The sequence below is a fragment of the Anomaloglossus baeobatrachus genome, chromosome 8, assembly GCF_048569485.1.
Source record: "Anomaloglossus baeobatrachus isolate aAnoBae1 chromosome 8, aAnoBae1.hap1, whole genome shotgun sequence".
NCBI lineage: Eukaryota > Metazoa > Chordata > Amphibia > Anura > Aromobatidae > Anomaloglossus > Anomaloglossus baeobatrachus.
Genome location: NC_134360.1, coordinates 194,709,776 through 194,781,605, shown reverse-complemented (window position 1 = coordinate 194,781,605; position 71,830 = coordinate 194,709,776). Strand labels below are relative to the sequence as shown.

Sequence of the window (71,830 nt, the reverse complement as noted above, 5' to 3'; positions counted from 1 at the left end):
TCGGTATACAGGGAGCATATAGCGGGAGGACAGCCTCTATACTGAGGCCCGGTTATCCCGGTCTCCCCCTGCTGCAGTCCGCTCGGTATACAGGGAGCATATAGCGGGAGGACAGCCTCTACACTGAGGCCCGGTTATCCCGGTCTCCCCCTGCTGCAGTCCGCTCGGTATACAGGGAGCATATAGCGGGAGGACAGTCTCTATACTGAGGCCCGGTTATCCCGGTATCTCCCCCTGCTGCAGTCCGCTCGGTATACAGGGAGCATAGAGCGGGAGGACAGTCTCTACACTGAGGCCCGGTTATCCCGGTCTCCCCCTGCTGCAGTCCGCCCGGTACACAGGGAGCATATAGCGGACGCACAGCCTCTATACTGAGGCCCGGTTATCCCGGTCTCCCCCTGCTGCAGTCCGCCCGGTATACAGGGAGCATATAGCGGGAGGACAGCCTCTATACTGAGGCCCGGTTATCCCGGTCTCCCCCTGCTGCAGTCCGCTCGGTATACAGGGAGCATATAGCGGGAGGACAGCCTCTACACTGAGGCCCGGTTATCCCGGTCTCCCCCTGCTGCAGTCCGCTCGGTATACAGGGGGCATATAGCGGGAGGACAGTCTCTATACTGAGGCCCGGTTATCCCGGTATCTCCCCCTGCTGCAGTCCGCTCGGTATACAGGGAGCATAGAGCGGGAGGACAGTCTCTACACTGAGGCCCGGTTATCCCGGTCTCCCCCTGCTGCAGTCCGCCCAGTATACAGGGAGCATATAGCGGGAGGACAGTCTCTATACTGAGGCCCGGTTATCCCGGTCTCCCCCTGCTGCAGTCCGCCCGGTATACAGGGAGCATATAGCGGGAGGACAGCCTCTATACTGAGGCCCGGTTATCCCGGTCTCCCCCTGCTGCAGTCCGCCCGGTATACAGGGAGCATATAGCGGGAGGACAGCCTCTATACTGAGGCCCGGTTATCCCGGTCTCCCCCTGCTGCAGTCCGCCCGGTATACAGGGAGCATATAGCGGGAGGACAGTCTCTATACTGAGGCCCGGTTATCCCGGTATCTCCCCCTGCTGCAGTCCGCCCGGTATACAGGGAGCATATAGCGGGAGGACAGCCTCTATACTGAGGCCCGGTTATCCCGGTATCTCCCCCTGCTGCAGTCCGCCCGGTATACAGGGAGCATATAGCGGGAGGACAGTCTCTATACTGAGGCCCGGTATCCCGGTCTCCCCCTGCTGCAGTCCGCCCGGTATACAGGGAGCATATAGCGGGAGGACAGTCTCTATACTGAGGCCCGGTTATCCCGGTCTCCCCCTGCTGCAGTCCGCCCGGTATACAGGGAGCATATAGCGGGAGGACAGTCTCTATACTGAGGCCCGGTTATCCCGGTATCTCCCCCTGCTGCAGTCCGCCCGGTATACAGGGAGCATATAGCGGGAGGACAGCCTCTATACTGAGGCCCGGTTATCCCGGTATCTCCCCCTGCTGCAGTCCGCCCGGTATACAGGGAGCATATAGCGGGAGGACAGTCTCTATACTGAGGCCCGGTATCCCCCTGCTGCAGTCCGCCCGGTATACAGGGAGCATATAGCGGGAGGACAGTCTCTATACTGAGGCCCGGTTATCCCGGTCTCCCCCTGCTGCAGTCTGCCCGGTATACAGGGAGCATATAGCGGACGCACAGCCTCTATACTGAGGCCCGGTTATCCCGGTATCTCCCCCTGCTGCAGTCCGCCCGGTATACAGGGAGCATATAGCGGGAGGACAGCCTCTATACTGAGGCCCGGTTATCCCGGTATCTCCCCCTGCTGCAGTCCGCCCGGTATACAGGGAGCATATAGCGGGAGGACAGTCTCTATACTGAGGCCCTGTATCCCGGTCTCCCCCTGCTGCAGTCCGCCCGGTATACAGGGAGCATATAGCGGGAGGACAGCCTCTATACTGAGGCCCGGTTATCCCGGTCTCCCCCTGCTGCAGTCCGCCCGGTATACAGGGAGCATATAGCGGGAGGACAGTCTCTACACTGAGGCCCGGTTATCCCGGTATCTCCCGCTGCTGCAGTCCGCCCGGTATACAGGGAGCATATAGCGGGAGGACAGTCTCTATACTGAGGCCCGGTTATCCCGGTATCTCCCGCTGCTGCAGTCCGCCCGGTATACAGGGAGCATATAGCGGGAGGACAGCCTCTATACTGAGGCCCGGTTATCCCGGTCTCCCCCTGCTGCAGTCCGCCCGGTATACAGGGAGCATATAGCGGGAGGACAGCCTCTATACTGAGGCCCGGTTATCCCGGTATCTCCCCCTGCTGCAGTCCGCCCGGTATACAGGGAGCATATAGCGGGAGGACAGTCTCTATACTGAGGCCCGGTATCCCGGTCTCCCCCTGCTGCAGTCCGCCCGGTATACAGGGAGCATATAGCGGGAGGACAGTCTCTATACTGAGGCCCGGTTATCCCGGTCTCCCCCTGCTGCAGTCTGCCCGGTATACAGGGAGCATAGAGCGGGAGGACAGTCTCTACACTGAGGCCCGGTTATCCCGGTATCTCCCCCTGCTGCAGTCCGCCCGGTATACAGGGAGCATATAGCGGGAGGACAGTCTCTATACTGAGGCCCGGTATCCCGGTCTCCCCCTGCTGCAGTCCGCCCGGTATACAGGGAGCATATAGCGGGAGGACAGTCTCTATACTGAGGCCCGGTTATCCCGGTCTCCCCCTGCTGCAGTCCGCCCGGTATACAGGGAGCATAGAGCGGGAGGACAGTCTCTATACTGAGGCCCGGTTATCCCGGTATCTCCCGCTGCTGCAGTCCGCCCGGTATACAGGGAGCATATAGCGGGAGGACAGTCTCTATACTGAGGCCCGGTTATCCCGGTATCTCCCCCTGCTGCAGTCCGCCCGGTATACAGGGAGCATATAGCGGACGCACAGCCTCTATACTGAGGCCCGGTTATCCCGGTATCTCCCGCTGCTGCAGTCCGCCCGGTATACAGGGAGCATAGAGCGGGAGGACAGCCTCTATACTGAGGCCCGGTTATCCCGGTATCTCCCCCTGCTGCAGTCCGCCCGGTATACAGGGAGCATATAGCGGGAGGACAGTCTCTATACTGAGGCCCGGTATCCCGGTCTCCCCCTGCTGCAGTCCGCCCGGTATACAGGGAGCATATAGCGGGAGGACAGTCTCTATACTGAGGCCCGGTTATCCCGGTCTCCCCCTGCTGCAGTCTGCCCGGTATACAGGGAGCATAGAGCGGGAGGACAGTCTCTACACTGAGGCCCGGTTATCCCGGTATCTCCCCCTGCTGCAGTCCGCCCGGTATACAGGGAGCATATAGCGGGAGGACAGTCTCTATACTGAGGCCCGGTTATCCCGGTCTCCCCCTGCTGCAGTCCGCCCGGTATACAGGGAGCATAGAGCGGGAGGACAGTCTCTATACTGAGGCCCGGTTATCCCGGTATCTCCCGCTGCTGCAGTCCGCCCGGTATACAGGGAGCATATAGCGGGAGGACAGTCTCTATACTGAGGCCCGGTTATCCCGGTATCTCCCCCTGCTGCAGTCCGCCCGGTATACAGGGAGCATATAGCGGGAGGACAGCCTCTATACTGAGGCCCGGTTATCCCGGTATCTCCCGCTGCTGCAGTCCGCCCGGTATACAGGGAGCATATAGCGGACGCACAGCCTCTATACTGAGGCCCGGTTATCCCGGTATCTCCCGCTGCTGCAGTCCGCCCGGTATACAGGGAGCATATAGCGGGAGGACAGCCTCTATACTGAGGCCCGGTTATCCCGGTCTCCCCCTGCTGCAGTCCGCCCGGTATACAGGGAGCATAGAGCGGGAGGACAGCCTCTATACTGAGGCCCGGTTATCCCGGTATCTCCCGCTGCTGCAGTCCGCCCGGTATACAGGGAGCATATAGCGGGAGGACAGTCTCTATACTGAGGCCCGGTTATCCCGGTCTCCCCCTGCTGCAGTCTGCTCGGTATACAGGGAGCATAGAGCGGGAGGACAGTCTCTATACTGAGGCTTGGGCAGCACAGAGTTAACTCCAGCGTATTCTATGGAGGCTCCGCTTGGCCAATAAGCGTCACGTGCCCGCCCCCTCGTGTTCATCCAATCACCTCCCGGGACAGACGCTTCCTGTATTGACAGCTGCTGAAAGTTACATATTAACTTTTCTGCTTTCTTTAGTCCTGTAATTGCCAGGTTTAGGCTGATTGCCATCCATTGTGCCCCCGCCGCAGCCTGCTGTATGGTGCGGACACCTCAGCGCTCCCGTCCACACTGGGCTGCAGAGCTTGCACTCTATTGACCAGTAACTGGCTCGGTCTGTGCTCCATCTATGCTGACCTCGAGGCTCTGAGTCCAGTGCCTCCTCACAATGACAGCAGCAGATCTGTCACCTTGATCCTTACTGGAGGTGCCCACTCCACAGGCCTGGCCTAAGAAGCTCACAGTCCAATATGTCTGCTCTAAGCACAATCCAGATTAAAGAAGCCAATGCTCACCTGGCTGCATTACACCATCGCGTGGCGGAGCTGGAGGGCACGGTGCGAGAGCAGGCCGAGAGTCTGATCCGGAAGGACGAGCAGTACCAGGCGTCTATAAGGAACATGGCTGGTGCCAAAGACAGGTCAGTGGTGTAATGCCCTGCCCAGATCTGCAGAGGCTTCTCCTCACCACCAGCTTTATCTCTGATCTATGTCCCTAATCCGCGTGCTGTAATACCACGTCCCGAATTCCTAGAGGTGGCCGATGCCACACGGAGGTCTGAGCTGCCGTGTCGCGGTACAACAGCTGCTACCGTACCTCAAGGCTCGTTCAGACGAGACGATTTTTATCCACGGTTTTACAAATCTGTGCTCTTAAAGGGATTGTCCACTACCCGGCATTAATGGCCGAATCCATGAAAACCTCTTAGGGAAGGCTTTTCTCAAATACCTTGTGCAGTAAATTCTGCCTCTGAGAGGCGCTATTGCCATCCGCTCATCCCCATGAAGTGACCCCCACCCAGTGCTTTGTGACCTCTGGTGATGTCACGTCAACTTCCTCTTGACCTGACACCACTGAGGCCGGCCCCAGTCTCCCTGAGTGACTGGGCTGTGGGCAGTCTTTCACCGCTCGTCACAGCCCAGCATCACTCTCGGTTGTGGCGCTCTGCAGTGAAGGAGATAGCGCATGAGATGCTGGGCTGTGTTGAGTGGTAAAACCCCGCCCACAGCCAGTCACTCAGGAAGACTGGGGCCGGCCTCTGTGATGTCAGGTCAACTGGGAGTTGACCCGACATCACTGGATCTCAGAGGTCACAGAGCCCAGGGGGGGTCACTTAATGGGGATGAGTGGACCGCAATAGCGCCTCTCACAGGCAGAATTTACTACACAATGTATTTAACAAAAGCCTTCCCTATGAGTTTTACATCAATGTGGCCACTAATTCTGAGCAGTGAACCACCCCTTTAAGGCTTTGTCACACGCTGCTTTTTTTGGTGCAGTTTGTGGTCCTAAACTGCAGGTATGACCTTCCCCAGCAAACTGAGATATCTGAAAGGCTGTGCACACGTTGCTTCTTTTTGCCTGCAGTTTTGGTTGCAGAAAAAAGCAGCATGTCACTTCTTTTCTGCGTTTTTCCTTTGTTTTGCCATTGACAATGTTAAAAAACAAAACAAAACTGCAGCGGCAAAAATGCATGTTTTTTATGTGTTTTGTTTCAGCCAGAGGTGCGTTTTTCGCTGGAGAAACAAAACTGCAGTGTGCGCACGTACCCTAAAGCGGGCTTTACACGCTGCGACATCTCTCAAGTGATCTCGTTGGGGTCACGTATTTTGTGACGCACATCCGGTCGCTTTAGCGATGCCGTTGCGTGTGACCCTTATGAGCGATTTTGCATCGTCGCAAAATCGCTCATCGGTGACATGGGGGTCCATTCTCAAATATCGTTACTGCAGCAGTAACGAGGTTGTTCCTCGTTCCTGCGGCAGCACACATCGCTCCGTGTGACACCGCAGGAACGAGGAACCTCACCTTACCTGCGTCCCGGCCGCTATGCGGAAGGAAGGAGGTGGGCGGGATGTTACGTCACGCTTATCTCCACCCCTCCGCTTCTATTGGGCTACGGTTCAGTGACGCTGCTGTGACGTCGCTGTGACGCTGAACGAACACCCCCCCTCTTAGAAAGGAGGCGGTTCGCCGGTCACAGCGACGTCACAGGGAAGGTAAGTCCGTGTGACGGGTCCGGGCAATGTTGTGCGACACGGGCAGCGATTGGCTCGTGTCGCACAACCGATGAGGGCGGGTACGCACGATGGCGATATCGGTACCGATATCGCAGTGTGTAAAGTGGCCTTTAGGCCTTGTAGGCTTGGTGCAGGTTATGATGTGTTATTTTTTTTGGTGCAATCTGATGTCTAACTTTATCCCTGCAAAGTCAATGAGCATTGTGAAGTGTTGTGCATGTTATTTATTTATTTCTTTATCGTTCCTTTATGGGAGACCCAGACCATGGGTGTATAGCTAGCGACCTCCGGAGGACACACAAAGCACTACACTCAAACGTGTAGCTCCTCCCTCCGGGCTATATACACCCCCTGGATGACAATCTACCCAGTTCAACGCTTTGTGTTCCAGGAGGATCACACACACTTTTATTTCCTCATATTTTTTTCAATTTTATTTTAATGTTTTAAAGATTTGGAAGAAAAGCGGGTCCAGTCTGGACTCCCGGCATGTCCCTTCACGCTCCACTCTGCGGGGTGCTGTTAAGGTTGATTTTAATAAGGCTGGAGCCTTCACATGCCGAGCTCCTTCGCATCCTCTGTCGAGGCTCTGTTTGAAGTGGGAGCCTCCACGGTCCTCTCTGCTTGCAGGAGGCCGGCTCCATCCACAGCCCTGTCTGGTCCCTGCTGGAAGGAGCGTTAACCCCCATTCAGGGACATGGCCCTGCGTCTCAAAGCTAAGTATTGAGACGTTTTTTCAGGGGTCCCGGGTACTTTTATTATGGGGGCAGTATGTGCTTTAGCGTTACTGTTAATTTCGGCCGGTTCTGGGAATTTCCCATGAGAACCGCGCCGACGGTGCCTGCTCGTCGGCCGCACTTTAAAATCTAGGCCCCGGCTTCAGTTTGGGCCTAGTTTCGTTTTTGGCTTCTTCTGTATGTTTTGCATACAGCGACGCCCACCGCCCGGCCAGCAGAGCGGAGGGCACTCCCCTCTGGGGGGATGTCCCCTCCTCTGTCTACCCCCCTGTGTCTCTCTGGCCTCTGTTTTTTCCCGCTCCTGGGCTTATACACGCCCCCCTCCTTCTCCCACCGCCATTTTCTCAGCGTTTTTATCACTGAGAAGCGCTGGATGCTACTGCTGCATACTTTTTGGAAGCTGTCACTTTACAGGGGAGCGGTGAAATCCAGAGGACACACAGAGAACAGGGCTGGTAAGCCACAACCTACGGTTGTGGATTTTTATACACTCAGGCTTTCTACAGGAGTGTGTTTTGGCTGCAGAGCTTCCTCCACAGCAGCATGTCTGTCACTAGGAGCAAGGCTGCAAACATGTATGCTATATGCACTGCTTGCAAGCTAATTCTGCCAGAGCCTAGCACGTACCCACATTGTGATAACTGTGCTAATATGGTTGTGTCTCAGCCTGGAGCCTCCGCAGGGGTCCCTCCGGCTGCTTCGGTCCCGGTGGCTGAACCCCCGGCTTGGGTAGCATCCTTTACACAGGCTCTTTCCAAGTCGTTTGCCGATTCCATGGGGCAGCTGTCTCAGACGCTGCTGTCTATGCATCAGCCTCCCTCTCAGCCCCCCTCTCAGGGTGTCTCTGCTGCTCAGAGCTCTGCAGAGCCCTCAGAGCATGTCCTTGGACCCCGTCCCCCCAAACGGAGACGCACGGACCCTCCTCCTTCCTCGTCCCACGGCTCTGATTCACAAGCCGATGTGCAGGGCGAGGATGATTCATTTACTGTGGGCTCAGACTCTGCCTCTATGTACCCCATTGACTTGTCTGAGGGCGATGCGGACGTTAGTGACTTGATTGCGTCCATTAACTCCGTACTGAACCTTAACCCACAGGAGTCAGAGGATCAACCCTCTCTGGTAGAGGTACACCAGTTTACCTCTCCTAAGAAGCCTAGGAGTATGTTTGTTTTTTAACCACTCCAGCTTTCAGACCACTGTTAACAAGCCAAGGGCCTGTCCTGACAAACGTTTTCCGAAACGTAGTTCAGATGACCGTTTCCCGTTTCCACCGGAGGTGGTTAAGGACTGGGCCCAGTCCCCAAAGGTAGACTCTCCAGTGTCCAGAATCTCAGCCCGCACAGTAGTTGCGGTGGCCGACGGCACTTCTCTTAAAGATCCCACTGACCGCCAGGTTGACCTTCTGGCTAAGTCTGTATTTGAGGCGGCAGGAGCCTCCTTCTCTCCGTCTTTTGCGGCGGTGTGGGCTCTTAAGGCTATCTCTGCCTCTCTGGCGGAGATTCATTCCCTCTCCAGAGACTCTATTCCTGAGATGGATGCTTTAACCGCCCGAGCTTCAGCTTTTGCATCCTACGCCATGTCTGCCGTCCTGGAAGCTGCTCACCGCACGGCAGTGGCCTCCGCTAATTCCCTCGCGATCCGCAGGATCTTGTGGCTTCGAGAGTGGAAAGCGGACGCTTCCTCTAAGAAGTACCTTGCGAGTCTCCCTTTTACTGGGTCACGGCTGTTTGGGGAACAGCTGGATGACATAATTAAGGAGGCTACTGGCGGGAAGAGTACTTCCTTGCCACAAGCTAAACCCAAGAAACCTACCCAGGGCAGGAACCAATCGAGGTTTCGTTCCTTTCGTTCCTCTAACTGGTCATCCTCTAAGCCCACGGTCTCGTCCACTACCGCCAAGGATCGTAAATCCAACTGGCGCGCAAAGCCGCGTCCTCAAAGGACCGGAGGAGCCGCTGCCACCAAGGCAGCCTCCTCGTGACTATCTGGCCGCGCCAGCAACGTCCTTGGTCGGGGGCAGGCTCTCCCACTTTGGCGACGTGTGGTTGCAACACGTCTCCGATCAGTGGGTGCGGGATATCATCACCCACGGCTACAGGATACCTTTTTCTTCCAGCCCGCCAAACAGATTTTTTCTGTCCACCCCCCCCTGCTCCAAAGCCGCCGCCTTCGCTCAGGCCGTGGCATCCCTGCAGACCAACGGTGTAATTGTTCAGGTCCCCGCCCGGGAACGGTTCAGAGGTTTCTACTCAAACCTCTTTCTAGTTCCCAAAAAGGACGGTTCCTCCCGGCCCATCCTGGATCTCAAGCTTCTCAACAAGCATGTTCAGGTGCGGCACTTTCGCATGGAATCTCTAAGATCGGTCATTGCCTCAATGACCCAGGGAGATTTTCTCGCATCCATCGACATCAGAGATGCCTATCTGCATGTGCCTATTGCGGTTTCACACCAGCGTTGGCTACGCTTTGCGATCGGAGAGGAACATTTCCAGTTCGTGGCTCTTCCCTTTGGCTTAGCCACGGCCCCCCGAGTGTTCACCAAGGTCATGGCAGCAGTGGTTGCTGTCCTGCACCTCCAGGGATTGGCAGTGATTCCTTACCTGGACGACCTTCTAGTCAAGGCCTCATCCAGTGTAGACTGCCAACGGAGTGTCTCTCTCACTGTCGCCACGCTAATTCAGTTCGGGTGGCTTGTCAACCTCCCCAAGTCGACTCTGACCCCGACCCAGGTACTCTTGTACCTAGGGATGCAATTCGAGACTCTGCCGGCACTTGTCAAGTTGCCCTTAGTCAAACAGCAGTCCCTTCGTCTGGCGGTGCGCTCTCTGCTGAGGCACCGCCGTCATTCCCTCAGACGCCTCATGCAGGTGCTGGGTCAGATGGTGGCGTCCATGGAAGCGGTTCCCTTTGCCCAGTTCCATCTGCGTCCCTTGCAGCTGGACATTCTCCGCTGTTGGGACAAGCGGATCTCTTCTTTGGACAGGCTAGTGGCTCTGTCATCACAGGCCAGGAACTCCCTTCAGTGGTGGCTTCAGCCCCTCTCCCTGTCACAGGGGCGGTCCTTCCTGACTCCGTCCTGGGTGATTCTCACCACGGATGCCAGTCTCTCCGGTTGGGGAGCGGTGTTTCTCCATCACCGAGCACAGGGCACTTGGACTCCGTCCGAATCAGCCCTCCCGATCAATGTGCTGGAGATCAGAGCTGTGTTTCTAGCTCTTCTAGACTTTCACCACCTACTGGCGGGCAAGCACATTCGGGTTCAGTCGGACAACGCGACAGCGGTTGCCTACATCAATCACCAGGGCGGAACTCACAGCCGTCTGGCGATGTTGGAGGTTCAACGAATCCTCCAGTGGACGGAGGACTCAAAGTCCACCATATCCGCAGTCCACATCCCAGGCGTGGAAAACTGGGAGGCCGATTATCTCAGCCGTCAAACCGTGGACGGCGGCGAGTGGGCCCTGCATCCGTCAGTGTTCAGATCAATCTGCCGCAAGTGGGGCACTCCGGAAGTAGATCTAATGGCTTCCCGGCACAACCACAAGGTTCCGGTTTACGTGGCTCGCTCCCACGATCCTCAAGCCTTCGCAGCAGACGCACTGGTTCAGGATTGGTCTCAGTTCAGTCTGGCCTATGTGTTTCCCCCTCTAGCGCTCTTGCCCAGGGTTCTGCGCAAGATCCGAATGGAGGGCCGTCGAGTCATACTCATTGCTCCGGACTGGCCCAGGCGAGCCTGGTACCCAGACTTGCTCCGCCTGTCCGTAGAGATCCCGTGGCATCTCCCGGACCGCCCAGACCTTCTCTCTCAAGGTCCGTTCTTCCGCCAGAATTCTGCGGCTCTCAGATTGACGGCGTGGCTCTTGAGTCCTGGATCCTGACAGCTTCAGGCATTCCCTCTGAGGTCATCTCCACCATGACTCAGGCTCGGAAGTCTTCCTCGGCTAGGATTTATCATAGGACTTGGAAAATTTTCCTGTCCTGGTGTCGCTCTTCCGGCCATGCTCCTTGGCCGTTCGCCTTGCCGACCATCCTGTCTTTTCTACAGTCAGGTCTACAGTTGGGTCTGTCCCTCAATTCCCTTAAGGGACAGGTGTCGGCTTTGTCGGTATTGTTCCAGCGGCGTATCGCTCGACTGGCTCAGGTGCGCACCTTCATGCAGGGCGCATCTCACATCATTCCTCCTTACCGACGACCCTTGGATCCCTGGGACCTTAATTTGGTCCTCACGGCCTTACAGAAACCCCCTTTTGAGCCTCTCAGGGAGGTTCCTTTGTCCAGACTTTCACAGAAAGTCGTCTTTCTAGTAGCCATAACTTCTCTCAGGAGAGTTTCCGATTTGGCTGCGCTTTCTTCGGAATCCCCCTTTTTGGTGTTTCACCAAGACAAGGTGGTTCTTCCTCCGACTCCGGACTTTCTTCCTAAGGTGGTGTCTTCCTTCCACCTTAACCAGGACATTTCATTGCCCTCTCTTTGTCCGGCCCCTGTGCATCGCTTTGAGAAGGCGTTGCACACCTTGGATTTGGTGCGGGCGCTCCGCATCTATGTGTCTCGCACCGCCGTGTTTCGGCGGTGCACCTCACTTTTCGTGCTAACCACGGGTCAGCGCAAGGGCCTTTCGGCTTCTAAACCGACCCTAGCTCGTTGGATTAGGTCGGCCATATCCGATGCCTACCAGTCTTCTCAGGTGCCTCCCCCGTCGGGGATTAAGGCGCACTCGACCAGAGCTGTCGGTGCCTCCTGGGCTTTCAGGCACCAGGCTACGGCTCAGCAGGTGTGTCAGGCTGCCACTTGGTCCAGTCTGCACACTTTTTCTAAGCACTACCAAGTGCATGCTCATGCTTCGGCAGATGCGAGCTTGGGCAGACTCATCCTTCAGGCGGCTGTCGCCCATTTGTGAAGTTAGGTTTTGCCTACTTCTCAGTTTAGTTTATTTCCCACCCATGGACTGCTTTGGAACGTCCCATGGTCTGGGTCTCCCATAAAGGAACGATAAAGAAAAAGAGAATTTTGTTTACTTACCGTAAATTCTTTTTCTTATAGTTCCGACATGGGAGACCCAGCTCCCTCCCTGTTGCCTGTTGGCAGTTTTTGTTCCGTGTGCTTCACGGCTGTTGTTAGTAGACAGAGTTCTGGTTTTGCCGAGTTTTACTCTATCTCTACTTATGGGTGGATGTCCTCCTTCAGCTTTTGCACTGAACTGGGTAGATTGTCATCCAGGGGGTGTATATAGCCCGGAGGGAGGAGCTACACGTTTGAGTGTAGTGCTTTGTGTGTCCTCCGGAGGTCGCTAGCTATACACCCATGGTCTGGGTCTCCCATGTCGGAACTATAAGAAAAAGAATTTACGGTAAGTAAACAAAATTCTCTTTTTTTTTTTCCATGCACTTTTGGGTGCAGAGAAAATCTGCAGCATGTCAATTCTTGGTGCAGCGTTGATGTCTCCTGTGTCTTTCCTCATCTTTTTTAGATATCTATCTCCCTTCCAGCCATTGATTTCACACAAAAAAAACTCACCAAACATGCACACATTTTTGGTGCATATTTCTACCATAAGGTGTGTTTTTTGATGGAGAAGATTTCTGCACCAAAAACTCAGTGTGTGTGTGTGTGTGTGTGTGTGTGTGTGTGTGTGCACCTATCCTTACCAAGGCCTCATTTCCACTTATCCAGTTGTCATTTCTTTTTTTTTTTTTTCTTCTCAACAATGTAGTGATTGGAGGAAACTGATGCAAAAACAAAGTCCATTGTTTGCTATGGAATTGGTCACACTTCCATGCCGCCATGCCCTTGAAGGAGCAGGATAAAAGAAAACAAAACCTTTTGCAATTTTCAATCAGCCGTAATATTTTTGCAGTGAAGAATAAAAATTTAAAAAAAAAAAAAGCCAGATCATGTATTTTTGATAAGTGTAAGGCCACGTTCACGATTTGGTCAGTATTTTATATCAGTATTTAGAAACCAAAACCAACAGTGGTGTGCCCGTGTTTCTATTATCCTGTTCCTTTGATTGTTCCATTCCTGGTTTTTGTTTACAACAAATACTGAGGTAGAATACTGACCGAATACTGAACGTATGATCATTAGGCCTAAGGGTACTTTCACACTTGCGTTGAACGATATCCGTTGCATTGCGTTGTGTAACGGATGCAACGGATGTGTTGCATATAGTGCCACAATGGATGCAACGGATGCTGCAAAACGCAATTCGTTTTGTTTTTTTTTTTTTTTTTGTTTTTTTTTTTTACAGTTTTACCAGCGGCAGACTATTGTAAACGATCAGCTGATCGCTCCCTGCAGCCGGCCGCCGGGTGATCAGCTGAGCGCTGTCACTTGGCGGCGGCCAGGCATGCCAGCGGGCGGGCGCTCAGCTGAACGTTCGGCCACCGCGAGCCAAAATAAAGTTTGATTTAAAAAAAATCCAGAGGATTCCGCTGCTCAAAATAACGTTACATGCTGCGTTCCTCCCGCTGGGCGGAAGCAACGGAGCGTCGCCCAGCGGAAGCAACGCAGGTCCTTTTGGTACAATCCGTCACCCATACAAGTCTATGGGAAACAGCGGAATCCGTTAACGGATTCCGCTGTTTTCCAAAAGGGCGGATTGTAACGGAAGGAAATAAACGCAAGTGTGAAAGTACCCTAAGCCACACACCATGAAAATCGGTGTGAGTGGAGTGTGATAAAACATCGCATTCCACTCGGACCAATATTAGCCTGTGTGTCAGCGCACATGAGCGATTATTTTCTCAGCCATAATCGGACCGAGAAACCAGCCACCACATGCTGCGACTGTAATGTGATCCTGTTATCTCTCGCACCCATTCAAGTCTATGGGGCAAGAGAAAAATCGCACTGCACTCGCAGTACACTGGTGTACCACGAGTGCACGGCAAGAATGGCAATAGCCGGCTACGGAGGAGAGAGGAAGTGAAATCCGGCCCGCCCCTATTCAGGGACAGCCCGCCCCTCTTCTGACCCCCCCCCCCCCCCCCGCAGCTGAGGTCTGATCACACGATCGAACCTCAGTCGCAGGGACACTCGCATGACACTCTGCTCTGCTGTACTGCCAGCGCGAGGCGAGTGTCATGCAAGGGGATCGCAGTAGTCCTCGTGTGGCCCCAGCCATAGGCTATTGCTCTGATGGTTTCACGTATAGCACAATAAATACACTTACACATAGCTTCCGATTTGCTAATAACGATATGCTCCTGCTCTGCTGCAAGCGACAGCCGAGTTTCACTCGACTGTGATCCAATCTTGCGATTGCATCACAGCTGGGGGGGAAGGAGCACTTTCTCCCCCTCTCCTCTGCTGCCTGTCTGCGTACATCGCACTGCACTCTGATGACATGCCAGTGCAGTACGTTGTTTCACATGCTCCTATAGACTTCTATGGGTGCATGAGCCGCGATTCGCTGCCAAGCGCATTGTGGTGCTATTCATTTCTCAAGCCGATATGGTATGAGAAATCAATCGCAGATGGATACTGCCCTATAGTTTTGTACTTGTGCTCGCAGGGCTGTGGAGTCGGTAAGCCAAACCTTCGACTCCGACTCCTCAATTTCTCTTGCACCGACTCCGACTCCTACATATACTGCTTATAGTTAGGTGAAAAATAAATTGTGGTACATGAACATGTGTATGTGAATATCAGACATTTAATTATTTTTATGATACAATAATCAATATATTTGGATAGAACATAAAATATATTTATTGGATACAATTTTAGAACACAAAAAACTGTAATAAATTGTAAATATGTAATATACTATGTAATATACAGTAGATTACATATATATCTTGTGTGTGTATTTATCTTGTGTGTGTATGTATGTGTGTGTGTGTGTGTGTGTATATATATATATATATATATATATATATATATATATATATATATATATATATATATATATATATATATATATATATATATATATATAATTACACACAAGGTAAATACACACAAGATATATATGTAATCTACTGTATATTACATAGTGTATTACATATTTACAATTAGTTTTTTGTGTTCTAAAGTTGTATTCCAATAAGTATATTTTATGTTCTATCCAAATATCTTGATTATTGTATCATAAAAATAATTAAATGTCTGATGTTCACATTGTACTACAATAAATTTTTCACTTAAACTATGGTATGAATGGTAAATCTTTGCTGTTTATGGTATAGTTTATGGATTTTATACTTTTATAATGGTTCAAGACAGAATGATATAAATGTTGTTAAATGTTCTTTATTGTAACAAACTGTATATGGCTGCAACCATGCAAAGCCTTTCATGTTTCATTGCATTCTTGTTTTTTTTTTTTTGTTTTGTCTCTATTTGGGGGTTTGCCTTGGTCTGCAGCCCTGCTTATTGTAACCAACCTTAAATTTTCAATAAAAAAGAGATTAAACATTAAATGTAAGCATTATACTAAATGTTATTATTTAGTAAAATATTCAGCACATTCTGCATTGCACTCCTGTCCCCAATTTATTATATATTTTAGAATTCTGAGTCTGTGCATTTTATACCGACTCCGACTCCACCAAAATGAGCTCCGACTCCACGACTCCGACTCCACAGCCCTGTGTGCGAGTACAATCTGATGTTGTATCAGATTGCACTCGTCCGTGCAAAACGAAAGTGGAATCAAGGCCTAAATGTGATATGCAGAACACTCCATAGGAGCAGATTGGTGCTCATCCTGTCACTGCCATTATCTGTACTCCTAATATGTATGTTCTGATATAGGTTCATTTGAAGGTAGGCAACCAGTCTGTGGAAAAGCAGGGGTAAAAGCCACTTACCGTACTTGCGTATTATTAGAATTTTTTTTTAATATTATTATTTATTTATTTTTTCTTGGAGTGAAGCTAAATCCCAAAAAGTTATTTGCAAAGTTTAAGTACTTTCCATGCTGAACAAAGTTATTTAATTATTAAGATTCCTGGTGCCAAGGCAGAGCCTAAAGTAACAACTACCAAACCAGTGTACTAACTTTTGCACTAGGATCCTGATGGAGAAAAGTAAATATTATCAACCAGATAAGATATTCTCACTAAACTTGAAGGCCTATTGCTAGGACTAACCATATCGTCTGAGAGTAGGTAAATCTCAGAACCAAAAAAAGTGAACTCAAAAAGATGATAAAATAAAAGTCTATTCATTTCCATAATACAAGAAGTTAAAAGATGCCTTAAAAGAATCGTGATGCTGAAAAGTAACTAAGCAGAAATCACTGAGGAACTAAAGTCTGGGATCATACAGCAATCAGATAGTGTAAACCATATGCTAGTGACCATCCATCACCAGTATTTATGCCCAGTGGTTCCTAGTGTATATATAAGATGTAATATTAGGTACTAAATTGTACCTTCTGATAAACTTAGACCACCATGATAGGTCCAGGCGTTGTGTTTATCCACTCTGACTTGTGCATTTCCCCCCCCGAAGAAGCAAGGCGAAACATGTGATTCTTAAGCGGGCTCTACACGCAACATCGCTAACGGGATGTCGTTGGGGTCACGGAATTCGTGCCACACATCCGGCCTCGTTAGCGAGGTCGTTCCGTATGAAACGCATGAACGACCGTCAACTATCAAAAATACTCACCATATCGTTGATCGTTGTCCAGTCATTCCTATCCCGATTATCGTTGCTGTTGCAGGGCGCAGGTTATTCGTTGTTCCTGCAGCAGCACACATCGCTATGTGTGACACCACAGGAACGAGGAACATCACCGTACCTGCGGCTGCCGGCAATGAGGAAGGAAGGAGGTGGGCAGGATGTTACGGCCGCTCATCTCTGCCCCTCCACTTCTATTGGGCGGCTGCTTAGTGACGCTGCTGTGACGCTGAACGCACCTCCCCCTTAGAAAGGAGGCGGTTCGCTGGCCACAGTGATGTCACTAGGCAGGTAAGTATGTGTGACGGGTCTAGGCGATGTTGTGCGCCACGGGCAGCGATTTGCCCGTGACGCACAACCGACAGGGGCGGGTATGCACGCTAGCGATATTGCTGCGTGTAAAGCCCGCTTTAGGTGCAGGTTAGTTACCTGCACTTTTTTTTTTTTTTTTTTTTTGTTAATGCATTTCAGAGTCACACAAAACTGGTGTGCATTTGTTCGTTTTTGCCTGTGGATTTTCTTTGTCTAAAGAAGATCTATGGGACAAAATCTTCACAGAAAACTCAGGATACCTGCAAGAGAAATTTACACGCTGCGGATTTGAAACTTGCACCGCAGGTCAGTTTACACTGCGTAAAAAGAAGCGCAGTGGGCAGGAGATTCCTATGAATCACATTCACTTTGCTGGAATTGTAACACTCGGTGTTTTTGTCATGGCGAAACTACACAACATCAAATATTAATCGTGGGAACGTAGCCTTAGGGGGGTGTTACACGCTACGATATATCGGGCGATATGCCGTCGGGGTCATGGATTCCGTGACGCACATCCGGCATAGTTTGACATATCATAGCGTGTGACAGCTACGAGCGACTGTGAACGAGCAAAAATACTCACCTTATCGTTGCTTGTTGACACGTCGCTCATTTTCATAAAATCGTTCCTCCTTCTGCGCGCCGGTTGTTCATCGTTCCAGAGGCAGCACATATCGCTACGTGTGACACCTCGGGAATGACTAACTGCTGCAGCTTACCTGCGTCCCGCCGGCAATGAGGAAGGAAGGAGGTGGGCGGGATGTTACGTCCCGCTCATCTCGGCCCTTCCGCTTCTATTGGGCGGCCGCTGTGTGACGTCGAACGTCCCTCCCCCTTCAGGAAGAGGATGTTCGCCGCCCACAGCGAGATTGTTAGAGAGGTAAGTGTGTGTGACAGGGGTTAACGACTTTGTGCGACACGGGCAACAAATTGCCCGTGACGCACAAACGATGGGGGCGGGTGCGCTCATGCGATCACACGATATATCGTCTAATGTAACACCGCCTTTAAAGATCAATATTGAGTAATCTTGTCATGAAGTTATACAGATTGTTCCAATTTCTTTACAGAGCCGTTGCTGAATTTCAGAAGAGGTTGGCACAGTCTGAAGAAGAAATGCAAAAGTTGATGGCCTTCATCAAGGATAAGGACCGGGAGCTGGAGCGCCTCCGACACCACAGCCGACTTCTGGCCCAAATGTGTCGCAGCCGACCACTGTTAAATGCTTTAGTTTCTCTTATGGCTGAAGCTGAAGGAATTCCTTGTTTACCCAACGTGGGACAATGCAATGGCCTCCCGGGTGATCCTGACTACGCTCAAAGTGACGAAGACCTCGAAGACTCGGATGTAGACAGAACACTTTTTGGGACCACTGTATAAGGAGAAAGATGTTACTGACATATAATTTCGTATTTAAGCACAAGAGTATCTTTTTTTTCTTTTTAATATATATATTTTTATATTTACAGTTTACTAAGGGGTATCTGTGTCCCGGAATTTTAACATTTCGGTTGAATCTGTTTTAGGGTGTGCTCATAATAGTGTATAACTTGGACGAGTGTAATCTGATGTTTTATCAGATGGCACTTGCTCCAATGTTATACTATAGGGCTGACCTGCACTTTTGTTTCCTTATGCCGAGTTGGCATGAGAAAGAAATCTCTGCAGCTGGTAGTGTATATCAAACGGTGCGCAACCATTGAGGTCAATGAGTGTGTGCAAAACATCGGACTGCAGTTGGATGTCATCAGTACAGTCCAATATACAGACTGACAATGGAGAAAATACATGGCTATAGATCAGGGAACATTTGTTGGCCAAACACTATTTTGTATAGTCTCAACATATCAAAGTATTCCTTTAATACAACAGTGAAATTAAAGGGGTACTCCAGGGAGATGATAAAAAAAATACTTCTACTGCCCCTGCCCTCATAATCTATAAATAATAGATGTACAGTGCAGTGTTGTTCCATATCCTGACACTACCTGTAATTCAGTGTGATGCTGCAGCTGCTCCTTGGTGTTCCCCCTTTCCCCTGGGACGTTACATCACACATCAGTGGCATGGCCTGTTCCATGCTGTTGGTAAGAGCCGGTCCCCTGATAATAGCGGCTTCTGTTGTGTCTGAGAGCAGGGGGTGATAGGGATAACCATGCTCTCGGCCTGCAGGGAAGCTATTATCATGGGCCGGCTGTTACTAGGCGGCATAGAGTAGGCCACACTCCTGATGTGTGATGTAATGTTGTCCCAGAAGGGAGGGGAACACCAAGGAGCAGCTCCGGAGTCGCACTGGATTACAGGTAGTGTGAGGTACTCCACTGCCCATCTTGATTTTATAGTTTGAGGGCAGGGACCATAGAATAATTTTTTTTATTTTTTGTGTCATTTGCACACCCCTCATTCAAATGCTTGCTTCATGCAGGCTTTTATTTTGCTCCTGTTCATATTTGTCTACTATATTACTGATAAGGGAAAAATGAGAACCAACACATGCAAGCAACAGAACACTAAGGGAACTGTGAAGTGTTGAAATTATCTCAGGAAACATCAAAAGTGAAATCCCTCATTATTTTAACTTTTTTGTTACTTTTTATGAGTCGTCCTTGTGTTTTCAGGTACTATTATTATTACAATGTATTGCTGTTACATTTATAATTCTTTGCATTCCTGACAGGTAAGAAAGAAAACGGTGAAGGGAAATATTTTAGCCCCTCCAGGTTTGTATGCTGTATGATTACGGCTGGACTGCTTGTTACGTTTGGATATACAGCTCTGGCAAAAATTAAGAGACCACTTCCAAATTGTCAGTTTCTCTGATTTTTCTCTTTTATATGTATATTTTTGAGTGACATGTAAATTGTTCTTTTATTCTATAAACTACTGACAATGTGTCTCCGAATTTAACCCCTTCAGCCCCCGGGCACTTTCCGTTTTTGCGTTTTTGTTTTTTGCTCCCCTTCTTCCGAGAGGCGTAACTTTTTTATTTTTCCATCAATCTTGCCATATGAGGGCTTTTTTTTTGCGGGACGAGTTGTACTTTTAAATGAAACCATAAGTTTTACCATATAGTGTACTGGAAAACGGCAAAAAAATTCCAAGTGCGGAAAAATTGCAAAAAAAGTGGGATTGTACAATAGTTTTTGGGATATTTTATTCACCGTGTTCACTATATGGTAAAACTGATGTGTGGGTATGATGCCTCAGGTCGGTGCGAGTTTATAGACACCAAACATGTATAGGTTTACTTGTATCTAAGGAGTTAAAAAAAATTCACAAGCTTGTCCGAAAAACGTGGCGCACGTTTTGCGCCATTTTCCAAAACCCGTAGCGTTCTCATTTTTCAGGATCTGAGGCTCAGTGATGGCTTATTTTTTGCGTCTTGACCTGACGTTCTTAACGGTACCATTTTTGCGCAGATGCTACGTTTTGATCGCCTGTTATTGCATTTTGCGCAAAATTTGCGGCGACCAAAAAACGTAATTTTGGCGTTTGGAATTTTTTTGCCGCTACGCCGTTTACTGATCAGATTCATTGATTTTATATTTTGATAGATCGGGCATTTCTGAACGCGGCGATACCAAATGTGTGTATTTTTTATTTTTTTAACCCTTTAATTTTCAATGGGGTGAAAGGGGGGTGATTTGAACTTTTAGGTTTTTTATTTTTTTTAATTTTTTAAAACTTTTTTTTTACTTTTTTTTTTTATTTTACTAGTCCCCCTAGGGGGCTATTGCGATCAGCAATCCGATCGCTTTGCACAATCTGCAGATCTCAGCTACAGAGCTGAGAACTGCAGATTTGCTGCTTCACTTTCAATGCCGGCTGTATTCCGGCATTGAGAGGAAGTGACTCATGTTAGCCACAGGCGTCATCACATGACCCTGTGCTACCATGGCAACCGCCGAAAGTCACGTGATCATGTCACGTGACTTCCGGCGGGGGCGGGGTAAGTCACTGTCATGGCGGCGCCCATATACATATCGCTGCCAAGACTTTGGCAGCAAAATGTAAGGGGTTAATGGCCGCGGGTGGAAGCGATTCCACCCGCGGCTAGCAGGCACACATATCAGCTGTTGATAACAGCTGATATGTGCGCGTCTCGCCGCCGCCTGCCGGCGGCAGGGGGCGGGGCTTACCGGAACACGATCCATGACGTATCTAGTACGTCATGGGTCGTTAAGGGGTTAAAAGCAAAACATTTTTTGTATTTATTTTCTGAAATTGAGAAATGGTCAAAATGACAAAACCATGCATGGCTTTCACACCTCAAATAATGCAAAGAGAACAAGTTCATAATCATTTAGAAACAATACTAATAATGTTTTTCCTCAGGAAGAGTTCAGAAATCAAAATTGTGTGGAATAACCATGATATTTTTTTTTTTTTTTTTTTTTAAACATCATTTTTTTTTTTTTTTTTATTCAAATTTTTAAACATAACAAAAAAATTAAACAGTCAATTCCATGGTCAAATAGTAAACATCAGCATACATGAGATTGATTTGTTTGTCAATGTAACTGTAAATCTTGCAAAGGAAGAAAAAAAATAAAAGGTAGTATCACAAAACCATGATTTTTTTTTATCACAGCTTTCATGCGTCTTGGCATGCTTTCCACCAGTCTTTCGCACTGCTTTTGGGTGACTTTATGCCACTCCTGGTGCAAAAATGTAAGCAGTTCTTTGTTTGATGGCTTGTGACTATCCATCTTCCTCTTGATTACATTCCAGAGGTTTTCAATGGGGTTCAGGTCTGGAGATTGGGCAGGCTATGACAGGGTTTTGATGTGGTGGTCCTTTATCCACACATTGATTGACCTAGCTGTGCGGCAGGGCACATTGTCCTGCTGGAAAAACCAGTCCTCAGAGTTGGGGAACATTGCCTGAGCAGACAGAGGCAACTGTTTTTCCAGGATAACTTTGTATGCCACTTGATTCATACGTCCTTTGCAAAGTTTAATCTGCGCAATTCCAGCCTTGCTGAAGCATGCCCAGATCATCACTGGTCCTCCACCAAATTTCACAGTGGGTGCAAGACACTGTGGCTTATACGCCACTCCAGGTCTTCGTCTAACCAGTAGACGACCAGGTGCTGGGCAAAGCTGAAAATTAGACTCATCAGAGAAGATTACCTTACTCCAGTCCTCTATGGCCCAATCCTTATGGTCTTTGGCAAACTTCAGCCTGGCTCTCCTTTGCTTTTCATTGAGGAAAGGCTTTTTTTCTAGCTTTACATGACTTGAGCCCTGCCTCTAGGAGCCTGTTACAAACTGTTCTGGCCGTGCACTTCACCCCAATTGCTATTCCTTTTGTAAGTCACTTGATGTCATCCTTCGGTTGCTGAGTGACATTCGAATAGGATGACAGTCATCCCGGTCAATGGAGAGTCGCTTTAACCCTATGCCGGTCTGTACTCTGGTTGGAATTCAACGGACACCGGAATGGAATGGCTGCCAGACATGTAGAGAAAATGATTTTTTTTTTATAAAAATGTGCAGTGGTCTCTTAATTTTTGCCAGAGATGTATATTGTTTGGGATTAGCAGTGGTTTATTTCGCCTTTCTCCTGCTGATTTGATAACGTCAGCCTGGTTACACTACATAATGCATATATAATCCGACAAGAAAACCAAAGAGTCACAATGACCGTCTTGACAGGTCAAATGCATTGTAACCATTGAGTGATTTCTGGGTAATTGGAAGCTGTGACAGACAAAACCTCACCAGGGATAAATCTGTAACTCTTTTTATTGTATAACCTATGTGTTTTATGCAAGGTTTGTACTAATACTTTACTATTACAGATAATACACTACATTGGGATGAGATTGGTGACATTGTTACATTTAGTAATTTTACAGTCCTTGCACCAATGCTACAATAAACATTTTATATAAATTCTGTACCATTTATCTGTGCCAAAACTAAACGGCAAAACACTCATGTCTACTACATATGTTTAACTAAGGTGCAATATGATTTTTTATTTTTTGCTGGTTTAAAATTATGTAGATTAGACAATTTATTAAATGGGATTGAAAGGTCTGACCGTTTTCTATGGCTTTACTTGTGGGGGAAAGTGACTTGTTCGGTAGTGACCCAGTTAAAGTTTTACATCAAGACTTGAAAGGAATGGCTCAGAAGAAATTGTGGAAATAATTTTATTTATTTTTTTAGTCAGTGGTGCTTTAAATGTAAGTCCCTTGCCCTCTGTCTTATGCTCACCTACCATCATCTTCATCTGTTTCCAGAGTCTTCCCCGTCAGCCTTTAGTGACTTGTGACCTACCGGCTGCTCCAATGTTTCACGCTGGAGGTCACAAATCAGTACAACTCTATAGGAGCTTCATTCTGGCTTTCATAGAGTTACAATAAGCACTTCTGAGGTAACTTCTGACTGACAGTAAAACACAAGTTACGGACATAAGCTGGTGCCGCAGAACTGGAGTGGTGCCAAAAAAAGGTGAAGTTACCGGGTAAGAATAACATATGGGACAGGGGGCTTACATTTTAAAGCGCCACTACAGCGCTGAAAAAAATAAAACAACAAATTGCTAGAGCGGTGCTTTAAAGAAGTAATTCTAAAGAGGCACTCGGTTTCTCTGCATACTGGAAAGCCATGTGCTTATGAAGATTGATAGTTTGGGTTGGCGGCCAAGCCACGCCACTGGTCCGGCGGCCTAGCCAAGCCACGCCACTGGTCCGGCGGCCTAGCCACGCCACTGGTCTGGCGGCCTAGCTAAGCCACGCCACTGGTCCGGCGGCCTAGCCAAACTGTGCATTCTCCATTTCTGCTAGGTAGCTTATCTTCTGCAGCAAGGGAGAAACGCAGGGACACAGAGGCTGGATACATCCAGTGATTACTGCTTGCAAGCTGTATAGCAAGCGTGATCACACTTCTGAGGTGGTAAAACCTTGGCAAAGAGCTGTACACAATAAAATAGAAATAAAAAAAACCTTTTGCAGAGCAAAAGTAAAGAAAAAAATAAAAAATGAAATTTGTTAGGTTGCTTGTTTTATATGAGCACTTTTCAATTTTACCCATTCTCTAATATGAGACAACCACCTACTATATACACACATTCATAGCAAGTGACCGGTATTACCTGGGTGAGCGGCATCATACAAAAATGAGTAAACAACGTGGAACCGCAGCCATAAATTCTGACTCTTTATTACACACTCTGCTGCTCCCCGACGTCATTACTACTCCCCTCACCATCCTTCCCGGGGCCCATTCTACCTGTGGAGAGCGATACCATCCCTGATTGCAACTACTATCTGCCTTAGAGGACGGCGATAGCAGCGGCGGCCCATTCCCTGGCTGCATACCACAGGTGGTGTCATGACAAACTCCTCACATCTCTCCCCTGCCATCTTCTGTACGCCTCGGGTCAACGAAACTGGGCTAGCACTTCAGCACTAAACATTCCAAACTGTACTTATTATAAAAAAAATTTGAGATTTTTGGCTAAAAATTGCAATTTCTTGAGCTGTCTCGCCACGTCACGGCAAATCTCATTTGAGGCAGTCCTACACTAAAATATTTTTATAAAATGTGCCATACGGCCTCACATATGAATAGTAGAACTGCTCTTAGCAGCACTCACCTGGTCTATTTCAATCTCGTACCCATGACTGAGTCATGGCTGTGGGCGGGACAGGTCCAAGCAAATGCTGCATGAAGTAAACAGCCTGTGGACAAGGCCTGATGACTTAATGTGAACAGTCACCAACTGCCAAAATCTAGACAGATGGAATACATCCCAAATTGGGGTGCATAGCAAGGTGGAGGTCAACCACCGACCAATTCAATGAAGAAAAAACAAAAAGCCAGCACCAAATGTGAACTTCAGCACTAAACATTCCAAACTGTACTTATTATAAAAAATTTTGAGATTTTTGGCAAAAAATTGCAATTTCTTGAGCTGCCTCGCCACGTCACGGCAAATCTCATTTGAGGCAGTCCTACACTAAAATATTTTTATAAAATGTGCCATACGGCCTCACATATGAATAGTAGAACTGCTCTTAGCAGCACTCACCTGGTCTATTTCAACCTGCCCCACCCACAGCCATGACTCAGTCATGGGTACGGGATTGAAATAGACCAGGTGAGTGCTGCTAAGAGCAGTTCTACTATTCATATGTGAGGCCGTATGGCACATTTTATAAAAATATTTTAGTGTAGGACTGCCTCAAATGAGATTTGCCGTGACGTGGCGAGGCAGCTCAAGAAATTGCAATTTTTTGCCAAAAATCTCAAAATTTTTATAAGTACAGTTTGGAATGTTTGTTTAGTGCTGAAGTGCACATTTGGTGCTGGCTTTTTGTTTTTACTTCTCTATCTCTGCATACTTCCCTACTTTGGAAAGTGGTGCATAGTGCCCATCACTCTGGTTCCTCAGAGGTACCTGAAACTACCGGATGGCCTTTTAGTCAGCCAGGTTGGGTTGTGGGTTTCTAGTTGTGCGGCTAGGGATATTCCAGCCTGTGTAGTAAACATTTGGGACTGTGCAACTATCGATACTAGATTGTACAAGAACGAGGAAGATGCAGCAGTTCTGAGAGGTTTTATTTCCCTTTTACCCATGTAGGGTTAAGTACGTGCATAAGTTAATACTGATGATGCCAGGCAGGCAGGTCCTGATTCCTATAAAGATGTCTCCATTTCCACCACACATGCTTTTTCTTTTTTGCAGAATGTCTTTTGCTTTTCTGTAGTTTCTGCAACAGAAATGCTTTTAAAGGTTTGTCCCTGATTTCAGAATGTCTGACAGTGGGGCGGAAAGGGATTTTACTCCTTTAAAGAACCACTCCAACGTTTGTTTTTTTTTTTGTTTTTTTTTTTTATTGCAGTGCTGGAGTGGTTGTCACGGTCGTTTCTCTGCCACCGCGGGACCGGAGCAACACTGAAAAAATATAAAGCCCCCAGAAGGTGAGTATATGGCAGGGGGAAGGGGGCTTACATTTAAAATGCCACTCCAGAGCTGCCAAAAAACAAACATTGGGGTGGTGCTTTAAGTTCATGGTGTACAAAATAAACCTTAAAACTTACTGTCAGCCGGAGAGTTCTGTTGATCTGGACATGTATGGAGGCTGTCCGGAAGGCAGGTCTTGTTGCCTTTGATAATATCTCCATGGTCATCCTGATCCTGATGTTCAATTTTTATCCTAAAATTTGCTTCATTTTCACAAGTAACAAAAAAATATAAGGAAGATTTACTATGAAAAATGCATTTTTAATGGAAAAAAAGGTAAATTTCTGATGTATTTTACTTTATATGTATTCTTGGCAGTTTTGAAAACTAGATAATTGCAAATAAATACAACCTGCGCCTCACAAAAAAAGAACCAGCAGGGGAATTGAAAAGTGGAATAACAATGAAGGGGGGAAAGTGGTTAAAACACTTCTGTTAGGAGTGTATAACACAAAGTCACAAAACATAAGAAAAAACCCCTGAGCTAGACACCATAAAGATTGATATTGTTACAGACAAAGAAAAGAGGGCAGGAGAGTTGATAGCTACTGCATTTTTTGATTTGTTAGAGGCATTTTTTTCCCCCCCAAAACTGGGGGCAAAATGGAGATGTGTCTTACAAAATGCATATGGCTTACTGGGGTGGCAGTGTTGGAGTGAGTAGGATCATAGGAGACAGGGTCACAGGATGCCTTCAGTGGTGTTGCGGCGGGTGGCATTGATTGGTGGGCGAGCTGCAAGGGTCACAGGACGGGGTGTCTTGGTGGCAGGTTCATTGAGCTGACTGATGACTCCATTGAATTGCCCACGGTTAACGCAATGAACTTCAAGAAAATGGCCACTGAGGCGGCGCGTGCGCAGATTGATGCAATGGACTTCAAGAAAATGGTCACTGAGTCCTATATGCGCATGCGCCATCTCCACGACCATTTTCTTGAAGTCCATCTCGTCAACTGGATTCAATGGAGCCAGCAGTCTGCTCAATTTACTTGCAGCTGAGACACCCCGTCCTGTGACGCCTCCGCAGCCCGACCGCTCGCAGATCAACGACAACCCGAGTGTGTCCTGTGACCCTGCCTACTATGACCTCGCTCCACCACTGCCGCCCCGGTAAGCCATAACTGGGGAATTCAATGGCGCCCGCCGGCTACTTGCCCGAGCCCGCAGTATTGCTGACCCTACTGAGCCGTAACACCATATCCCCTCCTTTCTGAGCCCGCAGCATCAATGACCATGCCTCTTGTAACCTTCCTGAGCCGCTCTACCACCAGCGCTCCTCCCTGGTGAGCATCAAGATTAAGACGCACTAGCATTATAAGACGGACCCCCATTTTAACATTAAAAATTATTTTTTCCTATTTTCCTCTTCTAAATTTGCGGTGCGTCTTATAAAACGAAAAATATGGTATTTGTGATTATCAGCCCTCAATCATATAGCCAATGTGAATAGCCATGTATAGAAGTCTGCAAACCAAATACGTCCCAAATTTTGAAAAACAGAAAATGGGACAAAGCATGCGGTGCATGCAGCGGGAAATTTTGGTCACACCCCAAGCCACCTTAATGTGTCAGTGAGCGATGTGCAGCAGACACCCTGGACTGTTCATTCTTGCATAGCAGCCAGAACGTTCTCATACTTATATAAGCATCACTATATGACATGTTACTTTTTGTGTCTGTAAGGCCGTGTTCACATGTTGCATAAATCGTGTTTTTTTTATTTTCTGCAGGTGTCTGCACCAAATTATACAATAACAATCTTCTTTGATTATTGCATCTTTGCTGCATTTTTTTATGCCTTTTCCCCATTATTTCTTGCGTTTTTGTTGCAGATATGAATCTGTGTTTATTAGTGTTTTTATAATACAGAAAATCTTTGATTCTGCACTTATAAACGTAACTGCGTTTTTTTTCCAAGCATTTTTTGTAAACTCCACATAGAAACCTCTAGAGAATAAAAAAGCACCAAAACCGCAGATTTCAACGGCGTCTTTTCACAAAATCACATCCACTTTGTTTGGACAATTAAACACAGGAGAATATATGTGCAAAAAAGCAGCAGAAAAATACGGCATTTACGCTACATGTGAACACGGATTAAATGTTCAAGTAGCGTGGATGTGATGTCATGAAATTTCCGCCCTCAGTGCATCTAAAGACGCTGCTGAACTGTGCATTTTTGGTGCTTTTTTTTTCTCTATAGGCTTCTTTGTGGAGCCTGAAAAAACTGCAAGCGAAAAATGCAGTTTAATTTTTAAGTGCAGAATCAAAGCTTTTCTGTAGTATTAAAATGCATTAAAAAACCAGATTCAGATCTGAACCAAACATGTATCAGATGTCGGGAAAAACGCAGCAAACACGCAATAATTAGATAAGATTATTATTGCGTTGCGTGCTGCAGAAAAAAACGTAGCATTTACGCTGTGTATGAACATGGCTTCAGTGATACACTTATTACTTTTATGTGTTTTAATAGAGAAAAATAATCAGTTTTTGCCATTTACCGATCCTCGTAAATAATCTGATCGCTGTGTTGTTCAGGTCGTTACGATTACAGGGACAACAAATATGTCCATGTTATTTGCTGATTTGTGGTGTTTATTATTTTTAAAAAAGTGCAGTAAAAATTACATTGTTCTACTTGTTTTAATTTTTTTTTGTAATTAAATTAGCAGAAACATTTTTTCCTCTCCTTCTAGAACACACAACAGAGATGCTTTGCACTATACAATGGAGCTCTGTGTCCTGTGTAATCAGAGGCTGCATTGCAGATTCATCTATGTAAAATCCTTCCTCTGACATCATCAAAGCTCGTGGCTCGACAGCTAGGGGTTGCTGTTATGTGTTTGAATGTTGCTGGTTTGATTCCAAGGGGGTGGTAAAAAATAAAATTATAGTTCTGTCATTTTTATCTCATTTCTTTATAATATGACTTCTTCCTTCAGCTACATGGAGATGCAGTGTATATTTATCTATATCTTTTATGTAGCTGAATAATATGCTTCTAACTTCTCTGCTTGCAATAGAAGTCAAGTTTACCAAATTCTATGTCAATACAGGCAGTAGCTTAATGCTAGAGCTGCGACCTATGGATGAAGGCTCACAAGCTGATGAGTTCTATCCCTGTCTGGGAAATCAGAGCAGATGAGAATTTAATTTCTGCACTGCTTTTCTTGAGTTAATTTATTCACTGCACTGAGGGGAAGAGCTGGGACAAGAGAAGTGAACAGCGGGACTGTGGGAGAGAGCCCTCAAATCAGGACAGTCCCGCTGAATGCGGGATGGTTGTGAGGTATGGCTAACAGAGGTCCTAAAATGACAATATTACAAACTAACAATTATATAAATAGTTACAAATAGGTACAAAAAGAACTCATGCAGTAGCATTAACGTAAAAACATAACACTCACCCTCCCAAACAATTAGTTGGAGTGAATGTCTGTACACTGAAAAAATATGACGCGCCCAAATGGTCAGTATATGACAGGGGGCTTACTTTTAAAATGCTACTCCAGAGCTAAAAAAAAACCCCAAAAGATTGGAGTGGTGCTTTAATTTCATGGTGTACAAAATAAACCTGAAAACTTACTGTCAGCCGGAGAGTTCTGCTGATCTGGGCATGTATGGAGGCTGTCAGGAAGGCCGGTCTTGTTGCCTTTGATAATATCTCCATGGTCATCCTGATCCTGATGTTTAATTTTTATCCTACAATTTGCTTCATTTTCACAAGTAACAAAAAATATAAAGAAGATTTACTATGCAAAATGGAAAATGCATTTTTAATGCAAAAAATGTAAATTTCTGATGTATTTACTTTTATATGTATTCTTGGCCATTTTGTAAACTGTATATAAAAAATAGCCATGGCCTGTCTGGTCTAAACACAAAATCCAGACCAATAGGACCGCCCAGATTCATTATTTGTATTTTTTTAAGTAACTTTTATTTTTCTCATTACAGTGGTGTACGTGTTTCATGAATTTTGTGCAATGTTAAAAATGGTCTTTTTTTCTATTTTTAACTATTTTTCCAAATGTTGTGAATAGTATGGGCGAACTCGCAGATAACGAGGACCGGTGGACCTAATTGTATTAAAAAAAAAAAAAGATAAAATAAATTCCGGTTCCGGCCCGGAATTGATCCCGGTTATCTGTCTGGATGCCGGTCCCCATATAAGTCTATGGAGACCAGAATCCAGCGATTAAAAATGGTGGTAGAAGGGATAGGAGCAGGAGCGCAATACTTACCAAGTCTCCGACGTGGCTGTAACTGCTCCCGCGGTCGCTCATTCACTTCCAGGGTCGGTCATTTTTCTTCATGCATATGTGGTCACAGTCACAGCTGGAGCTTCCCATGGCCCTCCACCTGTGTCCACAGATAACCTGACCTCACGTGACCTTAGCAAAGTCAGTGAGGTGGGGTCACTGAGTTTAATGAAGTACCCTGAGGTCGTTACCTGCTGACACAGGTGGAGGGCCGTGTGAACCTCCATCTGTACCCGCAACTAACCTGAGTGATGTCACTTCTGATCACATGGCTTACCTAGTCTCTGCCTGAAGCTCACAGTGGGCAGTCATGTTCTATGGAGCTATGGGGAGATAAGGTATGCACACCAGTGACTATGGAAGGGGAATACATGGAATAGCAGAAACTGCTGTGTGAATACTGACATGAAAAATTCAATAGCTATTTGTAAAAATGAAATGTGAAAAATGGAACCTGCATTACTGCCATGAATATATGAATAAAGAGAAATTTAGCTACTGAATTGATCAATGCAATAGAGCCCCAACACTACGCCAAAGTATTTCTCTACGTTGGGGTCCCTAGCTTGTGTGTGTTCTCTCATGCAGTTAAAAAACTTACCGTGTATGGGAGGCTGAGACCCAGGCTATATATACAATGTGGATTGGCAATAGGTGTGTATGGGGAGGGTTCACAAACGAAAAACTACTAACATTAAGGAATAACGTTTGGAACTCCATTCTATGTCTGAACTGGGTGCAAAAAACCTAAAAAACATCACTATGGGGAGATAAGGTATGCACACCAGTGACTATGGAAGGGGAATACATGGAATAGCAGAAACTGCTGTGTGAATACTGACATGAAAAATTCAATAGCTATTTGTAAAAATGAAATGTGAAAAATGGAACCTGCATTACTGCCATGAATATATGAATAAAGAGAAATTTAGCTACTGAATTGATCAATGCAATAGAGCCCCAACACTACGCCAAAGTATTTCTCTACGTTGGGGTCCCTAGCTTGTGTGTGTTCTCTCATGCAGTTAAAAAACTTACCGTGTATGGGAGGCTGAGACCCAGGCTATATATACAATGTGGATTGGCAATAGGTGTGTATGGGGAGGGTTCACAAACGAAAAACTACTAACATTAAGGAATAACGTTTGGAACTCCATTCTATGTCTGAACTGGGTGCAAAAAACCTAAAAAACATCACTATGGGGAGATAAGGTATGCACACCAGTGACTATGGAAGGGGAATACATGGAATAGCAGAAACTGCTGTGTGAATACTGACATGAAAAATTCAATAGCTATTTGTAAAAATGAAATGTGAAAAATGGAACCTGCATTACTGCCATGAATATATGAATAAAGAAATTTAGCTACTGAATTGATCAATGCAATAGAGCCCCAACACTACGCCAAAGTATTTCTCTACGTTGGGGTCCCTAGCTTGTGTGTGTTCTCTCATGCAGTTAAAAAACTTACCGTGTATGGGAGGCTGAGACCCAGGCTATATATACAATGTGGATTGGCAATAGGTGTGTATGGGGAGGGTTCACAAACGAAAAACTACTAACATTAAGGAATAACGTTTGGAACTCCATTCTATGTCTGAACTGGGTGCAAAAAACCTAAAAAACATCACTATGGGGAGATAAGGTATGCACACCAGTGACTATGGAAGGGGAATACATGGAATAGCAGAAACTGCTGTGTGAATACTGACATGAAAAATTCAATAGCTATTTGTAAAAATGAAATGTGAAAAATGGAACCTGCATTACTGCCATGAATATATGAATAAAGAGAAATTTAGCTACTGAATTGATCAATGCAATAGAGCCCCAACACTACGCCAAAGTATTTCTCTACGTTGGGGTCCCTAGCTTGTGTGTGTTCTCTCATGCAGTTAAAAAACTTACCGTGTATGGGAGGCTGAGACCCAGGCTATATATACAATGTGGATTGGCAATAGGTGTGTATGGGGAGGGTTCACAAACGAAAAACTACTAACATTAAGGAATAACGTTTGGAACTCCATTCTATGTCTGAACTGGGTGCAAAAAACCTAAAAAACATCACTATGGGGAGATAAGGTATGCACACCAGTGACTATGGAAGGGGAATACATGGAATAGCAGAAACTGCTGTGTGAATACTGACATGAAAAATTCAATAGCTATTTGTAAAAATGAAATGTGAAAAATGGAACCTGCATTACTGCCATGAATATATGAATAAAGAGAAATTTAGCTACTGAATTGATCAATGCAATAGAGCCCCAACACTACGCCAAAGTATTTCTCTACGTTGGGGTCCCTAGCTTGTGTGTGTTCTCTCATGCAGTTAAAAAACTTACCGTGTATGGGAGGCTGAGACCCAGGCTATATATACAATGTGGATTGGCAATAGGTGTGTATGGGGAGGGTTCACAAACGAAAAACTACTAACATTAAGGAATAACGTTTGGAACTCCATTCTATGTCTGAACTGGGTGCAAAAAACCTAAAAAACATCACTATGGGGAGATAAGGTATGCACACCAGTGACTATGGAAGGGGAATACATGGAATAGCAGAAACTGCTGTGTGAATACTGACATGAAAAATTCAATAGCTATTTGTAAAAATGAAATGTGAAAAATGGAACCTGCATTACTGCCATGAATATATGAATAAAGAGAAATTTAGCTACTGAATTGATCAATGCAAGAGAGCCCCAACACTACGCCAAAGTATTTCTCTACGTTGGGGTCCCTAGCTTGTGTGTGTTCTCTCATGCAGTTAAAAAACTTACCGTGTATGGGAGGCTGAGACCCAGGCTATATATACAATGTGGATTGGCAATAGGTGTGTATGGGGAGGGTTCACAAACGAAAAACTACTAACATTAATGTACTAACATAACATTAATGTATGTATTCCTTAATGTTAGTAGTTTTTCGTTTGTGAACCCTCCCCATACACACCTATTGCCAATCCACATTGTATATATAGCCTGGGTCTCAGCCTCCCATACACGGTAAGTTTTTTAACTGCATGAGAGAACACACACAAGCTAGGGACCCCAACGTAGAGAAATACTTTGGCGTAGTGTTGGGGCTCTATTGCATTGATCAATTCAGTAGCTAAATTTCTCTTTATTCATATATTCATGGCAGTAATGCAGGTTCCATTTTTCACATTTCATTTTTACAAATAGCTATTGAATTTTTCATGTCAGTATTCACACAGCAGTTTCTGCTATTCCATGTATTCCCCTTCCATAGTCACTGGTGTGCATACCTTATCTCCCCATAGTGATGTTTTTTAGGTTTTTTGCACCCAGTTCAGACATAGAATGGAGTTCCAAACGTTATTCCTTAATGTTAGTAGTTTTTCGTTTGTGAACCCTCCCCATACACACCTATTGCCAATCCACATTGTATATATAGCCTGGGTCTCAGCCTCCCATACACGGTAAGTTTTTTAACTGCATGAGAGAACACACACAAGCTAGGGACCCCAACGTAGAGAAATACTTTGGCGTAGTGTTGGGGCTCTATTGCATTGATCAATTCAGTAGCTAAATTTCTCTTTATTCATATATTCATGGCAGTAATGCAGGTTCCATTTTTCACATTTCATTTTTACAAATAGCTATTGAATTTTTCATGTCAGTATTCACACAGCAGTTTCTGCTATTCCATGTATTCCCCTTCCATAGTCACTGGTGTGCATACCTTATCTCCCCATAGTGATGTTTTTTAGGTTTTTTGCACCCAGTTCAGACATAGAATGGAGTTCCAAACGTTATTCCTTAATGTTAGTAGTTTTTCGTTTGTGAACCCTCCCCATACACACCTATTGCCAATCCACATTGTATATATAGCCTGGGTCTCAGCCTCCCATACACGGTAAGTTTTTTAACTGCATGAGAGAACACACACAAGCTAGGGACCCCAACGTAGAGAAATACTTTGGCGTAGTGTTGGGGCTCTATTGCATTGATCAATTCAGTAGCTAAATTTCTCTTTATTCATATATTCATGGCAGTAATGCAGGTTCCATTTTTCACATTTCATTTTTACAAATAGCTATTGAATTTTTCATGTCAGTATTCACACAGCAGTTTCTGCTATTCCATGTATTCCCCTTCCATAGTCACTGGTGTGCATACCTTATCTCCCCATAGTGATGTTTTTTAGGTTTTTTGCACCCAGTTCAGACATAGAATGGAGTTCCAAACGTTATTCCTTAATGTTAGTAGTTTTTCGTTTGTGAACCCTCCCCATACACACCTATTGCCAATCCACATTGTATATATAGCCTGGGTCTCAGCCTCCCATACACGGTAAGTTTTTTAACTGCATGAGAGAACACACACAAGCTAGGGACCCCAACGTAGAGAAATACTTTGGCGTAGTGTTGGGGCTCTATTGCATTGATCAATTCAGTAGCTAAATTTCTCTTTATTCATATATTCATGGCAGTAATGCAGGTTCCATTTTTCACATTTCATTTTTACAAATAGCTATTGAATTTTTCATGTCAGTATTCACACAGCAGTTTCTGCTATTCCATGTATTCCCCTTCCATAGTCACTGGTGTGCATACCTTATCTCCCCATAGTGATGTTTTTTAGGTTTTTTGCACCCAGTTCAGACATAGAATGGAGTTCCAAACGTTATTCCTTAATGTTCTATGGAGCTTACTGTGAATTCAGATGTACCAGAGCTGCAATTGTCATGGGACCTTGTGTGGATTATGTTGGATCTGTAGGGGTGTTTTGGGGGTTAATAAAGTGGTGAAAAAGGGTGTTTTTTTGTACTTAATTTCAAATAAAGGATTTTTTCGGTGTTTGTGTTTTTAATTCTTTTCATTTACAGATTATATTCTGTATTAGTGTTACTAATTAGTAATGGAGGGTTCTCAGATGCCTCCCATTACTAATCTAGGATTTAGTGGTAGCTGTGAGCGGTGATTAACCCTGGAAGTGAATGAGTGGCCAGGAAGCAGTTACAGTCATGCCGGAGCCTCGGTAAATATAGAGCACTTGCTTCATTCTTATTTTCTTTCTTTTTCTTTTTTTTTTTTTTTTGCTTTTTCATATCCCGAGTTGCTGGATCCAGATAAATGTCTGAAGTTCCCTGAGAATTCCTGGCCCAGGTCCAGCACTCAGGTATGTTTGAATCTGCGTGGATCCGAACTTTTACAGTCCGGTGCGCCTATCACTAATCGTGAATAATTGTTAAAAAAAAATTATAGCAGAAAAAGCAATAATGATTTCGGCCCACAGTGTATAGTATTACCCTTTTATAAGTCACAAACAACCTGATACAACTGAGCAGCCATCATTTTATAATAGGGATCTCAAACTTTGCTGGGTATAAGGGCCGCATATAGGAAAAATAATTTGGGGGGGCGCATTCTTTTCAGAACAAAGTGACATTTTTATTGGTGCCATATTTTTTTTTCTCTTTCTTATACACTTTTGGATCACTGTTTTTGAACATTTTTTGCTTGTTTATTATAACAAATGTGCACTTTTTTTTGTATATATATATATATATATATATATATATATATATATATATATATATATATATATATATATATATATATATATATATAAAAAAAATTTGATTGGAAAAATAATCTCATACTTTGATTTTTTTCTTCTTACATTTTATCCCCTTTTGTAAGTAATACAGCTCTACAGTTAGCACGATACAGTAACTTTGGCCATCTTGTAGTAATGTTCCCCTGCTGGTCCTCATTTTTTAGTAATGGCCCTCATACTATTCTCCTTCTTGTAGCAATTTGCACCATTCTGCCCCATGCTGTAATAATGTGCCCATCCTTATCCCCCTTCTTGTAGTATTGTGCCCATCCTTTAGTAATGTACCCCATCCTTCTCCCTTTGTAGTAAAGTGCTCATCCTTGTTCCCTTCTTGTAGTAATGTGCCCTTCTTTGCCCCCTGCTTGTACTTATGAGCCCATCCTTGCCCCTTGTAGTAATATGCCCCATAATTGTCCTCATTCTGTAGTAATGTGCCCGTAATGTGCCAATTTTTGAAGTAATATGCCATCCTTGTGCCCATCCTGCAGTAATATGCCCATCCTTGTCCCCATCCTGAAGTAATGTGCCCCATCCTGAAGTAATATGCCCATCCTTGTGGCCATCCTGTAGTAATGTGTCCATCCTTGTCCCTTTTTATTAATGTGCCCATGCAGGTCCTCTTCTTGTAGTAATGTCCCATCCTGATCCCGTATTGTGCCATTCTACACACACACACACACGCACACACGCACACGCACGCCATTCTACAGACACACACAAACCAAAACATTATTCTTACCTCTCCTCCGTTCCCTCGGCACTCTCTTCCCTGCGTCATGCGGCCCACAGGCATGTTGACTCTGTAATGATCGCAGCCACTGTCAGCGCTTCATCTAAAATTCAGATGAACATTTTGCCAGCGCTGAGCAGAATCAAGTTCTCGCTGCACAACCATTCTAATGGCAGCCGCTGGTCAATCAGAGGCAAGCAACTGAGGTCATATGCTTCAGTTGCTTGCCTCTGCATGGTCGGCAGCTGCCATTGGAATAGTTTTGCAGTGAAAGCTTGATTCTGGGCAGCGCCGGCAAAACGTTCATCTGAAATAATGCACGCCCCTGCACTGGCCGCGATCGTTATTGGGTCTATGTGCCTGCGGGCCGCAAGAAACAACCTGAGGGGTGGCATGCGCCTCACGGGCTGTGTGTTTAAGACCCCTGTTCTATAAGCTGTATCCTTTTTATAGCACTTTTTACAAAATTAGGCTGAGTTCACATTCCAGTAATCATCCGTTACAACAGATCCTGCAGAGAGCCGTAAGGGAAAAAAGTTCTGCAAACAAAACTGTTTGTTCATTTTTAAATAACAGATGTCTGCCCGATCCGTTTTGCTTTTTTAAACATTGGAATCTATGGGCAACGGATTCGGTAATTGATCGCTATTTAGCCATACGTTTTTCTTCCATTTGTAACATATCCATTTTTCTGACAGGATCAATTACAAATGGAAGATAATAGCAATCAGTTGACTAATCCGTTCTCCATAGACTTCCATGTTAAAAAGAAATGGATCCAACGGAAATCATTTTGCCAATGGATCTCTGTAGGATCCGTTCTAACGGATGGTTACAGGATATGTGATCTCAGCCTTAAGGCCGCTTTACATGCTGCAATATCGGTACCGATATCGCCATCGTGCGTACCCGCCCCCATCTGTTGTGCGACACAGGCAAATCGCTGCCCGTGTTGCACAACATCGCCCGGACCCGTCACACTACTTACCTTCCCTGCAACGTCGCTGTGACCGGCGAACCACCTCCTTTCTAAGGGGGCGGTTTGTTCAGCGTCACAGCAACGTCACAGCTGCGTCACTGAACCGCCTCCCAATCGAAGCGGAGGGGTGGAGATGAGCGTGACGAACATCCCGCCCACCTCCTTCCTTCCGCATTGTGGCCGGGAGGCAGGTACGGAGAGGTTCCTCGTTCCTGCGGTGTCACACGTACCGGTGTGTGCTGCCACAGGAACGAGGAACAACTTCGTTACTGCTGCAGTAACGATATTTGAGAATGGACCCTCATGTCACCGATGCGCGATTTTGCACGTTTTTGCGACGATGCAAAATCGCTCATCGGTGTCACATGCAATGGCATCGATACAGCGGCTGGATGTGCGTCACAAAATCCGTGACCCCAACGAGATCGCTGTAGCGATCTCGTAGCGTGTAAAGCCTGCTTTAGTGTATAGAAATGTGATGATCAAAGTCTTAGAAGACCCGATTCAAGACAGCGTTATCAATGTGGGTCTTGATGAGGGGGTGTGCTGGAGTCAGACGTTGCTGATTCATGAAGAGGTGCATGGTTTTTCATGAACGCGAAACATCTAATGAGCAGCATGCGTCTCTGTTACCGGAGTGAGATCTCTAGGGTAGAGTCCACCACAGCCCGTCACACCCCTGCCGCTCCCCAGACCTGCCCCAGCTCTGCCCATTTTCGCAGAGCTGGGATAAATTTGATGATTTGGGCCCTATATGTATTTACCATTGATGTTGCCAATTCTCTCGCTGTCCTCTCCATATGATGAATTATCTTTCATAGACTTTCTATATTATTATAAAAAATAAAAAGTGGATATTAAAAGATGAAATAGTTTAGGTTTCTGCAGAATATAAAGAAAGTATAAAAGCAGTAATTTATAAAGAACAATTCTAAGCTACTAATGAATTTCTACTGCAATACATTCCATATTATAGCGGTATCTTCTTGTAATAGCATTGCTTCTAGGGGGGGAATACAGTGCTGCATGGAAGAATAAATCAGAACAATAGGAAACAATAAGGACCATGTGTCATTTTACATGCTCTGTGCACTTGGTCTTCCAGTGTACCTGAGGTATTAAAACGATGTCATCAGAAAATTGTTTAAATCAGGTTTTTGTAATTATTTATTTTTAAACATTTGTCAATTTTTTTTTTTGTCCCATATCAAGATTTGTATTGAAATATAAATGTTGGAAACTTCACACTGGTCACTGGAGCTATTCTAGATTCTAATCAAGAAATTTACATGTACATTAGCAGCCATGAACAGACACCCAATCCTATTTTTTGTGTATTGAAGCATCTAATGAGCGTGTGCAAAGGTCACTGTGAAGGGAGGGGGAGCAGGGTCAGCTGTGACATCACTGATTGTGATCCTGTGTTGCCTACTATGTATAGAAATTTTACTTGTCATTGCAATCCTGCCTCTGATGATAAGGAGCCTACTGAAAACTTTTCATAACAGTCTAACGGCTCAGAAATGCGTGATTATTGGTCCAACCTCAGATCTCAATGTACAGACTGGCTGCGCGTCTCCTGACCTGAGTGTGATGGCTTTATATATTTCTGTGAGGCTGTTACACTCGAGTCAGGAGATGTGTGGCCAGTCCTATGCATTGCAATCTGAGATTGGACCGATGACGTCTGAAAGAGTCCTGTAAAAGCCATAGCGGCCACTTTGAAAATTGCAAGATTACTAATTTTGCTTTCTAATAGAGATCATGAAAACAAAATTAAAAATAAAAAAGAACACCATCACAAGCCTGTCACAGCTTGATGTGATCTTGGGGGGGGGGGTGTCTGGGTTCACTTTAGTACCCGCGTGTAATTGACCTAGAGTTGGCCTAGAGTTGGAGCGTATTTACTTCCTTCCAGTACAGAAAGGGTTAAGATTAATTTCTATTCTGCAGTGGTCTAACAGGTAGTTGTAATCTCATCCGCAGCCACTGCCTTCTGCTATAAGTATTCATTACTCACTCCTTTCTAAGCCGGCTACAGTTCATACCTATGCCGTCCACTTGGAAGGAGCCAGTCTCTGGGGAAAAAAACTGAAGTGTTGCTTCAGTTGCAGCTGAGAAGTTCCTGCTGAAGTGTTAGGCTAGTTTCACACTTGCGTTCAGCGCAGTCCGTCACTATGGAGAATAGCGCAGTCCGTTAACGCACTGCGCTATTCTCCATAGACTTGTATGGACGACGCACTGTAACGCAAGTGTCTGCGTTGCATCCGCTGGACGACGCAGCGTCGTTATTTTGACGCTGCGTCGGGCGGATGTAACGCAGCATGTAACGTTTTTCTGCGCTTGGCGGAGTGTCAAAAAAACGCAATCTGCAGGAATCCGTTAGGCGTCCGTTGTTTTTATAATGGATGCCTATGGTGGCGGATTCCGTTAGAATGCGTCATTTGACGGATTCCGTTAACGCACTGCGCATGCTCAGATGTGTAAAGTCAAGGAAAAAAAACTACAACGGACTGCGTTATTTTGTACGATCTGTAGCATGCGTTGTGCCACTATATGCAACTCATCCGTTGCATGCGTCACACAATGCAATGCTACGGATCCCGTTCAACGCAGGTGTGAAACTAGCCTGATTTGTTGTCTTTCCCCACCTGTTTGTCTTTCCTACCTCGTGTTGTCTTAATGCAGTCACGAGACTAGCATCTCGCTAGCATCACTAATCAGGGTGAGTTCAGGGCTAGTGAGGGCCTAGGCACGTGATCGGCGTATGGGGGAAGGACCCATCTAGGGATGTTTGGGAGTGCAGTCTTTAGCCTCAGGGGAGTGTTTGGAAATTACCCTGCTCCCCTCTCCCTAGCGCCAGGGCCTTATATTGTATTGTTACCCTGGTGTTCCCTATGAGTTATACTGCTCGCCAGGTGTATTCTCTCACATGGCGCAACAGGTGCAGTCACATCGGAACAAATACAGCTGACACACCCATCAGAAGCTTCTCACCCAGCCAAATCAGGCCTCCTTCTTTATACTGATGAGGGGTAAACACGTGTCTGGAAGTGCAATGTCTGGTTTAGCTTTCATCCTAAGTCATGTGTCAACGTTCGTTAAGGCTTAATATTGACTTTTAGGATTGCTACTTCCAGTAGATGTCACTAAAGTTAAGTCCCTTTCCTCTCTGCAACGTTAATTTGCATATTTCCTTTCCCAGAGGAGCATTGCATGGTATACAAGTCTCCTATCACTGGCTTGGCAATCTCTACAAAGAGAGGCATTACCCCTTAAAAATTACATGTAATACAAAAACCTGATTTAAACAATAGGTAATTTTTTGATGATCACTTCCCTTTAATGAAGTTTAGGAAAACTATATTCCCTATTGGGGAATTCTGAGTTAATAGATTGGAGCGTTACTTTCCAGCATCCTCATCGCTTGGCCTCTTTAGCAATATTGATTCCGGAGAAGCCAACAAACCGTATTTTCTATAACAATACTATAGTATAGAATATTCTGAGTGCTGTGATGTCTGAGCATAAATCACAAAGTGAGAATGCAGAAAATATGATCAATTATATACAATACTTACCTGTGCCTGATAATGAGCAAGAGGACAATGGTAACAATCACCAGGAGCAAAATAACGGCCTTTGATGCAAGTGCGATAATTACAATGGTCTTAAAATTGATATCGTTCTCTAGATTAGTTGATTCAACGGGATCTGTTAACAGGGAAAGTGACCCAAAAAATATGTATTTAATATTTTAATGAATACAACTTGTATTATTTACTGCGATTCTATGTCAGTGGTATTCTATAGGTATTGTTTTGACACATTTTATGATTATATACTAAATCTATATTGGGTTTGAGGGAACTGCGTAAAGGTCCAAATCCTCTTCACAATCTGGAGGAGTGCAGCCTCTTGTACACAGTCAGTCTTTCAAGACAAATCATTAAACTGACATTCACCCTGATTCAGCTGCAGAATTGGTCACCTCATAGTAGCGGTGGAGAGCGGAATGGAATTATTTCTTGATTCGGTTACCTTGTGCTCTGTTGTGTTTCCTTCCCTGCTGGGCTATAGCCTGCTCAGTCCCTGTCCAAATGCTGATGGTCTTTACTTTTACTTTCTCCTTTTTATTTGCGGTCATCAGGTGTTCTAACTTTCTCATTTTCTCTCCTATCACATCCCGGGTGGGGCTATTTATACTATTTATACTCTCATGATACTGGCCTTCTCTGCTGGCTATATTCCAATGTGGATTCTGCTAAAGAGTTCCAGCCCCATTGCTAGGGATTTTTGCCTGTTAGACCAGTTTGGAAATTACTCTGTGCTTTCTCATTTATCCTACCTACACCTTTTTCGTTTGCGGTTAGGTTTGTAGGAGACTACCCTACCATTGATTTTTTTTTTTTTTTTACCTAGTCCACTTGTGCATGTGTTTTCATGATTCCTCACCTTGGGTCCCTGCCTATCACTGCACACTTTTCTTATCTTGGTTTATAATGTGTAAAACAAAAAAAACTCTAAAAGAAATCTTTTTTAGAGGTTTGTTTTTGTTTTTTTTCCCTTTCTTTGGTGATTTAATTTAGCGCTTTAAAACTCTAGATCACTGAGTCCAGTGATATTTTTGTCTTTTTATAGTGCGTAATAACCTACCACTCCTCTGGTCGATCAGGAGGTATGAGAAACAACTCGACAGCCTTTCAGGCAGACAGGTCTGAGTTGTGGGTTTCTAGTGGTGTGGCTAGGTTTCTAGTGGTGTGGTTAGGGATAATGCAGCCTGTACAGGAGCCACAAGGGGCTGTGCAGCTAGGGATACTAGTCTGTAGAGGAACAAGTAGGGAGTAGGGTTCAGGTGCGGCTGGATTGAATTGAAATAAGCTTTATTTCCTGTTTTACCTGTTTTGGAATACTTATGTGCATAACAGGAATGTGATGACTTAATTGTCACTAAGGAGAACTAAAGGCCACTTTACACGCTGCGATCTCGCTAGCGTGCGTACCCGCCCCCATCGGTTGTGCATCACGGGCAAATCGCTGCCCGTGGCGCACAGCCGCATGTCACTCGGACCTGTCACACTACTTACCTGCCTATCGACGTCGTTGTGACCGGCAAACCGCTTCCTTTCTAAGGGGGCGGTTCGTTCGGCGTCACAGCGACGTCACTAAGCAGGTGCCCAATAGAAGCGGAGGGGCGGAGATGAGCGGGACGAACATCCCGCCCACCTCCTTCCTTCCTCATTGCCGGCGGCCGCAGGTAAGGTGAGGTTCCTCTTTCCTGCGGTGTCACACATAGCGATGTGTGCTGCCGCAGGAACAACAAACATCAGACCTGCAGCAGCAACGATAATTGGGAATAGGGGAGCATGTCAACGATTAACGATTTTGCACGATTTTGCGACCTTTTTCAATCGCTCGTAGGTTTCACACGCAACGACATCGCTAAAGAGGCAGGGTGTGCTTCACGAATTCCGTGACTCCAACGACATCGCTTTAGCGATGTCGCTTGTGTGTAAAGCGGCCTTTAGGCTAAATTAAAATGCTTCCAAACTAGATTCCCCTAATTTCTACAGACGTTTTATCATTTTATTATAGTTTACAATTGCAGTAGGAATTATAGATTATATACATGTAAAACAAATGGTTGTGGACTTTTGGATGAATACATACATCCTAGTGTCTACAGAATTGAGTCTCATCGAGCACATCTAGAATGTCATTGTACTGCAATTGCAAAGGGAGCTGCCAGAAGCAGATCTTGATGATTCTTGTGCACAAATGCATTCAGCAAGGCAGAACATTGCTCGGACAACCATTTAATAACCTCCTTGATAACAGCCAAGGCATATAAATGCACTTACTGATCATTCTCAATACTGACTAAATCGAGACTTTTTGAAAATGTTGTTTCCATTTTTTCATCATTTGCATTATCAGTAACATGTCTATCCATCCTGATATTTCCATAATTCCTTTACGTTTCCTTCTTCGTGTTGCAATTTCAATGTTGAGGAGAGTAAATAGTGGGTGTATATACAGCAAGTGAAATAAGTATTGAACACATCACCAATTTTCTATTGACATTACTCACCAGATGTCAGTAACAGCCCTCCCTTCCTATCCACACAGGAAAATAAATCAAACCATACATGTCCATAAATTTAGGGATGTGTAATAATGAAAAATGACACAGGGAAATAGTATTGAACACATGAAGACAGAGAGGTGCAAAAAGCCTTGGTAAGTCATAACACCAGTTGAAATCTATCAATAATTATTGATAGTAATCCTGACATTTAGTGAAAAATAATATCCGCTGGTTCAACTGATGGCCTATAAAAAACCAAGTTGCCACATTAGAAACATCTCATGATGAGTAAAACCAGTGAGCTGTCTCAAGACCTTTGCAACCTTAGTGTTGGAAAACATACTGATGACATTGATTTCAGAAGAATTTCTAAACTACTAAAGGTTGCAGTGAGCACTGATGAGGCCATAATCCGGAAGTGGAAAGCACATCATTTCATCACACACCGGCCATGACTAGTTGTTCTCCACAAGATTTCAGACAGAGGAGTGAAAAGAATTATCGGAAGAGTTGTCTAAGAGAAAAGAACCACCTGTGGAGAGCTACAGAAAGACCTGAAATCAGCAGGTACAATTGTTTAAAGAAAAAAACCAACCAAACAAAAAAAAAACAAAAAACATTAAGTGATGCATATAAAAAAAGCACCATATCAACAGTGAAGCTTGGAGGTGGGAGCATCATGGTGTGGGGCTGTTTTTTAAGCCTATAGCACTGGTCATTTTCATATAATTGAAGCAAGGCTGAAAGGACAAATGTACCGAGACATGAAGATGAAACGAAGGTGGACATTTCAGCAAGATAATGATCCCAAACACACAGCCAAGGAATTGGTTTCAGAGAAGGAAAATAAAGTTGCTAGCGTGGCCAAGCCAATCACCTGACCTGTATCCAATAGAAAATTTATAGAAGGAACTAAAGGTCAGAGTTCATAGAAGGAGCCTGTTTGTTGGACATTTTAAGCACCATCCAACCAGAAAGACCACAAGACCTAACGGAAATGCACCACTTTGAGTCAATTTTGCAGAAGTTCAGCCCCTTCTAGCAATATACGGTAGGCCCAGTTTCATCATTAAATACAGGTACTCCAGAGTACCATAGAAAATGAGGGGTGGATCCAGATTCAACTGGAACTCCACACCATTAGCACAAACTCAAAGACAATTTATAGAGAGGAGAACAAGAGTTTTTAAAGTGCTACAATACAATTTTTCTTTATTTAGACAAAGTGGGGATATGCATCCCATGAGGTTAAAAACATGATTAAAATAACATAGCGGATTTAACCCCGTACGCATCAAGATGACAAAGGCAATGGTATACATGTTCAGGACACACAAGCAAAAATGATCCTAGCAGAAAAACGAATAGGCCAGTAGGCATCTACATATCACTGAGCTGACTCAGCAACAAACATGCCGCCCGTAGGTGACAACAAATAATGTGAAATGCAGTCCCAATTCAGTTAATGGCCCCACTAAGGGTTCTACAATACTAGGCATGAACGGTGCCTGTGTGAATATCGTTACCATATATCAGCCAACCAGGATAAAGCAGAAGGGGGAATCCGTGGAAAGGAGCCTCAAAACATCCACATATGCATATCCCCACTTTGTCTAAATAAAGAAAAATTGTATTGTTGCACTTTAAAAACTCTTGTTCTCCAGTTTCATCATTGCCTTCTCCTACCATTTTGTGTTTCCACTCATTATTTTGCTCCTTCTTTAAAGTCTATTTTATATGTGCTTGCCAGTTTGTTTTTTTTCTTTTGTTTTTTTTTTTTCTTTCTGCTTTATGAGTAGAGTTTTTGACTGCTTCATCAAGTGGGACTTTTTAGAAATTCGCAAAATTTGGTTCAACTCAACTCTAGCATACCAGTATTTGGCACAATTTTTGCAAAAACGTGATGTTTTTGGCATCAAAAATGTCATGAAACAGAATTTTTTTTTTATTTTGCAACCTAGATTTATGAATCGCATGCGCCATTTTGAAGAATTTGGTGCCAAACATGGCAACTAATACCACAAGACAAAAAGGGAAATGGACTAAAATGATAATGATTAGGGATGATCGAATACCTCTAAAATTCGGCTTCGCGAATATTTGCCGAATAGGTCGCCGCTATTCGACTATTCGCGAATATTCGATGCGCAATCTAGTCTATGGGAAACCTGAATAACAACTATTCGGAACTATTCGGGCTTTCCATAGACTTACATTGCGCATCGAATATTCGCATAGCAGCGATCTATTCGTCAGATATTCACAAAGCCGAATATTTGAGGTTTTCGATCATCCCTAATAATGATGAATTGGGGCCATTGTGTTTAGATACTGATGTTCTTACTTGCAAGCAATATCGTGTCCAGTCCCGAGTCATTTTTTCGAATTGGAACACTTATTACTATAGCCGGTAGAAAATTGGAAACTAGTAATAGGCAAATGCTCATCATGGTCTGGATGAAGGCAACGTCTCATACAAGTATGTTCAGCCACCGAACCGAGGTCTCCAGGCAAAGTCAAAGACACAGACATTCACCTGGATATTACAATAGATGCAATTATGACATCACAATTGTGAGCCATGATGATTGGACAGAGTAGAACAGAATTACAGATGGAGTGACATCACTACGACCCAAGGCCGGGAGAGCAGGATGCAATGTTGTGACATCACAGGATCGTGTGATCTCCCCTAGAGCTTTTTTTTGCCCCCTTTAGACAAAACATATCATCAGTGATAGTCAAAATTTACACTTTACAAAATTGGAGAAACATTTCTATACTGATGTTTTATATTTTAAACAATAACACATCATGATGTTTTGCCTCCTTTTGCATGTTCTTTTTTTTTTTCTTTCAGTTCCTCATACTTATGTACCACTCCTAGCAAATTTCCAAATTTTGATACTTTTTTTTTTTTTTTAAACAATAAATTTTTATTGAGTTTCAAATTATTAATACAGGAAATGGAAAACATTAAAGAATGATGATTGATTCACGTATAGATTGGAGTAAGTCATAAACATTTGATATACCGTGAAGTTCGACTGAAGCCATTTTGGCCGTCTAATCTATCACATTACAAACCATTTCTTATAGAACTGACATTCATAGTCTGGTAATAAGATGGAACTGCAAAAACAATTTTTCTGGTCTTAGATATAATCATATAAATTTCCAATCGTAATCCCCAAACTTGGGGGACTCTCTACATTAAACCAGAAGAGAGAGAACAACTAAAGTAAAGCAAGAAATATAGCAAGCTAGAAAGTAAGAGAAGAATTAAGACAGAAGGAGTTTAGGACATCGCACATTATTTCAAGATGTGGTGGTATAATGGAGAAGACAGGAACGCCTCCCAGTGAAACCAGCTCTTGGCTACTGTATCCCTTTCCCATTGGGACCCAGCCACCAGTAATTCCATGCGGTTTGTCAAGCCCACCTCCGCAAACCATTCCTCCAGAGATGGGGGATCCATGGATCTCCAATGTCTGGGGATCACAGTTTTCGCTGCCTGCAGTAAATGTCTAAACAGTGATTTTTTTTATATTTAGATTTGGATATGGGGAACATACAGTTAGGTCCAGAAATATTTGGACAGTGACACAAGTTTTGTTATTTTAGCTGTTTACAAAAACATGTTCAGAAATACAATTATATATATAATATGGGCTGAAAGTGCACACTCCCAGCTGCAATATGAGAGTTTTCACATCCAAATCGGAGAAAGGGTTTAGGAATCATAGCTCTGTAATGCATAGCCTCCTCTTTTTCAAGGGACCAAAAGTAATTGGACAAGGGACTCTAAGGGCTGCAATTAACTCTGAAGGCATCTCCCTCGTTAACCTGTAATCAATGAAGTAGTTAAAAGGTCTGGGGTTGATTACAGGTGTGTGGTTTTGCATTTGGAAGCTGTTGCTGTGACCAGACAACATGCGGTCTAAGGAACTCTCAATTGAGGTGAAGCAGAACATCCTGAGGCTGAAAAAAAAAGAAAAAATCCATCAGAGAGATAGCAGACATGCTTGGAGTAGCAAAATCAACAGTCGGGTACATTCTGAGAAAAAAGGAATTGACTGGTGAGCTTGGGAACTCAAAAAGGCCTGGGCATCCACGGATGACAACAGTGGTGGATGATCGCCGCATACTTTCTTTGGTGAAGAAGAACCCGTTCACAACATCAACTGAAGTCCAGAACACTCTCAGTGAAGTAGGTGTATCTGTCTCTAAGTCAACAGTAAAGAGAAGACTCCATGAAAGTAAATACAAAGGGTTCACATCTAGATGCAAACCATTCATCAATTCCAAAAATAGACAGGCCAGAGTTAAATTTGCTGAAAAACACCTCATGAAGCCAGCTCCGTTCTGGAAAAGTATCCTATGGACAGATGAGACAAAGATCAACCTTTACCAGAATGATGGGAAGAAAAAAGTTTGGAGAAGAAAGGGAACGGCACATGATCCAAGGCACACCACATCCTCTGTAAAACATGGTGGAGGCAACGTGATGGCATGGGCATGCATGGCTTTCAATGGCACTGGGTCACTTGTGTTTATTGATGACATAACAGCAGACAAGAGTAGCCGGATGAATTCTGAAGTGTACCGGGATATACTTTCAGCCCAGATTCAGCCAAATGCCGCAAAGTTGATCGGACGGGGCTTCATAGTACAGATGGACAATGACCCCAAGCATACAGCCAAAGCTACCCAGGAGTTCATGAGTGCAAAAAAGTGGAACATTCTGCAATGGCCAAGTCAATCATCAGATCTTAACCCAATTGAGCATGCATTTCACTTGCTCAAATACAGACTTAAGACGGAAAGACCCACAAACAAGCAAGACCTGAAGGCTGCGGCTGTAAAGGCCTGGCAAAGCATTAAGAAGGAGGAAACCCAGCGTTTGGTGATGTCCATGGGTTCCAGACTTAAGGCAGTGATTGCCTCCAAAGGATTCGCAACAAAATATTGAAAATAAAAATATTTTGTTTGGGTTTGGTTTATTTGTCCAATTACTTTTGACCTCCTAAAATGTGGAGTGTTTGTAAAGAAATGTGTACAATTCCTACAATTTCTATCAGATATTTTTGTTCAAACCTTCAAATTAAAGGTTACAATCTTCACTTGAATTCTGTTGTAGAGGTTTCATTTCAAATCTAATGTGGTGGTATGCAGAGCCCAACTCGCGAAAATTGTGTCACTGTCCAAATATTTCTGGACCTAACTGTATAAAGCAAAATTGCTTCCGGGGACGGAGGGACTGAAATTCCCGTCACTTCCAGCACTATCCTGAGGACTCCGTTCCAAAAAGCGTTCAGGGTTGGGCATGACCACCATATGTGTACCATCGTTCCCGCCTCTGCTCCGCATCGCCAACACGTATCCGGCACCCCTGGAAACCATTTGTTCAATGTTACTGCAACCCTGTACCATCTCGATACTATTTTATAACTCGTTTCTTGTGATTTAGATGCTATGATTGATTAGTGAGAGAGGGAGAAATACTTGTCCCATTGGGTTTTCGTGAAGGTTTTATTTAATTCTAACTCCCATGCTTTACAATAAGAGGGCAGGAAGAGGAGATCTTTTTCTGAGAGCTGCCTGTAGATAACCGAGGTCGTATGTGGGATGATAGGTTTTGTGAGGCACAGCGTTTCAAAGGTAGATAATGGGCGTATCAATGTTTCTTTTTCGGGGATTGATGTAAAAAGTGCTGGAGCTGGGTATATTCATATTCTTGTCGTGGCGTGGGGGGGTTTTCTCCCAGGATCGTGTTAAGAGACAGTAATATCCCATTTGGGGCCACCTGGTGAAAACGCAGAGGGCGGGATTTGGGGTGGCCTAGAAATATTGGGGCGACACAACCTGGTTTGAACTTGGGGTTGCCTGAGATAGGAAACAGGGGACCATTCCTGTCCACCAACCCTTTTTTCATAGAGGGGACGTTCAGAGTCTTCAGCGTATTGGCTGTTGTATAAGATATTTCTAGGTTGTTTGGCAATGAGGGAGAGCGAAGCCAGGGCAGGGTTCACACCGGGATCTGGCATCTATCCGTTGCCATGCGGACCCACATTTTCGTTGAATAATTGTGGATTAGGTCCAATACTCGAGCATGAGCTGCTGCTTGATAGTAACGACGACAATCCGGTAAGCCCGTCCCACCCGCGTCTTTGGGTCGAGTTAATGTTTCCCAACGGAGTCTCGGGTGTTTTGACGCCCATACGAAGTTCCTAAATTGTCGCCGAATTCCATCCCAAAACGATGCTGGAATGTAGGTGGGGATTGTGTGAAGTAAGTACAATAGTCTGGGCAGGATGGTCATCTTTAATATGTTAATGCGACCGAACCATGAGAAACTCGTCCGCTCCCATGTGGCTAAATTAGTGTCCAGTCTGGAGAAAAAAGGCTGAAAGTTCAGAGGGAACAATCTGGAGAGATCCGAGGGTAGTCGAATGCCCAAGTAGGTTATTACATTGTCCGTGGGCCACTTAAAGGGATAGTGTGACCTCAGGACCCGAACCGTCTCGTTGGATAGAGACACATTCAAGGCCTCGGATTTGTCCATATTGATCTTAAAATTGGACCATCTACCGAATCCCTCCAGTAGATCCACCAAGTTAGGTAGGGAGGACTTGGGTTGGTTATATAGATTAAGAGATCGTCGGCAAATGCGGAGCATTTATATTCTTTACCAGCTACTTTGATTCCACGAATCTCAGGGTTGTTACGTATGGCGGCCAAAAGGTGTTCCATGATTAGTATATAAAGAAGGGGGGATAGGGGGCAGCCCTGTCGGGTACCGTTATGGATGGCAAAGGGGGTTGAAATTGAACCATTAATTTTTAAACTGGCTGTTGGAGATTTGTATAGTGAGAGAATCTTAGCGCGAAAAGAGGGACCGAGGCCAATACGAGTAAGAGTTTGTGAGAGGGAAGGCCATGAGATTCTATCGAATGTCTTCTCGGCATCAAGGGATAGAACCATCAGCGGTATTTTATGGGTCTTTGCGTAGTGTATAATATCAATAGTTTTTAGGGTATTGTCCCTTGTCTCTCTTCCCGGGACAAAGCCCACCTGATCTGGATGGATCAGCGAGGGGAGCAGTGAATTTAGCCTATTAGCTATTTGTGAGGTAAATCCGGAGATATGACGATAAATCATGATATTCAAGTTATGTCAGGAAGCCCTCTCCTGGTGTCACCCCCCCTTTCCGTCACACAACTCCTTCAATCAGAAAATTTACCACAGGGATAAACGGTTTGTTTAGCAGATAGGTGTCAAAGGAACTGGTCTGTGTTCCACTTACACCTCCAACAGCCATCTCCTCTGATATGGAGATTAGTGTTCTCTCAGGCCTCTAAAACAAAGAGAGAGAGGAAGAGCCCCTGGGAGCTGTGTCCGCTCATCAAAGAAAGTGGACAGTGACCTGGCAAAACCAAAAGGGAGCTAGTCACCACAGGAGAGCATACTGCTGGCTCCGTAATATCATACCCAGTTATGATATTACCGTGCGTCTCAGCCATACACCCCCTACATCGTTAGAATCGGGACTTCGAGCCGAATCTGTGCATATCCTCGGAGTGTATATGGCACCCTGGGGCGGCGAGATATAGAGAACTGCTAGTAGGAGTCCGGTAAATGAGTCGTGCTTGGACTCAAAATACAGAGGGGACCCGGGCGGATCTGATGGCACCAGAACCGTCCCGATCGGACCTCCCAGTCCGGAGTTGCAGGTAATAGCCCCTTCTGGGATATTACTCTGACTCCATGCAGGGGGAGTGGCAGTGCTTCCCTGTGAGGTCACTAAGGTAGGAGGGGACCTGGATTTGCCCAGGTTGATAACCCTACTTCGGCCATTTTCCAGTGTTCTTTTGCTCGGGGGCCTGGTTGGGAAAGACCTGTGAGGGAGATCCTGGAAACCTGGTCCACGGCACCCCCCTGTGGCCAGACGCACAAGGTAACTGCTGGAACTGTGTATGCCTGTTTGTAAACCATGCTTTATCTGTAACTGTACTCTGACATAACTGTATATTCTGTAGATTCCCTATTGTATATATTGTAGTTTCTAGTGTGCTTTAGGCTGATTAAATTATATAATTAATCTCGGGCTGTTCTGTTATCTCGATCTTGAATCCCACGTCTGTGTGTTCGGCTAATAGTTACCGTGAAGCGGTTGGTGGCAGCGAGTTTGTGCCAAGGATTATTGTGGGGAGGTCAGTGAGATTCGGGGAGATTTTATATATTCCGCCCGCGGAGGTCGGGGGAATATATACCCTACTCTCACCGGGGACCCTTCAATAATCGGCATAAGTAGTATAGCGGCCTCCTTGCTTATTGTCGGGCAATTCCATAATTGGCCTGACTATAAGAGGGGCGCTAGAGAGCGCATCACGTGCTCTGTCTGTCGGTCGGGAGGTATAAAGGAGGGGTGACCCCCACTTGTTACCCCCCGATTGTGACGTACTGGTAGCCAGCGCGGGGGATTTCTGAGTGACCCCCCCCCGGTGGTTCGTGACATATTGGTGGCAGCGGTGGGATCGAGATAATAGTGTGTGTGAGTGTGAGACCCATACTCCCAGACACTAAAGACTGCCTGCAGCAGCTGTGGCTGCTGGGGTCTTCAGACCAGCTCAACACTAGAGTGTCAGAGTGCAGATACTGTAAGGTGTGTGGAGGCATCAGGTGGCAGTTCTGTGTCAGTGACCAAAGTCTGCAAGAATGGCTGAGAGCACCAGGAGCAAAGCCAAAGGAATGGCTCAGGCCAGAGACGATGAGGAGGTTGTCCACGAGCCCTCCAAGAGCCCGACGCCAGAGAACAGCTCTGCAGAGGACATTGCACAACCTGGCAATTATGGACAAGATGAGGAGCAGCTCACCCAAGGGTCCTCAACGAGCCAGATGCCAGCCCTCCGCTCTGCAATGGACAGTGAATCACCAGGCTCCGCAGCGGGCCGCAGATCACCACATGCCATTTCACCGAGCCTGGGAGGCTCGGATAGCCTTCTTCAAATGGCTATGGCCCTACTCCAGGCTGGAGACCGGGAGGGCTACAAGGAACTCATGGCAGAGCGCAGGGCAGAACGTGAAGCTGCGGAGCGCAGGGCAGCGTGTGAGGCTGAGGCTGCGGAGCGGCAGGCAGCGCGTAAAGAGCGAGAGCGCCAGGCAGAGCGTGACTACCAGCTGCAGCTAGCTCAGCTCCGGCCCTCATCAGCCACATGTGACCTTCAAAACACCAAACTTCCAAAGGTCCGTGTTGAGGACTTCCCAGTGCTGGAGAAGGATGGAGACTTGGACTCTTTCTTGACTGCTTTTGAACGGACTTGCCTGCAGCACCATCTGGACAAGGACCAGTGGGCCAAATACCTGACCCCCCGTTTAAGGGGTAAGGCCCTGGAAATCCTTGGGGACTTGCCTACTGAGGCAGATCAGGGCTACGACACCATCAAGCGGGCCCTGATCCAACAGTACAACCTCATCCCGGAGTCCTACCGCAAGAAGTTCCGGACCCTGCAGAAGGGACCAAAGGACTCCTGGGCTGACCACCGGCGGGCACTTGCCCGAGCTGCCGACCACTGGACCCAAGGCCTGCAGCTTACCACCGGACCAGAGATCCTAGACTTGGTCATCACAGAGCAACTCTTGTGGAACTGCCCTGAGGATCTCCGCCAGTTCATCCGAGACCAGAAGCCAAAGGGGTCCACGGCTACAGCTGCCCTGGCCGATGACTACACCAACAATCGGGCTCCTGAGGCCAGGAGAGCAGCCACCAGCAGCACCTGGAGAGGGGGTAAGATGAATTCTGCGACTGCCCCACCTGCCCCTAGACTGCAGGGGGTGACCCCCTCAACTCCCCTCTCCAGGCCCGTGGCAGAACCAAGACGGTGCCATCAGTGCAACCTACCTGGACACTTCAAGGCCATGTGCCCTCAGCGTCCCAAGGCCCCGGCTCCGTCCCCGTCCCAAGGGCCGCCCAAGGTGTATTGTGTGGGTGGGGGTGGTGGTAGGTCCCTGGACAGCTTCCAACCTGTCACCGTCGGCCGGTCTGTGACCATAGGACTGCGAGACAGCGCCTCGGAGGTGACTCTGGTGCGGCCTGAGATGGTGTCCCCCCAAGACTTGATACCTGGAAAAACCCTCGCTGTCTCCGGGATTGGAGGCATTGACCCGGCGCTGCCTGTTGCTGGCATTTATGTGGACTGGGGCGCAGGGCGAGGGGTGAGAGAGGTGGGGGTAACTGATCGGATCCCCGCAAACGTGCTACTTGGGACAGATTTGGGGCAGATAACCTCCCAGTTTGGGCCCCCCCCAAGGGCTGAACCTTCAGCCAGTACTGACGTGCCTCCGGACAATGTTAATGTGTTATCTATGAATGATGTGAGAGAGGGGGGAGTGAACTCTGATATTTCTGCTTGCATAGACACTATAGACACACACTCAGCTGCAGCTGTGACAGCGGAGGGGCTTGGAGGAAGGTGTGACCATGCCTCTACAAGTGATCAGCCAGCGAGCTGGGATCTGTTGCCCTCTGCAGGGATAAGCAGAGAGCAGGGTGCTGCAGGGGGAGGACCAGTGTGTGGGGTGGGGGCTACCACAGCAAATGTGGGGTCCCCAGAGATTTCACAGCGGGGTTCTGTTGCTGCAGGAGGGGAACAGGCTGGTGAGATTGGGGCCGGTCCAGGAGCGGAAGTGCTCCCAGGTAAGATCTCGGTACATGGTTCCCCCACAACCGGGGTGTCAGGAAGCCAGGTAGGTCTGCCTGAACCGGCGACTTGGTCAGGAACGGAGGAGGAGCAGGCACGACCCACGGTCGCAGCGGCTGTGGCCGCTGTCACCCGCAGTGGGAGTGCTGGAAGCCAAGGGGCCTCCCGGAGGTCCGATAGCTCTTCCCCTTCTGACCAAGTGGCAGCCGAGTCAGGTGGAGGCCAGGACACAGGTCCCGGGGTACTGACTGGAGATGTGACAGTCTCGTCGATTCTGGCCACATCTAGTCAGGGGTTTCAGGCAGCGTTAGAAGCTGACGACAGCCTGAAAGCTCTTAAGGAGCAGGCGGCACAGCCTCCCTCGGACTCGGACCCGGAGCGAGTGGTCTGGGACCAAGGACGGCTGTACCGGGTCACGGTCCAGCAGGGTTCACCGGAGGCGTGGCCCAGGGACCGACAGCTGGTGGTACCCTATCCGTTCCGGACGGAGTTGTTGCGGATCGCACATGAGATTCCGATGGCCGGACACCTAGGGATCGCTAAGACCAAGGCCAGGTTAAACCAGCATTTCTACTGGCCAAAAATGGGGGCCGATGTGGCTGCCTACTGCCGTTCGTGTGAAACCTGTCAGAGAGTGGGGAAGGCGGGGCCACTCCCCAAAGCCCCACTGGTATCTCTGCCCATCATCGATGAGCCTTTCAGGAGGGTGGCTGTGGATCTGGTCGGCCCGCTGGCCATCCCCAGTAGCTCCGGGAAACGCTTCATACTGACGGTAGTGGACTATGCCACCCGGTACCCAGAAGCAGTGGCCTTGTCGTCCATTCGGGCTGACAAGGTGGCCACCGCATTGCTGGAGATTTTCTCCCGAGTTGGTTTTCCCCAGGAAATGCTCACTGACCGGGGGACCCAATTCATGTCCCAGCTGATGGAGGCCCTCTGTAAGCAAGTCCAGGTGCGACATCTGGTGGCCAGCCCGTACCATCCACAGACTAATGGCCTGTGCGAGCGGTTCAATGGCACCTTAAAGCAGATGCTTAAGATGTTGGTCGACTCCCACGGGCGTGACTGGGAGCGGTATCTCCCACACCTGTTATTTGCTTACCGGGAGGTTCCACAGGCCTCAACGGGATTCTCACCGTTTGAGCTCCTGTACGGGCGACGTGTGCGGGGCCCCCTGGCTCTGGTGAAAGAGGCTTGGGAAGGGGATTTGGCCACCCCTGGAGTGTCGGTTATCGAGTATGTCATGCGCTTCCGGGACAAAATGCAGGCCTTGACGCAACTGGTACACGACAATATGGCTCAAGCCCAGGCCGATCAGAAGCATTGGTACGACCAGAACGCTTGTGAGAGGACCTACCAAGTGGGTCAAAAGGTGTGGGTACTGGTCCCCGTACCACAGGACAAGCTTCAGGCAGCCTGGGAAGGCCCATACCTCGTGTACCAGCAGCTCAACCCTGTAACGTACCTGGTCACCCTGGACCCTGCTCGTGGAAGGCGGAAGCCCTTCCATGTGAACATGATGAAGGCACATCATGAGCGGGAGGCATGTGCGCTCCCCGTGTGCAACCTGCCCGAGGAGGGAGAAGCGGAAACCCTCTTGGATATGCTAGCCCAGGTTAGGGCAGGCGGATCCATTGAGGATGTGGAGGTTGGCCACCAGCTCTTGGAGGACCAACGGTCCCAGCTGTGGGCCACCCTACACCCCTTCCGGGGGTTGTTTACCAACCAGCCCGGAAGGACTGACTTGGCTGTCCATCACGTGGACACTGGGGATCATCCCCCGATCCGGCGTTCAGCATATCGGGTCTCCCTGGAGGTGCAGCAACACATGCGCCAGGAGATTGACAAGATGCTGAAGCTGGGGGTGATCCAGGCATCCAACAGCGCTTGGGCCTCGCCTGTAGTCCTCGTCCCTAAGAAGGACCGAACCACTCGGTTCTGCGTGGACTACAGGGGGCTCAATGCTGTCACGGTCGCCGATGCGTACCCAATGCCACGCATCGATGACCTGCTCGATCAGTTGGCCGGGGCTCAGTACCTGACCATCATGGATCTGAGCTGGGGATATTGGCAGATCCCCCTGACTCGCAAGGCCAGGGAACGCTCTGCCTTTATTACCCCATTTGGACTGTACGAGTCCACGGTGATGCCATTCGGGATGAGGAATGCCCCTGCCACTTTCCAGCGGATGGTCAACACCCTGCTCAAGGGACTTGAAGGGTACGCGGCCGCGTACCTGGATGACATTGCCGTCTTCAGTCCCACCTGGGAAGATCACCTAGAGCATCTAGCACAGGTGCTCAGGCGGATCCACCAGGCAGGTTTGACCATCAAGCCGGGAAAGTGTCAGCTGGCCATGAGCGAGGTCCAGTACCTCGGTCACCGGGTAGGCGGGAGAACACTGAAGCCCGAGCCTGAGAAAGTGGAAGCCATCGCATCCTGGCCCACCCCCAGGACCAAGAAGCAGGTGATGTCCTTCTTGGGGACCGCTGGGTACTATAGGAGGTTTGTTCCAGGCTATAGTAGCCTGGCAAAGCCCTTGACGGACCTCACCAAGAAGAAGCTGCCCTCTGCAGTCGATTGGACAATGGACTGCGAGACAGCCTTCCGGGCCCTAAAGGACGCCCTGTCCAGCCCGCCCGTGCTACAGGCAGCCGACTTCACGCGGCCGTTTGTAGTACAGACCGACGCCAGTGACTTCGGCCTCGGTGCGGTGCTCAGCCAGGTGGACTCTGCGAGCCAAGAGCACCCAGTCTTGTACCTGAGCAGGAAGCTGTTACCAAGGGAAGTGGCCTACTCCACAATGGAGAAGGAATGCCTAGCCATAGTGTGGGCTCTGCAGCGTCTGCAACCCTATCTATACGGGCGCCACTTCATCATGGAGACGGACCACAATCCCCTCAGCTGGTTACACACTGTCTCCGGGACGAATGGCAGGTTGTTGCGATGGAGCCTGGCGCTCCAGCAATACAACTTCACCATTCGACACAAAAGGGGCCGTGACCATGGTAACGCAGAGAGGTCGCGGACGGGCGCACGGGGGAACACCGGAGTGTGCTGCCCCCTAGCGCCCTCAAAAGGGGGGAGGTGTGAGGTAAATCCGGAGATATGACGATAAATCATGATATTCAAGTTATGTCAGGAAGCCCTCTCCTGGTGTCACCCCCCCTTTCCTTCACACAACTCCTTCAATCAGAAAATTTACCACAGGGATAAACGGTTTGTTTAGCAGATAGGTGTCAAAGGAACTGGTCTGTGTTCCACTTACACCTCCAACAGCCATCTCCTCTGATATGGAGATTAGTGTTCTCTCAGGCCTCTAAAACAAAGAGAGAGAGGAAGAGCCCCTGGGAGCTGTGTCCGCTCATCAAAGAAAGTGGACAGTGACCTGGCAAAACCAAAAGGGAGCTAGTCACCACAGGAGAGCATACTGCTGGCTCCGTAATATCATACCCAGTTATGATATTACCGTGCGTCTCAGCCATACACCCCCTACATCGTTAGAATCGGGACTTCGAGCCGAATCTGTGCATATCCTCGGAGTGTATATGGCACCCTGGGGCGGCGAGATATAGAGAACTGCTAGTAGGAGTCCGGTAAATGAGTCGTGCTTGGACTCAAAATGCAGAGGGGACCCGGGCGGATCTGATGGCACCAGAACCGTCCCGATCGGACCTCCCAGTCCGGAGTTGCAGGTAATAGCCCCTTCTGGGATATTACTCTGACTCCATGCAGGGGGAGTGGCAGTGCTTCCCTGTGAGGTCACTAAGGTAGGAGGGGACCTGGATTTGCCCAGGTTGATAACCCTACTTCGGCCATTTTCCAGCGTTCTTTTGCTCGGGGGCCTGGTTGGGAAAGACCTGTGAGGGAGATCCTGGAAACCTGGTCCACGGCGCCCCCCTGTGGCCAGACGCACAAGGTAACTGCTGGAACTGTGTATGCCTGTTTGTAAACCATGCTTTATCTGTAACTGTACTCTGACATAACTGTATATTCTGTAGATTCCCTATTGTATATATTGTAGTTTCTAGTGTGCTTTAGGCTGATTAAATTATATAATTAATCTCGGGCTGTTCTGTTATCTCGATCTTGAATCCCACGTCTGTGTGTTCGGCTAATAGTTACCGTGAAGCGGTTGGTGGCAGCGAGTTTGTGCCAAGGATTATTGTGGGGAGGTCAGTGAGATTCGGGGAGATTTTATATATTCCGCCCGCGGAGGTCGGGGGAATATATACCCTACTCTCACCGGGGACCCTTCAATAATCGGCATAAGTAGTATAGCGGCCTCCTTGCTTATTGTCGGGCAATTCCATAATTGGCCTGACTATAAGAGGGGCGCTAGAGAGCGCATCACGTGCTCTGTCTGTCGGTCGGGAGGTATAAAGGAGGGGTGACCCCCACTTGTTACCCCCCGATTGTGACGTACTGGTAGCCAGCGCGGGGGATTTCTGAGTGACCCCCCCGGTGGTTCGTGACACTATTAATTTAGCGAAAATTTTTAAATCAATATTTAAAAGGGAAATAGGACGGTAACTTTTACAGATATGCGGATCTTTTCCTGGTTTAGGAATCCCTGTTACAGAAGCAGCCGAGGATTGACCAGGGAATGGGCAAGACTCGGAGATAGAGTTGAATGCGACCATCATCAATGGAGACAATAGGTCTGCAAAGGTTTTGTAGAATTTCCCTGTAAATCCATCCGGTCCCGGGCTTTTATTGCTCGGTAGGTTTTTTATGACATCTAATAATTCTGAGTGGTCAAAAGGGTTTTCTAGGTCCGCTATCGCTTCCGGACTCGGGATGTTGAAAGGGGATGTGATTGAGTGAGAGTTGTTTACCGGCTTGGGGAGGTTGTATAAATTTGAGTAGTATGTGCGAAAAGTGTCTGATATCTCCGCCGTTGTATGGACCATGGTATCAGTAGGTCCCTTGATACAGGGGATAAAGTTTTGGGTGCATTGCGAGCGTAGAGCTCTAGCAAGCATCCTCCCAGGTTTATTGCCGAATTCATAAAAGCGGCTGCGTCCTATTTGGAGGTATCGCCTATATGAATCGTCCAATAATTTTTTAACTTCCTGTCTTGCTTTGAGGAGATTTCTTAGTGTTTCTGTCGAGAGCGCATTTTTATGGACTAATTCCAGTTTGGCAACAGTTTGTAGGGCAGAGCACAAGGCTTGGGCTTTTGCCTTTTTCAGGCGTGAGCCGTGTTTGATAAAGACCCCTCTTAGCACACATTTGAGTGCCTCCCATTTGAGAATAGGGGCAGTCGTGTCAGAGGAGTGGTCTGTGATGAAGTGTTCTATGGTGTCTTGTATGTCTGACCGACATACAGGATCTGTAAGCAGGTTTTCGTTTAAGCGCCAAGGGCGTACCGTATTAGAGTGGGAGGGGAACGCCAGGGAACAGTAGATTGGAGCATGGTCCAACCAGAGTATGTTACCTATTGCCGTGGAGGATATCCATGAGAGGGCTGAGTGTTGGACCAGGATATAATCGATCCTGCTATAGAAATCGTGTGGTGTAGAATAAAAAGTATAGTCCCTGACCGCTGGGTGTTGTAGTCTCCAGGCATCACACAGCTGTAGCCTAAGAAGGGCTTTCTTAATGTATTTAATGGCTCTATACGAATGATGCGATTTTTTTCTTTGAATTATCTAGTACTGGATCTAGTGTGAGATTGAGATCGGCGCATAAAATTACCGTCCCCTGTATCAAGGGGGAGGAGACATCTACTAGGTTTGATATGAAGTTGGCTTGATCCTGATTAGGGGCGTATACATTTAGCAGAGTTAGTGTTTGGCCTTCGATTTTTAGAGTGAGAATAATGTATCTGGTCTCTCTATCTACCGTGCAGCTGACCAGTTGGTGGTGGAGGGATCTGTGGATGGCAATGGCAACTCCCTTAGATTTGTTGAGGGGATTGTTGGCAAAATGCCAAGTGGTATAGTGTTTGTGTTTAATATTAGGTGTATGGTTTTCTTTGAAGTGTGTTTCTTGGAAACATATTATCTGTACCTTTTGTCGATGAAAATGTTGTAGAATTGTGCTCTTTTTTCAGGTGTATTCAGACCTTTGGCGTTGAAGGAGGCAATTCTTACTTCTATCATTCAGGCTGAGCAGTAGAGTGATTCCGATGAGTGTAGGGTTTCCTGCGATGCCGTAAGGGAGGTAAAGGCAGAGAGATTAGGGCGTATAGAAGAACCAAAGACACAGAGTTTCAGAGAACAACAAGAAACAGAGGTATAGCCTCTGAGTAGAAAAACGAAAAAGGTACTAACGTAGAACAGGAGCTTGTGCAACCCTGAAAGGCGGGACAGAGGCTCACACCCTATGTGGGGTGAAGTCTAGTCTGGCAAGTGACAAGGTAGCACAGGAGCCTGCAACACACTGTAATTAGTATAACATTATAACCTGATATAACTGAATATCCACCGGCTAAGTAATATGGCAATTAGTCCTTGGGTAAGAGGAGAATTATGTCTCAGGTCCTGTAAAAGATGACAGTTAAACTTGCACAGAGAGTTATGCATTATATATCGGTCTCCTTGTTACTAAATACTATAAGGTATCCGTTAAGTCCAGGAAAGGAACGAACGACACAACAAGTAATATCAGAATTGCAGGTTTCAGGTTCGTTTCCGTCTTTCTTCCTCCGTTTGCACCTCTTGATCTTTCCTGACCGTTGATCACATGAGGTTTATGAACAGTTCTAAAGTGGTACTATTGTCTCCCATCTAGGTTAGAGCGTTAGGTTGTGATACGACGACCTGCTGTCGGTTCTCTTTTATCTCCTCCCTTTGATCTTTCTCTGGGGGGAGGGCCCGGGGGAGGACAATCCCACGGTTTTGGAGGTCTCCCAGGTAGGCTCATGTCATTCTCCGTAAGGGCCACCCAGTCAGGCAATGTGATAGTAGGTAGGCCCAGTCCGGATAGGAAACCCCGCAGGTCCCCCGGTGTTCGTAGCGTAAAAGTCTGGGGGCCCTTTCGCACCGACAGGGAGAAGGGAAACCCCCATCTGAAGGGAATCTTCTTCTCCTGTAAGAGGGTGAGTAACGGTTTGAGAGCCGCTCTCTGGGCCAATGTATATCGGGATAAGTCCGGCATGATTCGGATAGGTTGGCCTTGATAAGAAAGTGATCGTTTCTGGCGAGCTGCTTGTAGGATTAATTCTTTTAGCTGGAAAAAATGGATCCGGCAGATTATGTCTCTTGGTTGTGGGTTTTTTTGGATCTGGGGGCCTGAGGGCTCTATGGGCCCTGTCTAGCTCAATGAAAGAGCCTGGAGGGCGCCGTAGTAAGCCATTGAAAAGGGAAGTCAGTGTGGCCGGGATATCTGCAGTAGAGATGGATTCTGGCAGGCCCCTAATCCTTAAGTTGTCCTGTTTTCGAGGTCGTCTAGGGTGGATTGGAGGTTTTGTATTTGAGAAGAATGACGGTTAACGGTTTCCGTCAGTGTTTGTAAGGTAATTGTCGTGGAGTCACGAAATTGGGTGAGTGAGTCAACTTTTGTTGAGAGATCCGATAGCTCAGAGCGAAATATGGCAAAATCTTGTTTGCATTGAGAGACAATCTGAGTTGTTAGGTCAGTTATGTCCTGTTTAGTGGGGAGCGATTTTAATAGTATGCGAAGGTCCGCCAGGGTTACCGGTCTGTTTTCCTCTGATGTTGTGAGTATAGGCATCATTGTATTCACAGGGGATCTCTGGTCACCACTGGTGGGAGATGAGGGTTTGCTTATCAGGCCCGCCGAGGTCTCACTATGTTCTGGAAACATTATTGTTATCTGTTTCTCCTGTCGAGGTGGTGTTGGCCTCGTCTCAGTCTCCATCTCACCACTATCCCTGGGGGAGACCGAGGGCCATGAGGATCCCGTTGACCACCGAGCCGGGGATGTAGTGGTGTGTAAAGCAGGGGGGACGATCCACATTTCCTGCAGCGTGGGCTCCTGTGGAGTTATCCCTGGGGCCTCAGCTGCCGTGCTGAGATGGTGTATACGTTTTTTAGGCGCTTCTGTGGATGGGCGCAAGGAACAGGCAGGCAGCGACCCCCCCCTCAGCCGTCCCCCCCTCCTGCACTTCCACCCCACTGTTGCAGGGCTTGGGGGGGCCCTATGTTTTTAGCGGTACTTCCAGCACCCTGCGGCTCCCTGCACACCTGTCTCTCCCCTTGTGATTGTGGAGGGGTGAGATGTGTTGCCCTGTGGGCCTCTGTTATGTGTGTCGGGGGAGCGCTACCATTCCCTCCCTCCCCGCGCCTCACCTCATCCAGCGCCTCTGCATCCTGCTGATTCTCCAGGCTGCCCTTTCTCTGTGCGATGCCCGGCTGCTGCTGTGCCTCGGTCGGCAGTTGGGACTTTCCCCCAGGCTCTCCCCAGTGCGCTCCAGCCTTTACAAGAGCAGACGCCTCCATGTTCGCGGCCGCTCCGTCACGTGGGGGGCCGCCATCCTGAGTTGCTGCCTCCCTTCCTTCCTCTAGCCGCATGGGTGACCGCCGGAGGGCTGCTCTGTCACTGCAGGTCAGCGGTGGCGGGGATGCAGTCTGCTTCAGGGGAGTCTGGTGGTTGGACACGCTGACTGCGGGCTCTTCCATGCGCCTGCCGCGTGGTGAGTCTCCTCCATGCGTCTCCGACGGGGGATCATGGAGCTCTCGGCGGGGGGGATTGGGCCGGGTGAGCAGTGTAACGATGTCCCCCTTGATGGTGGGGGGCTGTGAGGAAGCCCTAGACCTTGTTTTTCGGGTAGATTTACCCATAATGAAGGTGGATGCCGGTGGATTTGCTAGGGTGAAGCAGGAGCTCCAGAAAAAGCAGCCTTACACCTCCATAGTTAGCCACGACCCCCTAATTTTGATACTTTTTGACGCCAAAAAGCCGGAGTCCAGGGAATGATAAAGTTCCCCCTAATCTTGATATTATTTGTGAAAAATGTTTTATAATGTCATAAAGGAGGTTCATGCTTTTGGCAAAACTTTTAATATGTCTCGAGATTTTAACTCCATTCATCTAAAGCGACGCTGTGCAAACATTTTGCAACAATTGACATTTACAAAAGGGTCTGAATTCAGATCAAGCAGCAATCCACAGCAGATTTTGCCCATGTAGACTTTTAAATATTTTAGACATTGTGGGGCACTAGCGGATACAGACAGAAGAGGGCACCTGTGCACGAACAATACATGGGCCCTTTAGAGCCCAAAAACTCAAGAAAATGCACAATTCCACCTGCTTTGGAGGTGGATATGGCCCCCCCAACTGCCTTGGCGGCTGTACATGCTGCACCAGTGATATGTCCGCCCATGTTGTGGAGTCAAGATGACACAGACTTTAGTTATGAGAATTGCAACCAACCTGGTGTTTTTAGCTTAAAGCGTATGGACATCCTTGTAACATTTCACATGAAAAAAATTTTTTTTATACATTTTTAGTGGCTATCTGTACTTAAAGAAGCTCTCCCCCTAACTTTTTTTTTAATACATTGAATATTTGCACACGTGGATGTTATGTAGCATGAGTGTATTAATATAGTCACCTAACGCCGCTGTCTCAATTGTCAGCGCAATCCTGAGTAGCCCGCATGTTCTATGCATGAGCTGAAGTCGATTTTACAATGAAAGTCCATGGAGCCTTGTTCTGGCGCTCCATAGACTTACACTGTAAAAGAGACTTCCGGCTCACACAGAGCGCAGTGTGAACAGCGGTGATATCAATGAGAAGTGGTGAAGAATGCAGCTGGACACCATAGACAGTGGCGGTAGGTGAGTATATTAACACACTTCTACAACATTACAAGCCTGGACACACATTTAATGAATAAAAAAGTTAGTGAGAGGGTTTCTTTAACAAATTGCATCAAATTTCAGCCTGCAGTTTTAATTCCTTCATTCATTTTCAGAACCCCTGATGTGTAGTTTTTCAGGCTGATCCAAGTTTGGATTTTTCTCTTGTAAGAGTTTCTCTCCCTGTAATACATGCTGGATGTGAAATCTGTACTAAAGTGTTTATATAAAAGGATGGGGCCTATTGCAGGATTTATAAAGCGTCCCCTTTCCCAACCATTAACATTATCCACACAGGGAATTGTTTGCACAAGAAACCGTCTTGAAGCACTGATTTTGTGGAGGTTTCAGGAAGAGCCTTTAGCAGAGCCCAGGATGTCAACTCTTTCGGGAGCTCATAAGGTTTTCTCTTCTCCAGAAGCTTCACAGACAACCCAGGAGAGTTGGCATTTATTACTATACATATAGTACATAGCGGTATTAGGAAGTAGGGGTACTGGGGTCGTTGCCCTATGCTCAAAAATCTTAGTGGCAGATTTATTTTTTTTTAAAAACAAACCCAAAAAAGTTTCAATAGTTTCATTACCGTCAATATTCCAGGGCAGTGCTATAGCCTTGCCTTCTGTCAGGGTGCCCTGGAGCATCGGGCGAAGAACCACTTTGAACTATATTGGTATCATCAAGAAGCCAGTACAGTTGGACCCTAAGGCTACTTTCACACATCCGGTTTGAGCCGTGCGGCTCAATCCGGCTGTGCAAGCTATGCAACGGATGCGGTGAAAACACCGCATCCTTTGCATAAGTTTTTCCTTTGCGGCCAGTCCGGTTTTTGCCGCTTGCGGCATGTTACTGAGCATGCGCAGTGGCAAAAACCGCATGCGGCGGCCGGATTCGGTTATTGCCGCATCGCGCCGCATCCGGCCGCCATAGGCATGCATTGAAAAATGCGCCGCATCGGCCGAATGCGGCGCAATGCGTTTTTTTTTGCCGCACGAAAAAACGTGCCAGGCAACGTTCCATCCGGCCGCCGCATCGGCTAAATCTGCCGCATGCGGCAAAAACCGGATGGAACGCAAGGCCATGCGGCACAATGCGGCACTAATTAAAGTCTATGCAGGAAAATCGCAACCGGCAGCAAAAAAAAACGGTTGCGATTTTCCTGCAAAGTGCCGGAGTGTGCCGCATTGCAGAAACCGGAGGTGTGAAAGCAGCCTAAGATAGAGTGGGGAGCTATTGGTCCATCCTATAGACCCACAGAGCACATCTGCAAGGAGTTTGTATGTTCTCCCCATATTTTTGTGGGTTTCTTCTGGGTTCTCCGCTTTCCTCCCACACTCCAAAGACATAATGATAGGGAATTTAGATTGTGAGCCCCAATGGGGACAGTGATGATGATATATGTAAAGTGCTTCAAACTTTGTTGTTGCTATATAAAAATAAGGATTATTATTATGGAGAGCGTGGCCTGCGGTGAATACATTTAAAAGCAGCTCCCAAAAAAATATATAAGTGGCAAAAAAATGGGGATCAAAGTAGGCACACAGGGGTATTAGTCACAGGGTTGAATGAATTTGGATCACAGATCTCAATCTTTGATATAAAAGCTGGAGTGGGCAAATTGCCACTTTTTACAACTCATTATTAAGAGGGTTACCGGTAAATAGGTTTGGGCCACAAATATCACCTTGCAGTCAGTTATACAGACACGGATACAACAAATGAGTTTCAGGTCATTCCAGGCTGGCCCAAAATAGCTTCTGGGCATAAAAACTGGCATCAAATTAGGAAACCAAACACTTTTTACTGATTTAAATAAGCAATTGGTGTTTTTGAAGGGTTAAATTATTTTTGGGACACATCTCACATGGCCAATACACAGACAGCAATGCTCCACATCACATGCAGTACTGGCTGGTCACAGAGTGTTCTGGGCATAAAAGCTCGAATCAAAGTGGGAAATTGGTTACGTTTTACTGATTTCAGGAAGTAACTGGTGAATTAAATGGTTTGGGCTAGAAATACCACACTGCCAACACACAGATATGTGTATATACACATATGTGCCCCGTATCTGATTAGGGCCACTCCAGGCTGAACCAAATGTGTCCTGGCCATAAAAACTGGCATCATTGTGGGCAGTCAACCTTTTGTTGTTTTTTTTCTTTTTAATGATTTGAAAAAGTAACTTAGGTATTCAAGGGGGTAAATTACTTTCAACGACAAATACCATGCTGCCAACACACAGGTACGAGGGGCTGCTGATAAGCAGGGCTGTGGAGTCGGAGTCGGAGTCGTGGAGTCGGAGTCGGAGTCGGAGCTCATTTTGGTGGAGTCGGAGTCGGAGTCGGAGTCGGTATAAAATGCACCGACTCCGACTCCTAAAATATATAATAAATTGGGGACAGGAGTGCAATGCAGAATGTGCTGAATATTTTACTAAATAATAACATTTAGTATAATGCTTATATTTAAGTGAAAAATTTATTGTAGTACAATGTGAACATCAGACATTTAATTGTTTTTATGATACAATAATCAAGATATTTGGATAGAACATAAAATATTTATTGGAATACAACTTTAGAACATAAAAAACTAATAAATTGTAAATATGTAAAATATATATATATATATATATATATATATATATATATATATATATATATATACAGTGTATATACACACACAAGATATATATGTAATCTACTGTATATTACATAGTGTATTACATATTTACAATTTATTACAGTTTTTTGTGTTCTAAAGTTGTATTCCAATAAATATATTTTATGTTCTATCCAAATATCTTGATTATTGTATCATAAAAATTATTAAATGTCTGATGTTCACATACACATATTCATGTACTACAATAAATTTTTCACCTAACTATAAGCAATATATGTAGGAGCCGGAGTCGGAGCCGGAGTCGGAGTCGGAGCCGGAGTCGGAGTCGGTGCAAGAGAATTTGAGGAGTCGGAGTCGGAGTCGAAGGTTTGGCTTACCGACTCCACAGCCCTGCTGATAAGTCTTCCTGATTTTTTTTGTTTCTATGGTAATGAATGTTACATCACATGAAAACCTTGTGTGTCTAACATATGTTTTCAAAATTTTGTATTTATTGCTTATGGCAACAGTGTTCTACGCACACGGGAAAATAGAATGCCAGAGTCTAATGCGATAATCACAGCAACTGAGAGCAGAGGAGGGATAAAATTCTTGTTTCTGCAAGGAAAGTCCACAATGGATATTCATGGTGATATGTCGCAGACATTGGGGGGATCAATGCCCTTCATATTCCACAGTTAAGAACTGGGTTGCCAAATTTTATACAGCCACTTCAGCACCAATGATGAGGAACGTCCTGGACGACCGAGAGTGGTTGTTGTTCCGGAGATCGTCGATGCGGTGCACAACCTCATACTGGAGAATCCACGCATTTCAGCTAAAGCAATAGCAGACATCATGGGGATTTCCCGGGAACGTGTTTGTGTCATTATCCATGAACATTTGGACATGAGGAAGCTTCTGCAAAGTGGGTCTCCAAATGTTTGACAACAGATCAGAGAAGCATGCAAGTGAAAAATTCCCGGTCCATTTGTCAGCGTTTCCGGACTGATACGAACTTCCTGGATCGACTGGTCACTATGGATGAGACCTGGATTTATTTGTATCACCCCGAAAACAAGGAGCAGTCAAAAGAATAGAGGCACAGTGGTTCTCCTCGTCCAAAGAGGTTCAGGGTGCAAAAATCAGCCACTAAGGTGATGGCGTCTGTGCTCTGGGATAAGGAGGGCGTGCTGCTAGTGGACTAGTGGACTTGGAATACCGATGTAAGAAGTGTGCTGACATCAGTGGAGAGTGTGGGGAATAAATGTAGTTTCATCATCCTAGCTCATTTCTTATCAGCAGCCCCTCGTAACATTTTGATGTGGGTTTCGCTATTGCAAGTCTAAAATAATTTGAAGGTGGAAAATCAGTAATAAGAGATTGCGCGCCCACTATAATGCCAGCTTTTATGACCAGAACACATTGGGCCGGCCTGCATCCACTCAGTTTGATGTGGGTTTTCCTCTTCTCTTACCAGTGTGAAATTAGTGGGCTAAAGCCATTTAACCCTTTAAATAACACATTTGGATGCTCACTTAGATTCCCATTTGTGTGCCAGATGTAGATTTTTGCAGTTACTTTAAAGTATCTTCACCTGAGCACTCTTCAGTTGGGGGCAGCAGACAAAAGGGGCTGCAGTCTGGAGGGGGCATCTGTGGAAGTGTAATGATGAGCCAGGGGAGCCTCCGGCCTTGTAGTCGTGGCCTTTGTTGCGTCAAGGCTTACCCCTGACTCCATCACTACCTGAAGGTCGGGGACTGGCTTGGTGGGGCAGAGTGTGATGGTGCATTCGCCGGACGATGTACAAACGATCTTCAGACAAAGGGTGCTGGTAACAAACGACATCCTTTATTTGTACAACACGATCCGGCAGTAAAATCAGGCACTTTCGGTGGAGCTGGGGGCAGCCTGCCCTAACGCACCCTCTGGTGGGGATATGCCCGGGGTACTCCACTTCGCCGGGCTCCCACTCTTTGGTTTCATGCACACCGGACCCACACCAGCTGCTTCACACCCTGAGGTTTCGTTCCACACCTTACTCTCCGGCGCCCCCTGCTGGTCCCGCTCACACACTCGGCCCCTCGATGTTTTCACTCTTCCATCCCGGATCCAACTCCTCTCACACACTCACACACTCCCCTGTGATTCAGCCGGCTCCTCCTCCCCGGTGGCGACAGCCGTCCCACCCGGCCACTAGGGGTGCCCTATCACAATATACAATAAAAGTCAAACATTTTTATTAATTACAATTCCGGGTTATCTCAGCTCCCTCCTGTAGGGGGTATGCTCACCCACTACATGCCTCCCCTCTTAAAATCCGAGCCTCCCGGCAAGGCTCTATCTATAAACATATAAACTGTAAAAACAAACATATCACGGTGGTAACCTTCAGTCCAGTCCACCGCCCGGCAGCTTAGCAGCGCTCCCGGTCTTTGCTGGCGCCCGGAGGCTTAACAGCGCTCCCGGTCTTAGATGGCGCCCGGAGGCTCAACAGCGCTCCCGGTCTTAGATGGCGAGCAACACTTGTAACAACTGCAAACTCTTCGCCCTGCGGAGGAGTCCCTGACTCAGTCTGGCAGCGAACTCTCTCCGGGCTTTAACAACTGGAACATAAACTTCTGCCGGTCAATCAACAATACCGGTCTTCATACAAGCCGTCTGCGGTGATCTACTCCGGAGGCCAGGACCGCTTCCATTCGGCCGCCTGGGCCTGGATGTAGGCGCCCAGGGACTGCCCAGGTTGGCAGCGTACCCTCCGGAAAGATACAGGAGCGAAAGGGGGCTCCGCTGGCGTGGCTTCTTCGGTTCCCGGCGGGGGTGATGGAGTCGCTACCCGGGGTGGTTGAAGCGCGGGTTGCGGCACGTCCAGGACAATTACCGGCCGATTAGTAACGCTTTGGTTAACCGCCACCACCGGGGTACCCTTGTCCGGGTCAGCGGTCGGGCCAGACTGCACCTCCGGTGGGAACGCCAAGGTGCGCCTGGAATGAGAGGCCTCGGTCGGCATCGGTTTTGGCTGGCCCCGGCGCCGTTCCTGGTGCTCCTCCCATTCCAGCTCCTGTTGCCATTGGGCCGCTTCCCGGGCGGTCGGCATCCGGTTCACTCCAACCGCGAACAGGCCGCGACTTCCCGCCTCGGGTAAGAACTGCACCTTCTCTCCCGGATAAAGAGTGTGGAGCCGTTTCGGTAGACCCTCTACGTCCAGGTGGACCCGATTATAAAAATAATCGTCTCCGGTACTCGCTTCACGGATAAACCCGTAGCCCTCCTGCTGGTTGAATTTCACCACTATACCAGTGGTGAATTGCAGGGCCAGCTCCTCAGCGCCGGGACCGGACATCATTTCCCGGACGACGGTCTCCGCAAGCAGCCGCTCTTGGACGGGGTCTGGTACCGGAGACGGGGCCCTTGGGTGCGATATGGGAGACGGGGTCACAGGATCCCAAAAGAAGCCCCGGTGATCTTGTTCCAGCCGCTCAGCAATCACTTCGGCCGGCTCCCGCACGGGGACAGATGGTGCTGCGGCTGTGGCGACGAGCTGAGATGTCTCAGAGGAGGAATAAGTAATCCCCAGGGGCCGGTTCCTCACTGGCAGCTGGGTGGCATAAGTCGCCCGCACCTCCGTGGTAGTGCCTCCGGTTGTCGCGTCCCAGGTGGTCAGCCAGGTCACCTTCTCAGGACGTGCTGGGCCTCCTGGCCCGGTCGGAATGTCAAGCAGAGACGCTTCTGCTGCGGCAGCGGGTTTGGGACGCTCCCGGCCCAGGCTGGTCAGGGCCATGGCGGTGGCGAGATCCTGCTGTTGGCCGGAAGTCTCCATCACTTTCTCTTGCTGTGTCGCTAGAAATGGCGGCGGAGTCAATGCTGAGACTGGAGGAAGTGGAGGCGGGCCTATGTTTCCCGCTCTTGGACAGGCTCCACCCCCAGTCTCACACATCATCTTGACTCCTCCGCGGCGGTTCTTTTTTTTCTTCAAAACACCGCCCACTTTATGTTTCTTTCTTCGTGCCCTGGGACTGACGCCTCCCCTCTTTGGGCGGAGTACTCTGTGCTTCTTCTTCGGCACCGGCCAGCCCCAGGCTCTTCTTTTGGCGCCAATTTTTCGCGCCCTTTCTTCCTCAGCTTCACAGACGGCGGCCATTTTGCCGTCATCTTGTGCCCGGTCCAACGCCTTAGGCACTTCTTCCTCCCACCATGGGACGGGAAATCTTCTCTCATAGCCCGGATACGGTGCACTCGGCACCACTTGATCTCCGGCTTCTTGGGTTCCTGGCAGGGAAATCGCATCCTGCCGACTACGCCACATGTAATGATGAGCCAGGGGAGCCTCCGGCCTTGTAGTCGTGGCCTTTGTTGCGTCAAGGCTTACCCCTGACTCCATCACTACCTGCCTGAAGGTCGGGGACTGGCTTGGTGGGGCAGAGTGTGATGGTGCATTCGCCGGACGATGTACAAACGATCTTCGGACAAAGGGTGCTGGTAACAAACGACATCCTTTATTTGTACAACACGATCCGGCAGTAAAATCAGGCACTTTCGGTGGAGCTGGGGGCAGCCTGCCCTAACGCACCCTCTGGTGGGGATATGCCCGGGGTACTCCACTTCGCCGGGCTCCCACTCTTTGGTTTGATGCACACCGGACCCACACCAGCTGCTTCACACCCTGAGGTTTCGTTCCACACCTTACTCTCCGGCGCCCCCTGCTGGTCCCGCTCACACACTCTGCCCCTCGATGTTTTCACTCTTCCATCCCGGATCCAACTCCTCTCACACACTCACACACTCCCCTGTGATTCAGCCGGCTCCTCCTCCCCGGTGGCGACAGCCGTCCCACCCGGCCACTAGGGGTGCCCTATCACAATATACAATAAAAGTCAAACATTTTTATTAATTACAATTCCGGGTTATCTCAGCTCCCTCCTGTAGGGGGTATGCTCACCCACTACAGAAGCAGCAGTCAGGAGGGGGCAGTTGTTGGATGCAGCAGTCGGGGGGGGGCAGTTTTTGGGAGCAGCAGTCAGGAGGGACAGTTGTTGGAGGCAGCAGTCAGGAGGGGCAGTTGTTTGAAGCAGCAGTCAGGAGGGGCAGTTGTTTGAGGCAGCAGTCAGGAGGGGCAGTTGTTGGAGACAGCAGTCAGGAGGGGCAGGCAGCAGTCAGGGGGGTGGCAGTTTTTGGGAGTAGCAGTCAGGAGGGGAAGTTGGAGGCAGCAGTCAGGAGG

The 71,830-nt window shown here is 47.1% G+C and overlaps 2 protein-coding genes across 4 annotated transcripts; one reads left to right on the top strand and one right to left on the bottom strand.

Moving 5' to 3' along the window:
- The first annotated feature begins 4,146 nt into the window (after positions 1–4,146).
- Positions 4,147–19,095, top strand: VMAC (vimentin type intermediate filament associated coiled-coil protein). Of its 2 annotated transcripts, none has more exons than XM_075322342.1 (2): positions 4,147–4,620; positions 17,973–19,095. In XM_075322342.1, the coding sequence occupies exons 1-2, from the start codon at positions 4,451–4,453 to the stop codon at positions 18,280–18,282; spliced, it is 480 nt and encodes a 159-aa protein (XP_075178457.1). In that variant the 5' UTR covers positions 4,147–4,450; the 3' UTR covers positions 18,283–19,095. The 2 variants fall into 2 exon arrangements, 1 of the variants encoding a protein (XP_075178457.1); XR_012725123.1 differs by lacking the exon at positions 4,147–4,620 and adding an exon at positions 10,853–12,304 and having other exon boundaries at positions 17,973–18,046.
- A 6,363-nt stretch (positions 19,096–25,458) lies between these two features.
- On the bottom strand, positions 25,459–46,048 carry LOC142250181 (uncharacterized). Of its 2 annotated transcripts, none has more exons than XM_075322343.1 (6): positions 45,877–46,048; positions 41,026–41,158; positions 38,209–38,270; positions 29,471–29,596; positions 25,959–26,084; positions 25,459–25,641 (listed from the first exon to the last, which is right to left on the bottom strand). In XM_075322343.1, the coding sequence occupies exons 1-6, from the start codon at positions 45,980–45,982 to the stop codon at positions 25,517–25,519; spliced, it is 678 nt and encodes a 225-aa protein (XP_075178458.1). In that variant the 5' UTR covers positions 45,983–46,048; the 3' UTR covers positions 25,459–25,516. The 2 variants fall into 2 exon arrangements, with proteins under 2 accessions (XP_075178458.1, XP_075178459.1); XM_075322344.1 differs by having other exon boundaries at positions 25,459–25,627.
- Positions 46,049–71,830: the final 25,782 nt, after the last annotated feature.

Excerpts from the sequence above, each read along its gene's own strand:
- VMAC (XM_075322342.1), top strand. The coding sequence starts at position 4,451 with ATGTCTGCTCTAAGCACAATCCAGATTAAAGAAGCCAATGCTCACCTG. Across the intron at positions 4,621-17,972 it reads ATGGCTGGTGCCAAAGACAG|AGCCGTTGCTGAATTTCAGA; the intron begins GTCAGTGGTGTA and ends ATTTCTTTACAG.
- LOC142250181 (XM_075322343.1), bottom strand. The coding sequence starts at position 45,982 with ATGATGAGCATTTGCCTATTACTAGTTTCCAATTTTCTACCGGCTATA. Across the intron at positions 41,159-45,876 it reads GGACACGATATTGCTTGCAA|ATCCCGTTGAATCAACTAAT; the intron begins GTAAGAACATCA and ends CCCTGTTAACAG. Across the intron at positions 25,642-25,958 it reads ACAGAACTCTCCGGCTGACA|CATTTCTGTTGCAGAAACTA; the intron begins GTAAGTTTTAAG and ends AACCTTTAAAAG.